This window comes from Helianthus annuus, chromosome 17 (genome assembly GCF_002127325.2).
Source record: "Helianthus annuus cultivar XRQ/B chromosome 17, HanXRQr2.0-SUNRISE, whole genome shotgun sequence".
NCBI lineage: Eukaryota > Viridiplantae > Streptophyta > Magnoliopsida > Asterales > Asteraceae > Helianthus > Helianthus annuus.
In genome coordinates, this window is record NC_035449.2 from 12,432,392 (window position 1) to 12,503,513 (window position 71,122).

General features: G+C 36.6%; 6 protein-coding genes, 1 long non-coding RNA gene and 1 other non-coding gene across 24 annotated transcripts in view; 5 read left to right on the top strand and 3 right to left on the bottom strand.

Moving 5' to 3' along the window:
• Window positions 1–10,967: 10,967 nt before the first annotated feature.
• On the bottom strand, window positions 10,968–15,181 carry LOC110922998 (zinc transporter 4, chloroplastic). 5 transcript variants are annotated; one of them, XM_022167195.2, is made up of 5 exons: window positions 14,875–15,181; window positions 13,672–13,720; window positions 13,380–13,439; window positions 12,058–12,709; window positions 10,968–11,567 (listed from the first exon to the last, which is right to left on the bottom strand). In XM_022167195.2, exons 4-5 carry the CDS (start codon window positions 12,691–12,693, stop codon window positions 11,112–11,114), a joined length of 1,092 nt encoding a protein of 363 aa, XP_022022887.1. In that variant the 5' UTR covers window positions 12,694–12,709; window positions 13,380–13,439; window positions 13,672–13,720; window positions 14,875–15,181; the 3' UTR covers window positions 10,968–11,111. The 5 variants fall into 5 exon arrangements, with proteins under 5 accessions (XP_022022887.1, XP_022022888.1, XP_022022884.1 ...); XM_022167196.2 differs by lacking the exon at window positions 14,875–15,181 and adding an exon at window positions 13,797–13,881; XM_022167192.2 differs by lacking the exon at window positions 13,380–13,439.
• Window positions 15,182–27,969: 12,788 nt separating this feature from the next.
• LOC110923717 lies at window positions 27,970–39,954 on the top strand. Its single transcript, XM_035986142.1, has 6 exons — window positions 27,970–28,132; window positions 30,598–32,826; window positions 33,391–33,659; window positions 36,802–36,919; window positions 37,592–39,577; window positions 39,688–39,954. The coding sequence occupies exons 2-6, from the start codon at window positions 30,685–30,687 to the stop codon at window positions 39,910–39,912; spliced, it is 4,740 nt and encodes a 1,579-aa protein (XP_035842035.1). The 5' UTR covers window positions 27,970–28,132; window positions 30,598–30,684; the 3' UTR covers window positions 39,913–39,954.
• Window positions 36,533–36,659, bottom strand: LOC118489621. The gene has a single exon (XR_004887638.1). It is a non-coding gene; the product is annotated as a U6atac minor spliceosomal RNA (small nuclear RNA).
• A 3,406-nt stretch (window positions 39,955–43,360) lies between the features above and the next one.
• LOC110923640 (fructan 6-exohydrolase) lies at window positions 43,361–53,005 on the top strand. Of its 11 annotated transcripts, none has more exons than XM_035986700.1 (13): window positions 43,363–43,782; window positions 43,911–43,956; window positions 44,490–44,755; window positions 44,926–44,953; window positions 45,191–45,453; window positions 46,182–46,287; window positions 46,779–47,640; window positions 47,784–47,792; window positions 48,639–49,492; window positions 49,571–49,729; window positions 49,813–50,051; window positions 52,445–52,535; window positions 52,616–53,005. In XM_035986700.1, the coding sequence occupies exons 7-13, from the start codon at window positions 47,478–47,480 to the stop codon at window positions 52,823–52,825; spliced, it is 1,725 nt and encodes a 574-aa protein (XP_035842593.1). In that variant the 5' UTR covers window positions 43,363–43,782; window positions 43,911–43,956; window positions 44,490–44,755; window positions 44,926–44,953; window positions 45,191–45,453; window positions 46,182–46,287; window positions 46,779–47,477; the 3' UTR covers window positions 52,826–53,005. The 11 variants fall into 11 exon arrangements, with proteins under 11 accessions (XP_035842587.1, XP_035842590.1, XP_035842592.1 ...); XM_035986693.1 differs by having other exon boundaries at window positions 43,364–43,824; XM_035986692.1 differs by having other exon boundaries at window positions 43,363–43,824; window positions 44,926–45,453.
• On the bottom strand, window positions 52,914–55,334 carry LOC110923644. Its single transcript, XM_022167714.2, has 5 exons — window positions 55,157–55,334; window positions 54,993–55,080; window positions 54,704–54,815; window positions 53,298–54,035; window positions 52,914–53,210 (listed from the first exon to the last, which is right to left on the bottom strand). The coding sequence occupies exons 1-5, from the start codon at window positions 55,314–55,316 to the stop codon at window positions 53,094–53,096; spliced, it is 1,215 nt and encodes a 404-aa protein (XP_022023406.1). The 5' UTR covers window positions 55,317–55,334; the 3' UTR covers window positions 52,914–53,093.
• Window positions 55,335–57,404: 2,070 nt separating this feature from the next.
• On the top strand, window positions 57,405–60,399 carry LOC110923643 (fructan 6-exohydrolase). Its single transcript, XM_022167713.2, has 7 exons — window positions 57,405–57,581; window positions 57,709–57,717; window positions 58,219–59,072; window positions 59,151–59,309; window positions 59,389–59,627; window positions 59,895–59,985; window positions 60,063–60,399. The coding sequence occupies exons 1-7, from the start codon at window positions 57,476–57,478 to the stop codon at window positions 60,264–60,266; spliced, it is 1,662 nt and encodes a 553-aa protein (XP_022023405.1). The 5' UTR covers window positions 57,405–57,475; the 3' UTR covers window positions 60,267–60,399.
• A 17-nt stretch (window positions 60,400–60,416) lies between these two features.
• Window positions 60,417–63,755, top strand: LOC110923642 (fructan 6-exohydrolase). Its single transcript, XM_022167712.2, has 7 exons — window positions 60,417–61,371; window positions 61,494–61,502; window positions 61,638–62,491; window positions 62,577–62,735; window positions 62,802–63,040; window positions 63,215–63,305; window positions 63,394–63,755. Exons 1-7 carry the CDS (start codon window positions 61,266–61,268, stop codon window positions 63,598–63,600), a joined length of 1,665 nt encoding a protein of 554 aa, XP_022023404.1. The 5' UTR covers window positions 60,417–61,265; the 3' UTR covers window positions 63,601–63,755.
• A 1,218-nt stretch (window positions 63,756–64,973) lies between these two features.
• The window catches only part of LOC110921186, an 8,778-nt gene continuing 2,629 nt past the window's right edge, over window positions 64,974–71,122 (top strand). For 2 of the 3 annotated variants that reach the window (XR_004886194.1, XR_002582243.2), the window contains exons 1-3: window positions 65,104–65,257; window positions 66,777–68,380; window positions 69,799–71,122. The exon at window positions 69,799–71,122 is cut by the window's right edge and continues 100 nt beyond it. This is a non-coding gene — a long non-coding RNA (uncharacterized LOC110921186). Of the gene's footprint in view, window positions 65,258–66,776; window positions 68,381–69,798 lie in introns of all 3 variants that reach the window. The other variant, XR_002582245.2, reaches the window with a different exon arrangement.

Below are 71,122 nucleotides of genomic sequence, written 5' to 3' on the forward strand. Positions count from 1 at the left end.
TCTTCGTCAGTCAACAATATGGTTCAAAATGAGGTTTATGAAGATGCTGCTGATTATAATGACTCTTCTGAAGATGATGAATATCATGATGCAGCCGAAGGATCTTCAGCTCCAGCTGCTCCTGTTCAAGGTGCTTCTGTAGATACACCTCATACGCAGAATGTAGACACTGCTGAAGGGAATGCATCCACCTCTACCCACATTCCTGGTGTGGAGTTGGTTGTTGATCTTAATCTTACCAATTTGGGTATCAATGCACGTGTGCCAGATAATCCTGAAATGAGGATTCACGATACCCATCCTCAGCAGAACATAATAGGAGATGTCCATCGCGGTGTGCAGACGCGTAATCAGCTGAGAAACAACCGGAATGCTGGTTTGTATTCAGCTATAAGAGAATCTGGTCAACAAAATGACTGGTCCTTCGCGTGTTACGTGTCACAAGAAGAACCAAAGTCGTGGAAAGAAGCATTGAAAGACAGTGCTTGGGTTGAAGCCATGCAGGAAGAGTTACAGCAATTTCACAAGCTTGGTGTTTGGAAGCTTGTTGAAAAGCCTGAGAACTACAAGAAGATTGGCACTCGATGGGTCTTCAAATGCAAGAAAGACGACCGTGGAGTGGTTATTCGGAACAAAGCTCGTTTAGTCGTTCAAGGTTTTCGACAGATAGAAGGGATCGACTACAACGAAGTCTATGCACCTGTTGCACGTCTGGAAGCTATTCGGATCTTTCTGGCTTATGCCTCATTCAAAGGATTCAAGGTTTACCAGATGGACGTCAAAAGTGCATTTCTACATGGTGTGGTTGAAGAAGAGGTATATGTCGAACAGCCTCCAGATTTTGAAGATCCTGTCCATCCCGATCGGGTTTGGTTGCTAAACAAAGCTCTCTATGGTCTTCATCAAGCGCCACGAGCTTGGTATGCAACCTTATCTACATATCTGCTGGAGAACGGTTTTCGAAGAGGTCTTATCGATTGTACTCTCTTCATCAAAGAACAAGATGGAGATCTTCTTCTGGTACAGGTATATGTTGATGATATTATTTTTGGTTCTACTAATGATGTTTTGTGTAGGAATTTCGAGCGCATCATGCAGGATAAGTTCGAGATGAGTGCTATGGGGGAAATGAATTTCTTCTTGGGCCTACAAGTGCAACAAACGGAGTCTGGGATATTCATCCATCAGACTAAATATGTTGGTGACATCTTGAGCCGGTTCCAGATGTCCGATGCAACGCCCATTGGTACCCCATTGCCAACTAATCACGGAATAACTCCTGACTTGAAGGGTGAACCTGTTAGCCCTTCATACTATCGCGCGATGATCGGATCCCTTATGTACCTCACAGCATCAAGGCCAGATATAATGTACCCAACGTGTCTACTTGCCAAATATCAAGTTAATCCGAAGGCCTCACATCTTGCAGCTGTCAAAAGGATTTTTCGTTATTTGAAGGCTTACCCCGACACCGGTCTGTGGTATCCTAGGGATAATAACTTTGACTTGGTCGCATTCAGTGATTCTGATTTTGGCGGATGTAAAATCGACGGCAAATCCACAACGGCTGGATGTCAGTTTTTAGGAAATCGCCTAGTCACATGGCAGTGCAAGAAGCAGACGTGTGTCGCTACATCAACATGCGAAGCTGAATACATTGCTGCCTCAAGTTGTTGCTCACAAGTTCTTTGGATCCAACAACAATTGCGGGACTACGGTTTTGAATTCCTAACTACTCCTATTTACGTTGATAATTCTGCTGCTTTAGATATCACTAAAAATCCTGTGCAGCATTCAAAGACCAAACACATCGAAATCAAATATCACTTCATACGTGATTGCTTTGAGAAAAGGCTAATCGATGTTGTTAAGGTCCACACCGATGACCAACGTGCCGACTTATTTACCAAAGCTTTTGACAAATCTAGATTTGACTTCTTATTATTGGTAAATGGCATTAAGGTCAAGCAAGAGTAAACCAACATCGGAAAATCATTTTTGTAAATATCTTTGTGTGTTTTTAAATTTATCTTAGTTTATTGAATTTAGGGGGAGTAAATCCAAAAATCTGAAAATCCAAAAACATCGAAAAATTTCAAAAACACAAAAACAATAGAAAAACAAAAATGAGTTTCCTGGCGAGCAAAAGAGAAAATGATAGTACATCAGTGGTCTATCCAAACCTCTTTAAACCTTAAATGCAAAACGATAAGCAGCTCTATATAAGATGTATCGGTAGGCTCACAATCATTTTAAAGTGTGCAGGGTGATATAAATCTTAATCGACTGAAGATCAGGTGGGAACCATTCATTGGCATATGGTCTTAGTACCGAAATTTCGTTTGATAGATTGCCGAGGTTCTGAGATATTCGGTCTTTATGCTGCTTATCATCTGGGTATCATGGTTGTATCTTTTACCGAAAGATAACGGGGACGCAAGTCTAGATCTTCCATGATACTATACTTACGTGTACATATTACATACTGCATTCGACCTCAATAAGTGATAAACAATCACATGTCCAAAACAAATAAGTGATAAAAATATCACATTTCTCCGGGTGTCAAGTTCGTCTCTCTGCTGTACGGAAGTACTGACCTGTTCACGGACTTGCTCCTGTGCCCTCATGCATACGAAAATCAAGTTCCTCATCAATAAGTGATTATATCACATAGGGCTTGTTTTCAATTCAAAATAAGTGAGTATCTCACATTTTATACGGTCAAACAGATGATAATCGGTATACTCACCGGTAAGATGAACTCTCGTGCATACCTTGATACGGGAATGTGTCGTGATGTGGATGAACACCGGTCGATAAGTATAAATCATACCTTAACGTATCTCCTCGCCATGATTACATCTGATAAGTTGAGCTTAAGTGGACAACAATACCGATAATTGTTATAGGATGCTTATCTTAATGATAACTAACTGAACAACAAGAGTGTTTTGGCATGACCGTACACTGATATGATTCTCTTACCCTCGAAACTCGCAAAAAGAATGTCTGTATATATTTATTTACTGCTTAACTTTTATTGTTTTTCTTTTAAACAGTTTCGTCGTTTGGTGCATATCAGCACGACATTAGCGGTGATGTCGTTTGATAACACTCAAAGGATTTTAAATTGTTGTCTTTTAATTTCAAAAATACCAAAAAGATTTTAGGCGTGTTTTAATATAAACTTTATAAAAGCCAAAAAGATTTTCTTTCTACTTTATTTTCGATCGTACGATGTTGGAGCTCGAGTCTTCGTTACCTGAAACCTGAACGAAAACCGAATTGACTAAATCTTCATAAACGGTCGAAATTTGCAAGTTTTGAAAGTTAAAGGCTAAAATTGACAAATTTATTAAACTTTCAAACTGTCGGACGGTGTTTGATTGTGACATGGTCATTCGTGTGTCAATTGTTTATGATTAACTATATTCCAAGCAGTTGTTCTCATTATGCGTTTAGATTTCTTGCATGTGCAGATTCTTAAGGCTAGGAGAACATGGTCGATGACAAGCTTCGGGATGAAGACACAACGTGAAGGCACTCAACTGATGAAGATGATCGAGTTGCCGCTGGCCATCATCAACACCACAAGGATCTCACTTCATAAAGTTAAAGTAATTCACGAGCATAACTCAAGGGGGAGCTTATGCCAAGGGGGAGTTTGTCAACACACTTCCTACATGATACGGGTAGTTTGTTGATACACTCTCTGCTTTCAATACGTGAAGACTTTGAAGATCCTCCGACAATGAAGACTTGAAAGGACATCAGAGTTTTGGTAACTCAAAGACCAAAGACCGTCGAAGTTTGAGACGAGTCTACAACGTTAGAAGATAAAGACAAAGCTACAGCCAAGGGGGAGTTTGTTGGTGCACTTGTGTCTGTACTTTGTCTGTATTCGGTCTGTATGTGAACGATGTCCTAAGTTAGTCTGTAAGTTGACCAAGTCATCTATCCTCCTAGTGTGACTTGGCCAACAGTTGGAATATGTTTGATTGATTGTCTGTCTCGAAGGATAGGAGATCGAAGGATAATGTGGATCCTTCGATCTCATCGAAAGATATGTTTCGAATGATAGACCTCGAAAGGTGATCTTTCGAGGTCCTTGCTGATCCTTCGAAAGCACTATATCCGAAAGATGATCCTTCGGACCATCTATCGGATCCTTCGACCAGACATCATGGGCTGGGTATATATATACCCATGCAGTGTAGTGTGACTGAGAGAGATGCACACTTAGAGAGACAGACAAGAGTGGAGAACATTCTGTCCGAAACATTCACACACACACTTTGAAAGTTTGCAAACTGATTGTAAACATTGTGCTTGTAACCGGAAACTTTCTACGCATTAATACAAGTGGTGTTAATCGTTGAGTCTTGTGTGTTCTTGTGTTTGTTCTTGCATCATCCCGGTTTGCTCGCTAGCTTGGATTCCGCACTCGCTAGTGAGTTTGTATAACAAGGTTTAGGTTTGTTCTCGATCCTCCGAGAGGGACCTACAATAAATAAATACAAAAGTGATGAAAATTATAAGAATATTAATTTAGATTTTTCATGTAAGATATGCATGAATTTATTAGATGACATCATATTTCATATGGTTGGATATGATTATATCTATATCTATATCTATATATATGATAAAGTAAACCAATCTGAGACACATGACAAGCATTGAGGCTATCCAAAATTCTATTTTTCCGTCTAAAACATAATCCTTTTATTTTCATAGTTAATCCTAAATTAAAAAAGAAAAAAATTCATAATACATTTAATCACGATAAACATCAATTGAATTCAAAATTATCAAGATAGTCATAATTAGATAAAAAGGTGAGTCATGAAATTATAATTATATTTTTTAATATAACTTTAATATATATATATATATATATATGACAAAAAAAGATTATTGTTTTATTATTATTATTATTATTATTATTATTATTATTATTATTATTGTACCATTCTGATATTGATATAATTGTGTGTGAGATTTTAATCAGGCTACCGGAAAAGTCATGCGATACAGTCTAGGAGTGTGTGTAAGCATTTTACTATCAAAACCTAATTTTGTTATGTTGCATTGTGTCCATATATCCACATATCTCCGCTTTCACTATTTGGTGGTTTTGTAGTGACAAAAAATATAAGCCAAGGTTAATCACTATCCAATGCTGTTTTGTTTTTAGCACTACCGAATTCACCCATGGTCAATTGCAATTGGTATTATCAAGAATTAAAAGTAGAGACAGGGTAGAACTACTAATTCTAGATAGAGATGGTAAGTTATGAATAACAGATGTAATGTTGTATACAAATAAATATATAGATATTCATGAATTGTGTTAATATTTTTTGGATTCAAATTATTTTTGGTAATCTGCAAATTATAATTGTAACTTTTTATTGCTCAGTAAATGTAATGTAATACGTAATACAATAATAAGTATTATATAATATATTTATATTTGTATTATTTTCAACGACAGTTTGATTACATGCTTCTCTGATGAATTTTATAATACTAAGATACATTATCTTTATATTAACTCATTAATGTCAATTTGGTATATAAGTATCTCCTTCTTTGGTTTACATTTACAAGAAATCTGTATATCTATAATAAAAGAAAACCAACTTTTGGACACATGTAATTCATTGAAGGTATCCTCAAATCTATACTTATCTTATATTAACTACATAAATAATAAATTAATATTAAATCTTATCATACTATAATAAAATATTATCCTCAAATTTAAATTGTTAATTTAATATATGTTTAAAACAAATACTCTCTTTCCTACTTATCTTATATTAAATATATAAATAATAAATTAATATTAAATGTTATCCTAATTTATTAAAAATATTACTTTTTTATTATTTGGCATACAAAATTATATTTATTCAACTCGTGTAAAACGCAGGTTTTTTAAAAATTTAACTTTTTTTATTATTTACTATACAAAGTTACATTTATATAACCCGTGTAATACACAAAGTTTTTAAAGATATAACCTTTTATCATTTGCTAGGTAAAATTAGATTTATTCAACACATGTAATACATGGGGTTTTTAAGGATATAATTTTTTTTTATTATTTTGTAGATTTTTCAACCCGACTATACACGGGTTTTTTAAAGATACGACGTTTTTAGTATTTAATATACAAAATTACATATACTTAAGCTGTGTAATACACATGGTTTTTAAAGATATAACTCTTTTTAGATCTATTCAACACGTGTAATATATGGGGTTTTTAAGGATGTATTCTTTTTATCATTTGGTAGATTTATTCAACCGATTATACACGGGTTTTTTAAAGATACGACGCTTTTAGTATTTAGTATACAAAGTTACATTTATTTAATCTGTGTAATACACATGGTTTTTAAAGATAATTTTTTTTATTATTCGATATATAAAATTACATTTATTTAATCCGTACAATATACGAATTTCATAAAAATATAACTTTTTTATTATTTAAATATATAAAATTACATTTATTCAACGCTTGTAATACACGGGGTTCTAACCTAGTGTTTATTATAAAGCTTAAATTGTTCAAACCGTGTAACACACGGCGAACTAACCTAGTAATAATTATAAAGAAAATTTCAAAAAAATGTAAGACAATGATTAAGGGAGTTGATCGTACCCCCATTAGGGGAGGCTAGGGCTGTAAACGAACCGAATGTTCAGCGAACGTTCGTGAACCGTTCGGCGGGAAGTTCGTTTATGTTCGTTCGTTTAATAAACGAACGAACATGAACAAAAAATTTCGTTCGATTAGTTAAATGAACGAACATGAACAGAGGTCTCGTTCGTTCGATTGTGTTCGTGAACATTCGGTAAGGTGTTCGTGAACGTGTTCGTGAACATTCGTTGATTTGCGTTCGTTTATGTTTGTATGTTTGTGTTTTAATTGAAGATCTTTGTACTTTCTTGTATTTTATTTGTACTTTATATATTATTAAACTTTTATTTATTTTATTACCCTAACAATTAAACTAGGAAACCTACTTTCACCTTTTTATGCATCATTTCACTTTCATTTCTCATTATTTACATCGGCGAATATGGTCGACATCCGTTCCACAATAAGGGATTCAAGTTCGAGTGCTACTCTCTAGGCCATCTATCTTTATTCTTCGTCGCATTCGCCAAATTTATTTGTGTTCGTTTGTGTTCATGAACCGTTCGCGAACACACTCATTTCCTTAATGAACGAACACGAACATAAAATCTCGTTCGGTAAATATTCACGAACCGTTTGTGAACACAATTATAATCTTAACGAACGAACACGAACAAGGCCTTGTTCGTGTTCGTTCGGTTCGTTTACAGCCCTAGGGGAGGCGGGTTGGTTAGTTTTTTTCCCCGTGATGAAGTTTTCCACGCGTGGTGGTTTGCATTTTTCCACCGCCACCAAATTGTTCAACGCGTTGTAATATGGTTTCCGTGAAAAACTTCACGCGTGACAAGGTTTGAGTGACGGAACATGTGAGGGGGTGTAGAGTTTATTGTTGGGTGTTGTAAGTGCTAAAAAAAGGTTGTGAGTGATGAAAAATGGTTGATGACATGACGAAACTTGATTGGATGTTGTGAGTGATTAGTGGTCACCATTCCACCCCTTATTCCTCTTTCCGTTTTACGATGGTAACAAACTACCGAAGATTACGGAAAAGTAATGTAAAGTATAAGAAATTCTGAACCTGTATATATTGCCTTTTATACGTGTTTGCAGATCTAAACTGTACCTTTTTTGCTTCCAGAATATGGCAAATTCCGCCCCTGCATCACACACCATGATTATACATCCTCCCCCCTACAACAAAACAATTATCGACAAAACCGCAAGCTTCGTGGCGGAAAACGGACCTAGGTCTGAGATATGCATCAATGCTAGCAATGCTGGAAATCCCATATTTAGTTTTCTGAATGGTTCAGATCCATATCATGCCTATTATCAGCACCGACTGTCTGAGTTTCGTGCTCAAAATGATCAAGCCCTGCAGCAGCTCAATCATCTGAGGATCGATGGCAGGCAATGCAGCCGAGAAGTCTGATACGTAACGAAAAGTTGATAGCAACGGGTTTCTACAATAATACTTTTTTTTGTCTTGTTTTTTTTTTTTTTTTTTTTTTTGGGGGGGGGGGGGGGGGGGGGTCATTGTTTGTGTTGGATATGATCATATGACTACCTTTTTCTAAGTCAATTTGCATGAGGTATAACTCAATATTGGATATGATCTTATACATGCATAATGAGTCTTCAAATTTTACATGTGATGAAGAAAGGATGGCTTTTCAAAATGCTTCATCCGAATTTGCAAAGTCTCATTCATAGCTTTTGGTATTTTGAAAAATAATTGACATGCGAGATGCGACATTAGGTGTATTAGGCCCATATAAATGTTAAGATTAACGTACCCTTGGTTGTATATGATGGTGTAAAGATGATTAAATGAATTCTCTAAAATAGTAGGCGTTTTGGTTTACATATTCATCGTGTTATATAAAAACCAACACATCAACTTTAACACTCTGTTCCCGAGTCTCATTTAACAGGGGGAGGGGAGGGGAGGGAAAAGAGATGAAAATATGAAAAAACCATTTTCCCGAGTTTCATTTAACAGGGAGAGGGGAGGGGAGGGAAAAGAGATGAAAATATGAAAAAACCATGTTCCCGAGTTTCATTTAACAGGGAGAGGGGAGGGAAAAGAAGGCAAAAGGGATAAAATATGACCATATATTCATCCTCTTAAATTGGAGAGATTAGGAGAGGAAATTCTCCTTCCTCTCCCCTGTTAAATGAGACTCGGGAAAATAGTGTAAAACTTAAAATCTTGTTCCTATGACTTAATAAAGGATTGTTTTTTTTTAAGTATTATCACTAGAAGAGGGATGTAATTTTTATGACTTTTAAAACTAGATATGTTAATTGCAATGCTACAAAACTTACCTTGTCTAGATGATTTGTTGTCGTAGCAGATGAATTGCTGGGCAAATCTCCCTTGGCAGTAGAATTAAGAAAAAAAACTACTGCCAAAGGAGTATATGCCCAGTAATACACCCATACATTTACAAACTTTTAATTCATTCGCAATTTGTTAGATAACAATTTGTGTTGAAAACAATTTATAGACCAATAAGTGATGGTACCAATCTTATGCATAGAGAATATCCTCCAAATATGTCTTTTTGTACAACATATAAAGTATAAAAGTATTTGCGAAGAATAGCGGTGGCAAACATTATGTTTTACTGACCTTTTATGCTTCAAAAAGACAATGAGACGTAAACGTAAATGTGCATCGTGTGAAATTTGCTTGGCTCAAGAAATCTTGCACAATCATTCTCACTGTGTTGAGAATTTGACGTATATGAAATCAACACGTAATATGAGATTAATTAAGATATATTCTTAGACTTTTACTTGTGTCGTGATGATGAGAAGTTTACGTAAACTATTAGAATTTGACGTATATGAAATCAACACGTAATATGAAATTAATTAAGATATATTCTTAGAGTGTAACTTGTTTCGTGAATCGTGATGATGAGAAAAAATGGAGAAAGTAAAGTTCCAACTCAAATGTCATGTCCCTAGAAAATTAATATAAATTATTTTAAACAATACAATACTATTTTTGCTATATATATATATATATATATATATATATATATATATATATATATATATATATATATATATAGGTGTGTGTGTGTGTGAACTGATTATTAACTTGTTAAAAAAGACTTCACAAATAATAATTTATATTTTTTTGGTTACAACAGCAAACACATTTGATATGTTTTCCTCAACTAGGTGTGTGTAATTTGGCATATCCAATACACAAACAATTATACCAACGACCAGAAAAGCATCTAGATCTCAAAAGAGTAAAAAGGTTGCGAATATGTTAGTAATCTTGAGCAAGGTTCGATGGTCCTAAAAATAATTGAACCTTAGCATATTTTAATATGGAGGGTGATAAAAATGGGCCGTTTACATGACAAACGAAAACAATGTCAATACCTTTGCGTGACAAAAAAACGTAACGACAGGATCAAGGAATAACGTAGGCCAAATGTTTACATATTCTTATTACTTAACAGAACACTAATACAACCAGAAGATCGTCAAAGTTCTTTAGACCATGTGTAGTGGGGCGTGATTTTAAAAAAAAAAATGAAAAAAAACGCCCCAAAACGCCCCTCCCCCCACTACACCGGGCGTTTTGGGCGTTATAATTAAAAAATTTTGAAGCCGAGCGTTTTAAAAATCACGCTAAATCGAAATTCATTCTGGGCGTTTTATTTGAATAATATGGATGGGTCAAAGGGTCAAATGCTATAAGCCAATGGGAGGCTTCCAAGAACCTGCCATGTTTCCTGCCATGTTTGAGTTGAAGAGGGATGTGGCCAATGGGAGCCTCTTTGCTTTATTATTTTTTTTTTATTTTTTTTTTCAAATGATTGAATGGGGCATTATGGGGCATTATACCCACTACACCACTTTTGCTATAATGCCCCCTTGCTGACTAGGACACCACATGGCACAAAACGCCCCATGGTGGGGGCATTATAGTGTTTAACCACTACACATGGTCTTACAGGTTGTTTTATTTTAAATATTTTAAGAAAACGTCGTAGGATGCTTTTAGTTAGGGTCAAAATATGTTTTTTTAAATGACAAAGTAATGTGTAATATTATGTAATCAAATCACTATATGTTAGGTGTGTAAATGATTCGAGATCGAGTTTGTCTAAGCTTGAGCTCAGTTTGTCTCAACCTAAACTCGTTTTGAGCTCTATCTTTTTTTTTTTTTTTTGAACGGTGAGATTCTATGATTAATAGAACAGGGCCAGCAAAAGCTGTAAAAACCCGAAAAAAACAATACCATTTTTGAGCTCTATCTAAAATTTGAGCTGGCCTTGTAAGATTAAATCCTCATGAGTCAAAAGTTCATTTAGAATCAAAGAGCCACCAGATAATACATATATATATATTTTGTACATTTAAGGGATTATATGAAGCCACTTAATATTATTTACACCATTAGTAAAAACAAAGGCATCTATCTTTAAGCCCATACTGCAAGAGAAGCCATTAATCCAGCCCCAAGAAAAAGTGCAATAAAAGACACCATTTGAATTCCAAAATTGCTTTTCATCTTCTTACTCAAGAATTCAGCAGCAATTAAGTCCACTAAAGCCATATAAATTAAAATCCCAGCAGAAATGGAGTCCAGGATACCTTCAACAATCAAAGCTCTAGGACTATCATGGTCATAAAACGATGACACACCCATCCCTATGCCCACGCTTATAGGAGCCGTTACCGCGAAAAAACCCGCCATTAACGTCGAACGAAGGATCCCAAATTTTGCTTGTGAGATGCAACCGCCTAATGCAAATCCTTCAAAGAACTGATGGAAAGATAACGCCCCGAGCAATGGTCTAATTGTACATGGACTTTGTGAAACTCCTAATGATAAACCGATTATTATTGAATGCGACACAATTCCAAGTTCCAATACCTGCGTGTACGTCATGTTGAGTAAGTCTTTTTTGGTAAGTGTAAACTTACAAGATCCCGCCAATATCATGCTAACCAGCGGGACCAGGTAAAACGCATCTAGTTGTTTGATATGTGTTTTAAAGTGGAGTTAAATGTCATTTCGTCCCTGAGGTTTGACCACTTTTGCGACTTTCGTCCCCCTGAGGTGCCATTTTCATCCAAAAAGTTTGAAATCTTGTCATTTTTCATCCCCGAGGGCCGATTTCGAGGGACAAAAGTCGCAATAAATTGCCAAACTCAAGGATGAAAATGACAATAAAACACAAACCTGAAGGACTCAAATGCACAAAAAAGTCAATTTGGATGGAACAATAAAAAATGACTAAACCTCAGGGACGATTTTGGCAGTTTACTCTTTAAAGTGATTACGTGACTTTAAAATAAGCAGGATCGAATAATCATTTGTAAGAATATTAAAATGCAAACCGAAACAACCACTAAAGGATTACCTGTGAAGCGACAGCATAGCGTACAACACTATCTGTATCGTCATCATCTTCAAACGCATGCTTGTGAGAATGGCTCTCTAAGTGCTCGTGCCTTTGACCGTTTTCACGGATGTGGGTACGATGAACATCACCACCATCCATAACCACATTGTGAATCCCATTCTCCTCCAAACCATCCTCTTTCGACACCAACGGAACCACCGCTGGATCCAAATCACCCACCTCAATTCCGGACGTCTCAATCTGCTTTTCTTGCTTTCCTTCATAGTATTGAGTGGTAATGAAGTCAGCAAGCAATGTAAACAAAGCAGCCATCATTGCAATGAACCCCGAAAACGGGAAACTGGACCAGGGGAATTTAGGGAGACACGGGTCGGATAATGCTGATGTGGCATCCGGTAGTATGTGCACGAAGCCTGTAGACAAAATGACACCAGCAGCAAAAGCTTTCGTGGCAGAAAAGAAACCGGAATCTGATCTAAGAATTCGCCAGCTCTTGCCGACCAACGGGACGGCTACTCCGATGAATCCAGCCAACAGTATGCAAGCAATGGCCACAAATTTGAGAATAAAAGCGATTTTTTCATCCCAACAAGCTTCTAGTTCCGGCGACACACTGCAACCGCTGGTTGACATTGATAGGAAAAGTTTCCTGGAAACGGAGTCGGTGTCGAAACCAGAACTTTTTAGTCCAGTTATCATCATAAGGTTCTCTACTCTATCCGTTAAGTCCGACTAATATTTTTGTTAAAAAAACTCAAATTTTATATAAAAATCCAACAAATTCTGGTGAGAACGGGCCAACAGACCCATGGGCGGAGGATAATGGAGGCCCGGGTGCCCCAGCCCCTCGCGCGTAGTGTTAATTTACCAAAAATTTGTTTTTTTAGTGTAAAATATTAGATTTTTAAAAGTATAACCCCCGCGCATTTGGATTTTTTTTAGTACGGCCCACACCGAGTTTCCGTTAAAGCTTGGCCACTGAACAGACCCACTTGACCCCACTTGGTTCCGCCGTAGAATGGACCATTTTTGTATCCAAATTATAGAAAATATTTATCGGACTAAAAAGACAAAGGGGCTGTTTGACAACTTCTGAATGGTTAAGTGCTGAACCAGTAAGAGGTCTAAACCATTAAGTGCTGAACCAGTAAGAGGTCTGAACCATTAAGAGCCAATATAATGTTTAACCTTTCAGAGGCAAATGTCTGACCAATTCAAATTAAAGGTCTTAACCATTCAGACTCGGTATAATACTTAACCATTCAGAGGCAAATGTCTGAACCATTTAGATATCTGCTCGCGAAACAAACAGTCTAAACCATTAATTGCTGAACCAGTATGACTCCTCGTTAAGAGCTAAACAAACAGCCCCAAAGTTGCTAGCAAGATTCAAACAAGAATTAATCAAATAGTATCATAAAAACTAAAAAGGTGAAATTTTAACATGAATAAAAGGAAATATAATCAGGTAAGCAGATTTAATAATCAAATCCAAAACTCCTAAATTCAAATAATCATAAACACAATTTGAAACTAACCAAACACTAAAAAGTCAAAACTGATCATTAAGCAAATATTCGATGAAACCAAGAAAAACTTTATCGTAATTACCTGGAAACAGTGGAGTATCTGCTTTGATTTAGTACAATTGGAACATATCCTGATATAAAAAACAAACATTAGGGACTCGGATTGAATATAGATATGAATTAAGGATATGAATTAGTAAGTGTAACTTGAAGCGGTGACAAAGAAAGTATGCGATTGTTGATGAAATTGGGCAAGAATCGAATAATATTAATGGATGGGGAGGAAGATGGTGAACGCACGCTTTCGAAGTTGACTTTATTGAAAATGACATTAAATGTCTCTTTATGGGTATAAAACGTCGCGACTCGTAGCTTGTTTGAAAAAAAAAAAAAAAAAACTAGTTAATATAACTCAATTTGAAATTACTTGAGCAGAGCCGGCTTATTTTGTAACCGAGCCACAGCTAGGCTCGTTGACTCGTTCTTGGGCTCATTTAACTTCAAGTCAGTGGCAGATCTAGGATTCCGACCAAGCGGGAACGTTTTATAAATAGGCGGTAACGAAATCGAAAAAACGTCAAATTTTTCCAAAATTTACACTAAAAACGTCAAAAATTTTCCGACTAAGCGGTAGCGGAAGCTACCCCTTGGTTCTATATATATCCGCCCCTGCTTCAAGTTCGTACTCGAGCCGAACTGCGTCATTTAATTTCAAGCTCAAACTCAAACCCACCCTGGGTTGACTCGGCTCATTTAGAGATTTTAATTTGGTAAATTCTTATTAAACAAAAAAAAGGTAAGTGGGTGATGAATAGTAACACCACGCAGAATTTTATGTTAGCAGGGTAGGGTTTGCTAGCGACGTAACTTGTTACCCGTCTATCTGGGATTAGTCTATAACCATCTCTGTTTTAATGAAAATCCCTTGTTTTTAATCTTCACAAAGCCATATTCTTTTTATCACCATCTACAAATTTCAATCCTCCCTTCCCTACTGGCAATTTCACGGTAAACCCATATCAAATACAAAATCTTGTCGAATCAAAATGAAGATATTGTAAAAAAACTTGAAATTGAAATTTTATTATTAAAGACTCTTTTTTTTTTTTCGTAATTGGGTCGTCAAAAACCAAATTCTCCACCAGACTACTAATATTTAACATTCCGTTTTTGAAAGATAATGAAACTGCGGTCGGTGAAGATCAATGTTTAATCCGTTTTTCAAAGAAACCGTCTCCGGCGATTAACTCGAACTCCAATTACATCAACAAGTTTTAATGTTTACCCAGATCGTAGATCCAAAAGCGCCGATACCGGTTTTAATTCACAACACCATTTCTCCGGCTGCCACGGTTGTGGAAGCACAGGGAGGAAGCCCGGCGTAGTTGTAGTCGGACCTCCTCCGCTCTGTCTTCTCCGGTCACAACCACCACCACCACCACAACCCCTGAAGGTATTCTTTGTTGATGAGGATAGGTAAAGGAATTGTTCCTGGTGATGATTGTGTGGAGAGATGAAATTGGGGTAAGTGGATGTTGGAGGGAGAACAGGATTACATTTGCCATTTTTTATGCATATAATTTCGGTTTGCCGCTTACTTCGGAAGGTTCTCAATTATAATCATAATCATAATAAAATTAGGTGGTTAGGTGAAAAAACCCGAAAACCGAACTGTATTCAAAACTGGAAAAAATAACAAACTGAATTGTGAATACGGCTTTCGGTTTCAAACTATATCTGAATTGAGAATTGGTTTTAGGTTTAGTTATCGGTTGCACAAATCTTGCTTATTCGGATAATCGGCCGAATTTAATCAAATAAACCTAGTGATAACCAATTTAATCAGATAGTTGAACTGAATAAATCCATCTATTGGTTGAATTCGGTTCAGTTAGGGCATGTGTAGTCATAAAGCCCCTTTGTGGGCGTTACGCGACACGTGACGCGCCACGTCAGCGTATGGGCGTTATGGGGCCTTATGCATTTAAGCCCGTAGTCATAACGCCACTACCTCATCATTACCCAATTAATTAATAAACCCTTAAACTATACATATATATGTATATATATATGTCTGTGTGAGTGGAGGGAAAACAAACAACAAGCATGGCGCCGCGAAATATATAACGAGAGGAGAAAATTTTTACCCCATAACGCCCCCCGTAGTGGTGTTCGGGGCGCTATGGGGGCGTTATGAAGGAAAAGGGCGCCATATACAGCCCCATTACACATAGTCTTAGACAGATTTCAAATTCAGATCGGTCCACTTTTTAGTTAGGGCATAAAAAACAACAAAATTGAATAAACTTATATCCAAACTGATGAATACCTCTATATATATTTGATTTAACTTAATAATAACTAGGTGAAACACCCGCACTACGCGGCGGGGTGTTCGGTAAAAAGATGGTGAGCATATTTTTGTAACAACCCATCACTTATACGACATTACGATAACCAAAGAAGTTGCATGCCTTCATAGTTTGTTTTGTTCCAAATGAAAAGCATTGTATTTCGAATACAACTCATTCTTAATAAAATTTATGTCTCAACGTTAAGAAAAAACTAACCATATGCTTATTATTATTTTTTTTTTATAAAAATAAAGAAAGTAAGTTGTTAGAGAAAAATAAAATTACTAAAAATAATTGGGTTAAATTAAATATATATGTACTTTGTAGTATGAGAGCTGAAATCCACAAAAACGAATACCTATCCGGATAATTCGATAGCAGAAAAAAACATTTTATTTCAAACATAACTCAATTTTTTTTTTCAAAATACTTATATCGAAGCGTTGAGAAAACAAATTAATTACAACTACGTACTTTGTTATTTTTATGTTCACTTAAGTTATGAGTGAAAAATAAAATTACTAAACTTAGGGCTGTAAACGAACCGAACGAACACGAACAAGGCTATGTTTGTGTTCGTTCATTAAGGAAAATTTGGATGTTCGTGAACTGTTCGCGAACACATGACAAACAGAAGTTTGTGTTCGTGTTCGTTCGTTAAGGAATTTTGGTTGTTCGCGAACAGTTCATGAACACCAACCACGAACACAAATGAACTTTAATTTTGAAAATTAAAAAGGCACCGTTAATCTTAAACATTGTACACAGCGAAAGTAGTTAAATATAACCATTTAAAGATTGAAGGGATGGATAATATTGGGTTCAATCGATTGGAGATAAGCTGAATGAAGGAGCGTGATATCAAAAAAGGGAGAGGGCAAGAGAGAGGGAAATAATACATATGGGGAAAGTAAAAAATTAATAAAACATTATAAATTTTTAGAAAAATAAACATAAAAAACCTAAACGAACGAACACGAACGAACATATTATCGAACGTTCACGAACGCAGTCGAACGAACGAGACCTTTGTTCGTGTTCGTTCGTTAAGCTTATCGAACGAAATTTTTTGTTCGTGTTCGTTCGTTAAGCTTATCGAACGAACATAAACGAACTTCCCGCCGCACGGTTCACGAACTGTTCGCTGAACGTTCGGTTCGTTTACAGCCCTAACTAAACTTAAATGAGTTATCAACATATATTAAACATGTGTTGTTTATAGTGTAAAGAGTGAATTATTTATCCTCGTTTACCTCTTATAACTATTTATTATATTCAAAATTCTCATATAATGTACTTATTTATGTAATTTGGAATTTTTTCTAAGCAAACAATAACTTTAAAATTATTTTAATAGATAGATGGTTAAAAGAATACGGATTCTATATTTTGTGTTGGAATGCTATTACAATGAATATTATTATAATTTTGATTATTACAATTTTGATTTTTATTACAGTAAATAAAAGAAAAGGTCAAAGTTTAGTTTTATGTAGAAAAATAAAGAAAAAATATACATAATTTAAAATAATCAATTAAAATAGATACTCTACACCCTCTTTAGAAATGTAAGGTTTCATGTAGAAAAATAAAGAAAAAATATACATAATTTAAAATAATCAATTAAAGGAGGTACTGTACACACTCTTTAGAAATGTAAGGTATAGAATATTATAGAGGTTTCTTTGCTTGTGGGCTTAGGGGTAGGAGGAAAACGTGCATGTGTGGATCTAGTTGGGGTTTCCCCGCTTGTGGGCTTAAGGGGTAGTGTTTTCACGGTGGGTCAGACAGTTTTAAAGACTGATTCGGGAAAAGTTACCAAACACTAGAAAGCGTGCCTTGACAACCAGCACGTTTTTATCCCATTTGTTTTTTATACTTTTGGTTTCTTGGCATCAGAGGTTTTGGACCTACTTAGTCGAGTTCAAAGGGTCATGCATAGTAATGTTATCGCCCCGAGATCTATGGACGTAGTTTTTAAAAGACTTAGTTTTGCTATTCAAAAAGTGGTAGCGGCGCAACTTGTTGCCCATTTACCATCTATTTCGATGTAAATTCTTAACTTGATACAAAATTTGCAAAAATATTTTACTAAAATGCGACAAATAGTGAGATCACGTGTGGTCACTTTTTATTAAAAAAGGGGCTAACTTTGTAAAATAATAACCAACTTTTAAAAGCGTTCCAATTAGGTCACTCAAGTTTTAAAAATGTTTCATTCGGGTCAATCAACATTCATTTTTTATTAAAATTAAGGGGCTGTTTGGTAGCCTCTTAATAACCATTCAGATGCTACCTCTTAATGGTTTAAAACCTCTGAATGAATAAGAAGTAACCACAAGTCTGAATGGTTAAGAGATAACCTCTGAATGGTAAATCATCACATGTCACATTCTTTTACCTTCTCATTGGTAAAATTCTTAATGGTTCCATTAAAAGGTAGCCTCTTAATGACCATTCAGAGGCTACCAAACAGCCCCTCAGGGGTTTTCATCCATTTTTTAGGTAACTATGGTGATATGGATTTTTGTTTATTTTTTCCCTTTAATTGATGCTTACGCCGAGTGATGACGTGGTTTTTAACTTGTTTTTCTAATTTTTAATGTAATTAAAGTGTTTTTAGCTTTAATAAATATGATTTATACATTAAAATAAACCGATCTCAGTATCTTATGCTCTATTTTTTTCTTGACACATGGAAAAACGGACATGACTCGATTTGAATGTTAGTTATCTAATTGAGACAAAAACTATACGAGTGACCTAATTAGAATACTTTTAAAACTTGGTTACTATTCTATGACATTTTCAATAAATAAATAAACAAATAAAAACCCAGATAAGTAAAAAATGAAGATTAAAACTCGTATCACTTGATGATATTTGGTTAATCTGTTATACTAATACGCTTGTATAACTCATTTCATTATCAAATTCATATGTCAAGGTTTAGTTTTAAAAACCTTTTCTTAACGGGTCAAACAATTTTAAATTTATGAAGCAAGAGATAAATAAGTCTAAATAGTATCCCATCCCGACCATAAGCCACCTAAGACTATAAGGTATGGTGATGGACCATCCTTGGAGGATGATTCGTCACGTAGGTGCCACGTCATATTCCTCCCAAAGATGGTCCATCCTCCAAAACTAGAGGGCATGGTAGGATGGTCCTAGTCATAGTCCTCCACCAATTTTTATGTTTTTTTTTATTTTTTTTAGTCTTCTATTTTTTTTTTTAACATTTAACAAATATACTAACAAAATATTTTCATTAATATTAAACCCACGTTACGTAAACATAAAAGAAAAACATAAACTTAAAAAAAAAACCAAAGACTTAATAAAAATAAACATAGAGTTAAATCATTTGATGTTTTTTCATGATGTCGTGTTGTAATTTTTTTAACATCGAACGTTTCGGCTCGGGTTCGTCCTCGACATTCATCGATATTATTTCCCATTCCTTGAGCCGAATTTTTTCATCGGAAATTCGGATTTTCTCATTCGCCAATCGGACCTTCTCGCGTAACTTTTCTTCCGATACACGACTTTTTTCTTCGACGGCCCGCTCCTTCGCCTTCGTCTTTTGGGCCGAGACGTCGTTGTACATTTTTAAGTGTTCCATAAACTCAACCATGTTCGGGTCCACCTTTTCCTTTTCTTTTCCCTTGGCCCGCTCCTTCTTTGATTTGTCTCGGCCCGTTGGACGCTCCGGTTCACGTACGTTGTACTCCTCTTCGTCAAAGTCGGCGTCATCATTTAAGTTTATGTGACACCTCGCGTCCGATCCATCGGCGCTAAAACTACTCGTTTCCGATGTTTTTTGGCGTTTCGCCATCGCCACCTTGTTGGGAATAGGCCTCCATTTCGGTTCGTCTTTTACAACCATCCACGCACGAACGTGAGGAAAGTTGGTATTACCATTCTTTTCCTTATACTTTTCCAACGCCATTTTGAACACATCCTCGCCATTCCACCTGCTACGACGGTCACTTGTATATAATTTATTATATTCCTCGCAAAACCTGTTGATGGACGAGTTCATTTTCCGCCACTTTGAGGAGACCGAGTCGACATCTCGATACGGGCCTTAGTCCATAAAGACGAGAAACTTGGCCAATACCTTGGACCAAAACCCCTCACCCGATTGGTTATTACCTATAAAAAACAAACAAAATATATAAAGTGTTAACATAATAATAAACAAAAAATTTAAACTTTAAAACTAATAAACTAAAAAACCTACTGTTAAAAAAATTAAAACTTTAAAAGTAATAAACAAAAAAACCAACTGTTAACAAAAAAAAAAAAAAAAAAACTTAAAAAAAAAACAAACTATCGGGTAAGAAAAAAAATTAAACTTTAAAAAATTTAAACTTTAAAAAATGTAAACTTTAAAAAATTTAAACTTTAAAAAAAATACGAACCTTTTGTCGGGTTGTCAGAAGTGCCAATGAAAGCCTTGGCTAAGGCTTCTTCTTCAATTGGTGTCCACTTAGTCGCCTTCGGTTTCGACGGTTGATCACCCACCACTTGCTTGCCTTTGTTTCGTTTTCTTTTCCCTTTAGGCGGTTGGGTTTCGGGAACAATCTCCACATCGTCTTCGGGTTCGGATTGGGTCGGGATCGGTTGAGGTTGAACGGGTGGTGTGGGGATCGGTTGAGGTTGAACGGGTGGGAAGTTCCAAGCACCCCGCATCATCATTTGTTGAAGGGCTTGATTTTGGGAGATTTGAGCGAATTGGTTTGGTGAGTGTTGGAATGAAGCAAACGCATTCGATGAATATTGCGAGAATTGGTTCGGTTCTAGCGTCGGATAATATCCCGGAACCGAGAAAACATTAGGTTGGGTCGGATTGTTGGGATTATTCGGGTTGTTCGGAGTGTTCGGGTTGTCCAGGTTGTTGAACGGATCCATGAAAAAGTGTAAAAAGGTTTATAGTGGAAGAAGGTTTATAAAATAGTGGAAGAAGGTTTATAAAAATTATGTGAGAGAGAGAGATGAAATTTTGGGGTTAATTTTGTTATTGAAAGTGAAAATGGAAGGTAAATATATATATTTTAAAATTATGACCGTTTGTTTTTATTCAAAATTTGGAATTTTTTTTTAATTAACGGTCGAAATCATAAATGTTGGGCCCCACTTTTGGACATTCTCAAACGGCGAAGAAGCGACGGAGAGGCCGCGACGTGGGGGGCGGCACGGTGTTGAGTGCGTCGCCGGTCCAAGACGGTGTGGGGACGAACCCCATACAGAGTAGCAAATAAACATAGCAAAAAGGCGGAATCTTCGGAACAAACATGTAACCAGTCAAATCTTAGGGAAAACCCATCTAACCAGTCAAATCTTAGGGAAAACTTCATTTGTATCTATCGTTTTAAGGATTCGCACTAAGAGTACACGTGTCGAGCTACTAGTGTGTTCACGTGGAGTGCGTTTTCGTACAAAAGGTCTCCAGGTATTTGACATTTTCACACCAAGAATGCACTTTGATTTTAGAATTTGAAAAGTGAAGGCTTTTTTTTTTTTTTTTTCACACACTAAGAGTACATGCTATTTGACTATACATATATACTAGGATCTTGACCCGCCGCGCGTTGCGACAGCGTCGAAAGTTAAAGTAACTCGTATTTATACTGTATATTTGACCCGACTCTAATTACATCACCTTCGAATGAAAACATATTATATTTGACCCGACTTGCTTTCAAATACAGTTTAAGAACGTACACAAAATAAGTATAAACGTACTATTTTTTACCAAACTCGCTTGAGAAAAAAGTTTATGTCAAAACGTGAGTCATTTATGTTGAAACGTGGGTCATTTACGTTGAAACGTGAATTTTAAAACGACATGTACGTTAAAACCGCGATACACAGCGCGTTATGTCGGCGTCACCTTAGTTGTTTATAGATGACGACACGTTATGTGATGCGTTAACCACACAAAACACGTGTTTGACGTATCCGATCAAACTCAGTGTAACCTATTAAAGACAAAGGTCTCAAATAAAATAAGACGTTTAGTTATTAAGTAGAAAAAGTTGGCAGATCAAAGTTGTCGATTACCAAAAATTAAAAGTGAATGCTTAAGTTACCTAGTTTAAGAGTGTGAATTGAAAGAACTAAAAGTAGAGGGGTTAAAAAGTAAAAGTATAGGTATTAGAATTGTAATATATGAAAATTGAAAGGAGATAAATGTATAGGGCTAAGTGTGTATTTTTGTAAAAGTTGAGGACTTAAAGACAAAGGTCCCCCACCGACCTTTGTCTTTAAGATTATCCTAGCAAATGAAATCACGCGCGTTGTGACGAATGATAACTCGATCGGTTTCGGTATATAACAAACGACGGTTTCGGTGTATAATAAACAAAATAGAAAACTCAAACAATAAAGTCGTAACACTTCTGTTTGAGTTTAGTTAGATAACTAAAGGTAGCATTTCTTATTAAAATAAATTAGTTAAATATAAGTTAAATAATAGAAGAAAAATCATTAGATGATATAACTCACTTGGTTTTAGTGCACTTGTTATAGAAAATGAAAGAAAAAAATTATAGTTGTGTACTCGATTGGTTTTGACGCTAGTTGTAGCAAACTAAAGAGAAAACAAAAATATTACAATCGTGTACTCGGTCGATTTCAACGAATTCATTATAACAAAAAGAAAAGGGGAGTTTAAAAAATTAACAAAATTTGTTTTCTTAAATTTGAGTTGCAGAAAAATAATAAAAGGATTAAATAAAGTAAATTCGATATTTAAAAAGACAATATAAAACATAAACAGGAAAACAGAAAAAAAAATCAATAAAATAAATAAAAGCAATTAGTTAGAAAAACAGAAAAGGTTAGGGAGAAAAAGAAAAAGGAAAAATCAGTAAAAGATTTTAAAACAATTAGTTAAGAGAAAAAAATTGCAGTTAGAGAGAAAAAGAAAATGAAGTGGGGAGAAAAATTTCTCTAAGAAACCATGGTGGGATTCGAACACTAAGCCTTTGTGTCATTCATACAACTACTTAATTTGAAAGAACTAGGGTTAAGACCCGCCCGCGTTGCGGCGCGGGTACATCGTAAACATTGAATGGATTAGTCCAAACATTATATAATGCATCAACTATATGAAAACACACATTTCGACGCATCCAGTTGAATTCAGTGTAACCTGTATAAGCATTGTGTTTGGATCAAACGTAAAGTAAATGAAATTCATATCGAACAATCATAATGTATTATATGTGACCCAACTTATACAAAGGAAATGTAACGGGTATGAAGGAAAATATGCATATGTAACTGAAAGGGATTAATTAGAGTTAAAGTTTACGAAACGTACATAAAATAAACACGAAAACATATTATATTTGACCTGACATCATTTCTCAAAAAAGTTTACGTCGAAACATCGAACAACTTGAATTTATACGAAAACGTACATAAAAATATGCACGTAAAAATGGTTTCTTTAAACGAAAACGTATTATATTTGACTTGACTCGTCTATAAAAAAAGTTTATGTCGGAATGTAGAAGAAATCATATTTACACATACTCGTACATAAAATATGCACGTAAAAAATAGTTTTTAAGTAAAGGAAATATAGGGGTAAACCGAAACAAAAAATTAGTAAAAATTTTAATAGGTTAAAAACGTTCGTAAAACCGTGCCAAGTAGCACCAATGCCACAACCACATCGACTCTCAACATCGTAAAAATAAAATAGATAAAATGGTAAAAATTACACTGAACGAAAAGCAGACTAAAATCGTTGAACCACACACACCCGTTACAGTGTCTTAATACGAAGAAATTAACCAGAAACGTAAAACGTAGAAAATGATAACTTAGTCGATCTACGACCCGCCCGTTGCGGCGAACTTTTCAAAAGGGGAAAAATGGACGCGTTGCAACGGGTCTGTCAAATATGAAAAAATAGAGCAAAAACGTTGAACCTCACATGCACGCTACAACATGTTAACTCGCAAAATTTAAAACGAAACGTAAAACAAAAAACTTTCGAAAGATAAAAAGTATGGGGTACAAAAGTTGTAGATAATAACGTGTTGTGTTAACTTATAAAAGATGGAAAACTTTGGGTTAAAAGTAAAAAGTGAAAAGGGGTTAAAATGTAAAAATATGAAATGTTTGGGTTAGAAGTGAAAAATCAAGTTTTTTTTTTTTGAAACACCCCCTAAGCACAAGTTACATGTTATGATGCACATATAAGTTGATTTTTAATATATGAAATAATATTCCGAATTCAAAATATATGAAGAAGACAAAAGAGGTGGAAGAAAGGTCAGTGGCATCACCGACTTTTCTTTTTAATATATATATAATGTTCATTTTGGGATCTTCCCAATAAAAAATAAAATAAAATAAAATAAAAAAACAACCTGTTATGCAATACTTATTGCCAATTTTCCCTAGTTAATTTGCTCCAGTTCCCGTCAACTTTTGTTCTGTTGCGACAAAATACCATTCAGCCACCACAAAGCCTCTAATGCCAACGCTGATGTCAAGGTAAGTTTTTTGTTTTGGTTCGTTGGTCCCTTTGACATGTAATTTATAGAGAGTTTTGGACCCTAAGAGCATATATATGATGGTTTAATCCTGCCAACTTATCGATCCATTGGTAACATATATTCACACTTGTTCATAGTTAAGGGATGAACACTAAGGGATGAACTTTATGTGATAGATGAGGGGTGGTTGAGTTATGTTAATACCCTCACTTACATGACTTAGCTTGGTTCATTTAACTATTCATCGCTAATCCCAACATTAACATATCCCCTCTTTGTTTAATCCCCCACACCTCATTTTATGACTTCTAAAACTCGTTATGTTAGTTGCACTGCTACAAAACTTACCTTGGATGGATGACATGTCGTACTAGATGAATTGCTGGGCAAATCTTCTTTGGCAGCAGTTTAAAAAAACACTGCTGCCAAATGAGTAATTGCCTAGTAATACAACTATACATTTAAAAATATTTCATTTCATTCGCAATTTTTTAGACAACATTTATTTCATCGAAAGTTATTTATAGGCCAATATCTTGATGCACATATTCTTATGGATCCAGATTATTCTCTAAATATTTGTTTATGTATATCATTTTACGTACAACATGTATAAAAGTGTTTATGATGAATATAGGCGGCGAACATTATGTTTTACTAACCTTTTGTGATTCAAAGAGACAAGTAAACGTAAAGGTAAGATGAATATCGTGTCAATTTGCCTTTGACTTAGGAAATATTGCACAACCATTTTCCAATCGGTTGATGTAGACAACCATAATTTGACGTATATGAAATCAACCATTCTTACACTTTGACGGGTATAATAATGATGTTGAAAATTGGGAAAATGACGTCCCTGGAAAATTTATATAATTTATTTTCTTTAGACAACATATGTGAGACAATTTCAAAACCTTAACTTGTTAATAAAGATCTGACATTTTGAAAAATTTATGATTCGTTTGGTTACAAAAGCAAACAATCTTTTGATTCTTTGTATACAAAATAATTGATATGTTATTCCAACTAAGTGTGTGTAATTTGGCATATCCGATACACACAAACATTTATACCGATGACTAGAAAAACATCTATATCTCAAAAGCGTAAAACTCTTGCATGCTGGCAGTCTTGAGCAAAGTTCCATGGTCCTAAAAGAATTGAACCTAGCATATCCAATATATATGGATGGTGATAAAAATGGGCCGGTTTACATGACAAATGATGGTGATAGACGTTGTTTCAAGCTCTACTTCTAAAAATCAAGTTGGTGTCGTGAGTTATTTTTCAAGCTCAAACTTGATTCCACAACAAAACAAAGAAGATCATTGATGCACCGATCCGATTATTGATTGACTTGGTTAAAACCGGTTCAAGGGTCCTAAATACCTAACATATACAACCGATTGGGTTATTAACCTATATAACCATTTTTATAGAAAATTAAAAAAAAAATCAGTTAAATACTAAGGGTGGCCGGGGCACTCCACGGGTAGGGATGCGGGTACTTTACCCGCACGGTAACACCGCCGCCACCCCCAAGGTTAGGCCATGCGGGTTCCGGTCACGGGTTTACCTACTAGCTCAAGGGTAGTGTAAGGGTGTAAGGAGTGGTTAAACACTTTGAAGTGGCAAACCAAAAAACCGACCAATTAGAGCGCGCCATGTCAATCAGTCAAAAGTGTTTAAACTTTGGTGAAAAGTGTTGGCAATGGTTTAAACACTTGGTAAAGTGGTAAACTATTTTTTTTTAAAAAAAAGAAAAAGTTGTGATTGGTTGAGATAGGAATGGACCCCACCCACAATACCCCCTCTCTCTCTCTCACTACCCTCTCTCTCTTATTTTCCCGATCGGCAATACGTCACCGAGCGACAACCAAACCGACGCGGCAAAGGGGTTGGCGGCGGTGTTGCCGCGCGGCAAACCAGTTTGCCACTTCCCTTTGCCGCACCACACCGTATACCCTAAAGGTTTGAGGGTTGGGGTGTTTAAAGTTGTGTGCTTGGTGGATGGAGTAAAAGAGTGGGGTCTATGGTTCTAAGGTACTTGTGGGTAGGCGCCACCAGTGTTTTGTACTTCTAGGGTACCTTGAGTATATAATTGACATGACAATGCAGGATTGGTAAGGGCTAAGATTGTACCCTTGAACGCCCCTTACTCTCATAAACTCAATAAAGTTCTTTTTTTATTTACTTTTAAAAATTTACAAATAACAAAACATAGTTTCGTTCCAAAAAAACATAGAAAATTGCAAATACATTTTTTATGATATATAATCATCATTGTCTATGGGTACTGTTTATGTATTAAGCTGTTATAAAAAACTAATTTTGCTTTAACCGGTTCCTAATAGATTTCTAACCTAAACTAGTTTTGGGTTTATATTTTTTAAAGGCAATGATTCTCCCAAGACTCTAACTCTCCACCTTCAAGGATTGCTCCACTTTTACTTCAAAGGTTTTGTCAATTGGACCTAATCCCCCAACATCAATTCCTGGTTTATTAGTTCGTAACTCGTTACAATTCTGATTAGTTACATGTTTCGGTTATTGTAACATGTTAGTTTATGCACCTCTCTCTAGACAGGTGTGTTCATCAATGCGATTATATTATACTATATATTAATTTACATCATTAGTTACAGTAGACAAAAAGTCTTTACTTTTAGGCTTAATTACCAAAATGCCATTATAATAGAATTTTCATTTACACATCTAATTTTTAATAAGTTTATCATACATCTAATTTTCTCAAGGTAAAGTCTTTCTAACTTTCGTATGTACCGTTGTAAGTAGGTTATTTTATTCACGTTTCGAACCTATCGCATGTATTCTTTTTTATGGTTATAACGAGCGTCGATACCATCACAGACTGAACCAATAACTTTTTGTGGCATTCGAATATACCATCATGACATGGTTTTTTTACCTTTACGTAAAATGTCCATTCGTGATTGTTTTTTTTTATCTATGTTTAAAGTTTGAACCCGCCACGAATCGCGCGTGGTAAAAGTAAAACCCCTAGTTTATTAGAATTGCAGAGGTGAAAGTGCGAAACAAGGGTCGAGTGAATGTTTGTTACATTACATTACATTAGTACTATTGGATCCCATGATTTATTATAATATTTGATTAATTTTCTATTTATTACTAGATAACCAAATTAAAGAAAACCAGTCATATTATCAATTACTATTAATTTCCTATTGATTACTATTAATTTCCTATTAATTTAGACAACATATTATCAATTACTTAGCTTATTTTTATATCCTGAACTAATAATTTTTTCGTAAGATAGTAATGAAATTTTTATGTCCTAACACATCCTGTCTTTAACATTGTTTTATAAAGATATGTACCTAAATGCAAACAATTTAAATGATATATTATAATCTGTTTTTATTGTTTGATTTTGATCGTTATTAAACCTACCCGTGTGTTCACACGGTCCTACAACTATCATACATATAGTTCTAAAACAGCCCACAGAAGCCCAGCCCAACGCTAGCCCACTTGCTATACAATACCCAGAGTCGGTTTGCCCTGGTTAATCTTCTTCAGTTCCCCTCCGATAAAACACCACCGTCGGTTCTATCCACCACCGTTCAGGCTTCAGCCACACCACCCCGCGGAGCCTCTTACGCCACCGTCGACCGTCGAGGTAAGTTTCTCTTCGATCTCTTTTACATGCGCTTTATTGATGGTTTATTATACCTAAGAAACAGATCTATCTGTTGTTTAATCTGCCAACGTACCCATTCCTAGGTTACATATGTTCACAATTTGCTTATTCCACCATTAACGTATTGTTTCTTTGTTTAATCCCTCATTTCACCACTTATATTGATTCACGTTATTCAATTTGATCGAGTGTTCAAATTAGGGTTTCTCCAAGCTCCAACAATAGCATATTCATTCAATGGGCTGTTTCTTTATTCTTCTCCGTTTTTTGAGTTTTTTTCCTCACGGGTTTTGTTTATCTGATTTAGGGCAATGCCTTTAACCTAATAATATTTTGTTTTTATATTATCCAAGCCCTAAAATCAAAATATGTTTGTTTGCATTTGCCAGATGAAATACCAATTTTTTGGCATATCATATTCTGATGTTATTCACAATAGATGTTTGATAAAATGCCTGAATGAAATCTTGTTTTGGCGCTAGCTCAAATTACGGATAATTATTATGTTCTCAGGTTGATTTTTGTTATATCTGCTAGTTTGTCTGAGACTCTGAATCAGTATTGATATAACACACACCAATCTCTTGATCTTTTATACTTTAAACATCGGTGAATTTCTACCTATCATTTGTTTAGTTTATAAATCTTGCCCACGGTCGTTTGCCCAGTTTAGAACATTGATTATTTCTTCTATAGTCTGCTAGGTATTCTATATTTCTATATTCATCATTCATGAAGTGCTAAGCTTATGACATTGACTCTATGCTGGTAAACACTAAACATATCAACATACTTGGTTCTTATATGCTTTGATTCTGTTGCTAAACAACTTTTGTCATATTCTGTTTTTATAAAAGTTCGACAGTCTTAGTATTCTATGGGGAAAATAAACCATTTATGCCAAAATTTTTCTCTAGATGATTATGAATTTGTTTCCATGATATACTTAATAGCAAGAGTAAAATGCCCGAATAGTCCCTGTGGTTTGTCAAAATAACATATATAGTCCCCAACTTTTGGAAATTACACTCATGCTCCCTATGGTTTTACACTTTGTTACTCGGATAGTCCCTAACATGGATGGAGGTTAAATTTTCCAGTTAAGTCTAAGTAAAATGACAAAAATACCCTTACCATCAATAAATAATAAATTAAAGAAATATAAATTATAAACACATCTCCTATTAATTAAATAAAAAGCAAATCAAAACTAAATAAATGAATAACAAAAACTAATTTAAATTACCCACCCCTCACATCTTGCTTCATACCATCTGCACCACCACCCACCTCCACCATAATCACCACCTGCAACCCCATGTCACCACCATTCATCTTTTTCTCAAATTATAAAAATCAAACAAAATCCAAGCCTTATTTATGCAATTTCACAAATATTTTTGTCTTCTCAAATTTCCCCAATTTCACATACAAATCCCCTTGAGAATGAGATCAGCTGCTAATAATGACCACAACAAGAGTGGCCAAGAAAAAGATAAAAAAGGGTTATATAAAACAATTTTCACTCACCAACATCTTTTCCAATTCTAGTCTTTCGAAGCACCTGTATAAAAAAATTATAACTGTAACATCTTCAATCTTCCAGCTATATGCATATATACCGTATCTTTATCTGTTACAATTACTGTTTTGCCTGTGATGACAGCGATTAATTTTGTTAGGGTTTGGTTAGGGTTAGGGTTAGGGTCAAGGTTTAGAAATGGATTCAGGAGAAGTGTGGGGTGAGAGGACGGTTGATGTGTGAGGAGAATTGACGGATTTGTGGTGTGCGGGTTAGTGGCGGTTCCCGCTGGTGGTGGAGCTCCGATGAGTTTGAGATGTGAAAAATATGGAAGGCTGGTTGGTTGTTGATTGTGGCTTGAGAAAAAGGGTGAAGATGAGTGAAAGAGGATCATTAGCTTTAGGGTTTTGATGGATAGATTAAGTAAAAGTGGTTGCAGGTGGTGGTTATGGTGGATGTGGGTGGTGATACGGTGGTGGTGGTGCAGGTGGTATGAAGCAGGAGGTGAGGGGTGGGTATTTAAATTAGGTTTTGTTATTCATTTGTTTAGTTTTGTTTTGTTTTGTTTTTTTTATTTAATAGGAGGTGTTTATAATTTATATTTCTTTTAGTTATTATTTATTGATGGTAAGGGTATTTTTGTCATTTTACTTGGACTTAACTGGAAAATTTAACCTTCATCCATGTTAGGGACTATCCGAGTAACAAAGTGTAAAACCATAGGGAGCATGAGTGTAATTTCCAAAAGTTGGGGACTATATATGTTATCTTGACAAACTACAGGGACTATTCGGGCATTTTACTCTAATAACAATATGCTTTGTTACTTTGTGTTTTCTTGTAAATATCTCCATATGATTTTTACTGGTAACTTGACAAGTGTTAGCAAAGCTTAATATTTTTTTTTTTTTTTTTTTTGCAGGGTAACCTCCGGATTATGCTAAACTGGTATTGGAACTAAATTTTGTAGTTTCACTATTTTGGATTTTGACACATTTTTTTCCACAAAATGTTGGGCTCATTGCCGATATTGCCTCTACCAGCACCACCCGCAGATGGTGATCTAGGTCCTCTACCTCCATCTCAAGTAGAAAATGATTCAAAAGACGTGCATATGCAGGACGGTGATGATGATCCAAATAAGTCAAATCCACCTGCATCAATTGCCACGCACACCCGAACAATCGGGATTATACATCCTCCCCCCGATATCAGAACCATCGTCGACAAAACCGCCAGCTTTGTGGCGAAAAACGGACCCGAGTTTGAAAAAAGAATCATTGCTAGCAATGCAGGAAATCCCAAGTTTAATTTTTTGAATGGTTCAGATCCTTATCATGCGTATTACCAGCATCGACTGGCTGAGTTTCGCGCTCAAAATCAAGCCCCGGGCCAGCAATCATCTCAGCCGTCCGATGCACCGGATACTGAACCAGCCCCTTCTGCCGCTCCTGCAGATGGCAATGACGCAACCGAGAAAACCGACCCGTCAGCGAAGTTTAGGCCCGTAAAGAAAGTTCTTGACCCCCCAGAGGCTGAGCAGTACACAATTCGGCTCCCTGAGGGTATTACAGGTGAAGAGCTGGATATAATCAAGCTCACCGCACAATTTGTGGCGCGAAATGGAAAATCGTTTTTGACTGGATTAACTAGTAGAGAGAACAACAATCCTCAGTTTCATTTTTTGAAGCCCACACACAGTATGTTTATGTTGTTTACATCGCTAGCAGATGCCTACTCGAAAGTTCTAATGCCGCCTAAAGGGTTGACCGATAAGCTGAAAAAAAGTGTGACCGACATGACCACTGTACTTGAACGGTCTTTACACCGGCTCGAGTGGGAACGGTCACAAGAGCAGGCGAGACAAAAGGCGGAGGATGAGATTGAACAGGAAAGGCTGTTAATGTCTATGATCGATTGGCATGATTTTGTCGTTGTGGAGACCATAGACTTTGCAGATGATGAAGACGATGATCTACCGCCTCCGATGACGTTAGAAGAAGTTATACGGAGGAGCAAGATGTCGGCGGCTGTAGAGGAAGAGGTTGTGGAGCCCGGGAAGGAAGTCGAAATGGAAATGGATGAAGAAGAGGTGCAGCTTGTGCAGGAAGGTATGAAGGCTGCAACGCTCGAAGAGAATAATGAAGTCGAAACAATCAAGGAAGAAAACGAGCCACGTATGAGGATCGTGAAGAACTATAAGAGGCCTGAAGAAAGGCTTGCAGCAGCGGCTGCAGCTGCAGAGAGAAACCCACTTAACACTGTTGTTTCCCCAATTACCGGTGAATTGATTCCGGTCAATGAGATGTCGGAACACATGCGTATCTCTCTTATTGACCCGAAGTATAAGGAACAAAAGGAGAGAATGTTTGCCAAGATTAGGGAGACGACACTTGCGCAAGATGATGAAATTTCCAGAAATATTGTCGGGCTTGCTCGGACACGTCCCGATATTTTCGGGACCACAGAGGAAGAAGTTTCTAATGCGGTTAAGGCGGAGATCGAAAAGAAAAACGACGAGCAGCAGCTGCCGAAGCAGGTGATTTGGGATGGGCACACTGGGAGTATCGGCCGTACTGCTACTCAAGCTATGTCACAAAATGCAGGTGAAGATCAAATCGATGGGGTTATTGACGGCCGTAATCTTCCCGGTCCGGCAGCACCGCCGCCTAGACCTGGTATTCCGTCGCTTCGCCCGCTACCTCCACCGCCTGGGCTTGCTTTGAATCTCCCGCGTGTGCCGCCTAATGCTCAATACTCGACTGTAAATCCGCCACCTCGGCCCGGGGTTAACATGATGGTTAGTCCACTACGTCCCCCACCACAGCCAATGCAGATGAATTACGGTCAGCAACAACCTTACATGATGAATCGGCCGCCACTACCAATGGGTCAGCCTATGAGTGGTAATCCGCCTAGTATTCCGGTGCCGCCGCCACCTGGATCTCAGTTTACACCTCTTGCACCCCGCCCTTTCATGCCCCAGCATGGCATGCCTATGGTCCCTCCACCACCTATGCCGCAAGGAATGCCGCCACCACCACCTCCAGAGGAAGCCCCTCCTCCGCTTCCTGAAGAGCCTGAACCAAAGAGGCAAAGGCTTGATGATTCTTTGCTTGTCCCTGAGGATCAGTTCTTGGCTCAACATCCAGTATGTATTGTTTTTATTCTAAAAGTCATATTTCTAATTTCTAATTACTTATAGAGTAAAATGCCATCTCGTCCCTGAGGTTTGGCCAGTTTCGCGACTTTCATCCAATGGTTGGTTTTTTCGCATTTGGATCCAGAAGGTTTGAAATCTTGCCATCTTCATTCAGCTCGTTAACTGCATCCTTTTTCTCCGTTAAGTCAGGGGTGTTTTCGTCTTTTTTGATAACTTAAAGGGCAATTCGGTCTTTTGAATACTTGTATGTTATGCTAAATGCTTGTACATAAAGTGAAAAAGACCGAAATGCCCTTTAAGTTATCAAAAAATACAGAAATACCCTTGACTTAACGGAGAAAAATGAATAGTGTTATCAAGCCAGATGAAAATGGCAAGATTTCAAACCTTTTGGATCCAGATGCGGAAAAACAAACCTTTCAACGAAAGTCGCAAAACTGGCCAAACCTTAGGGACAAAAATGGCATTTTACTCTTACTTAAAGATTGTTTAATAATCCTCCATGTAGTGTCAACTGTCAATGTACTTAAAGAGTTGTGTGTTCTGTGACAGGGACCTGTTCGTATTAGTGTGTCGGTGCCGAATGTCGATGAAGGAAATCTGAAAGGGCAAATACTGGAAATTACCGTGGAGTCGTTGTCTGAGAGTGTAAGCAGTTTGAAAGAGAAGATTGCCGGAGAGATACAGCTGCCTGCAAACAAACAGAAACTGAGCGGAAAGGCAGGTTTTTTCAAAGACAATCTATCGCTTGCTTATTACAACGTTGCTGGAGGTGAGATGCTCTCTCTGTCTTTAAGAGAGCGTGGTGGTAGGAAGAGGTAGGTATGGAGGAGTATTATATAGAGTTGAAATGCTATCTCTCTCATTTCTGTCTTGTATTGAATCTGTTTGGTCAAGTATGGAGGATCATATAGACAATTAATGGTGTTGTGTTATTGGTTTTGATTATGCTACTCATATTGTCTATTTCTGACCTGCTATGTTCTCGTTGTGTGTGTGTGTGTGTTTTTTTTTTTTTTTTTTTGGAGAAAATCATGAACAAAAGCCATGATATACGCCACTTTATTGTCGTCTATCTAGCTTACTAACTTGTGTGTCCTGGACGCTTGTCACTTAACATCACTGTATTGATAAGGTATATAGTCTCATGACATGATTTTTCCTAATGAGGTTTAACGCTTCAACATCTAGAAACTTGCCTATTTTTAACCTAGGGTTAACTAACCGAAAACCAATTACAAATAGTTTATACCTGTTGCAATATTTGGAACCTCTGACGGTAAATATACAGATTTATCGTGCTAAGGACTATTAAACATAAGGTGATCATTATGTTTTAGGCTCGATTCATTGTGAAACTGTAGGCTTATGCCTAATAATGTCAAATAGGTGATTTTCTATGACCTTGCCCTTTAGAACTTTTTTTGGACTTCGATATACGCTTATAAGGCCATCCGTAGTCATAAAGCCCCTTGTGGGGCGTTATGCGACACGTGTCGTGCCACGTCACACGGGGGCTTTATGGGGCGTTATATCACTAGAGCCCGTAGTCATAAAGCCCCTACCCATCATTACCTATTTAATAATTTTCAACTTTATTAATTAATATAAAAAAAATTGCTTGTTTCTGATTGGTGGAATGTTGGAAAGGAACAAGAATAACGGCGCCATCACCATCGCGCCTCCTACAATTTTTCGATCGATCGCGCCCTCCGTGGCGGTGTGCCGGCGCTATGCCGGCGCGAAGAGGCATACCGCCCCATGCCATGCCGCCCACTACACATCCCCTAAATGCTATTGTGCAAGTGTGAGTTGCTACGATGTATGCATAGTTATACTAGAACTTTTGAAACAAACACGGTATATAACTATTTTTTAAAATGATTTCGACACAATGAATGATGGGAAATGGTTTTGGCACAATTGTGCGCAAAGAAAAGATCTTTCATAAAATATATTCCATTTGTATTACATGTAGAAGAAGTTTTTTGAGTTTTTAAGAGTTTTTTTAGGAGTATTATTATTAAGAGAAAGTTTAAAGTAAAAATAGGTTTTATTGTGAGAGGGAACGCAGCAACCAAATTGCACTGTGTGGAATCCCATATTTCCAGAGGGAAGGATAAATTAGGCAAATCAGATAAAGTGTAATAACATGCGTTTCTGAAAACACAATATTTGTCTTTGAAATCATAACGTGTTTCTTAAAGCATAACATGCGTTTCTAAAACATAATATGGGTCCTTGAAATCATAAATAACATGTGTTTCTAAAACATAATATGCGTCTTTGAAATCATAACATGCGGTTGATTCTTAAAGCATAACACGCGTTTCTTTAGTTATTTGTACTTATACTAGCCTAGACAAAATATCAAATACAAATACCCTTATCATAGTTATACTAGCCTAGACAAAACGTACGAATAGGGTGAAAAGGTAAAAAAAACACGGTGACATTTTCGTAATTATTTACTCGTAGAGTAATTATCGAAATTACCCTACAAATGATCTTGTAGAGTAATTTTGATCTTGTAGGGTAATTTTATAAAATGTTTTTGTAGGGTAATTTTGATCTTGTAGAGTAATTTTGTAGAGCATCATAATTACTCTATCTTGTATGGTAATTTTAATCTTGTACGATAATTTTGATCTTGTAAGGTAATTTTGTAGAGTACCATAGTTACTCTACAAGTGTATCAAAATTCCTCTGCAAATTTCCAAATTACCCTATAAGAACATTTTACAAAATTACCCTACAAGATCAAAATTACCCTACAAGATCGTTTGTAAAGTATTTTTTTATAATTACCTTATGAGCAGATAATTAAGAAAATGCCACCGCGTTTTTTTTTTTTTTTTTTTTTTTTTGCTTTTAATACCTTTCGTATGTTTTGTACGACATGGCTGTTTGTACGTGAACTTAACTCTACTAACCCTTATTATTAAAACTAACTAATATATACAAATTGTATATCTGGGTGATTGAAAATCATTAAGCCCATTTGGTAACACGATATATATATATGCGTATGATTTGACAACACGGGATATATATGCGTATGATATTGGCTTCCACTCGAAAATGCCACCGCGTTTTTTTTTGTTGCTTTTAATACATTTCGTATGTTTTGTACGACATGGCTGTTTGTACATGAACTTAACTCTACTAACCCTTATTATTAAAACTAACTAATATATACAAATTGTATATCTGGGTGATTGAAAATCATTAAGCCCATTTGGCAACACGGGATATATATGCGTATGATATTGGCTTCCACTCCTGTTGCATGTCGATTTGATTTCGCAGTTGATTTCTGTGGAATTTCAACTTATAATAACTAGACCTTAGAAACCGCAACACATACGCATAACGGGATGGTATCACATCATGAGATATATATATATATGCGTATGATTTGACAACACGGGATATGTATGCGTATGATATTGGCTTCCACTCCTGTTGCATATCGATTTGATTTATGTGGAATTTCAACTTATAATAACTAGACTTCATAAACCGCAACACATACGCATAACGGGATGGTATCACATCATAAACCGAGGAACCAAGATTTACAGGCGAGTGATTGCGTTTCTATCAGAAGAATCAACCCACACATCATCTCTGTATACACACGCTTCAATTTCTTTCAGACAATTTAACCAGTTGTTGGGCATAAAGTGCAAAAAAAAAATTTGGGTTATAGATCCACCGAAGTGGATAGCCTTAACCGGATGTGTAGTAACAGGTAAGCTCGAAAGCTGTTCCCGTCCCTGTCAGGGGAGATGCCAACCATCTCTCCTTCTTACGAACACAACGGTGCAGCACATAACAATCTTAATAAACCGACTACTTTTCCCCTTTAGTTCCGATGTGGGACATGTTTTTTAATAACCCATGTATGTACGTACTTATATGGCCACCATAAGCCCAGCCCACCTAGTAACCACCCGCTAGCTATATAATACCAAAGTTCCCCTCAGCCATTCCGTCACCTCCAAGTCTCTCTTGTGGCGATAAAACAACCGTCGGTGATCTAAAGCCACCGTCAGCCGCTCTAACGCCACCGTCGATCGTAAGTTTCTGTTTTCGTTCTTAATTTGATCCCTAATAACAGATCCAGGGTTGCATAATCCTGTCAATCTTATCCATTGATAACATACATTATCTTCACAATTTTTTTTATTTCAGTTCTCCATTAATCTTCATAACTTAGGACATTGCCTTTAAGTTTGATACGCATCCATGCACACGTTAACATATTGTTTTTACTTCCAATTTTGTTAGAAAATTAATAACCTAATCAATTTTTTTATACCCTCCTGATTTAAACTTTTGAACGGAGATTGTTTCTGTATTATTCAAGCCCTAACAATCGAATCAAGTTTGTTAGCATTTAACTATTTAACTAATCGGATACCAGTTTCTTGGCATATTACCTTCATACATGAGGGTACCAGATGTTCGATAAAATGCCTGAACGAATTCTCGTTTTGTCATGAACTCAAGTTACACGTTATTTTATTCTCGGGTTGATTATTGTTGTATGATGTGTTATTTGGTCCAAATCAGTATCTTTTAAAAATTATAGTCATTTTCTCATAAAAAAACAGTTCAATAGTCTGAGGGGCAAATCAGACCAGTATATTGTGTTAGTTTCTGTGTCTTCTCTTGTAAATGTTTAATATGGTTTTTGGTTTTTACTCAAATGTGTTAGCAGATCTGATATGTAACTTTTTCTTTGCAGGGTAACTCCCGGAGTATGGAAAATTCCACCCCTGAATCAGTTGCCACACACACCCGAACAATTGGGATTATACATCCTCCCCCTGACATCAGAACCATTGTCGACAAAACCGCAAGCTTTGTGGTAAAAACCGGACCCGAGTTTGAGAATAGAATCATTGTTAGGAATGCTGGAAATCCCAAATTTAATTTTCTGAATGGTTCAGATCCTTATCATGCGTATTACCAGCACCGACTGGCTGAGTTTCGTGCTCAAGCTCTAGCCCCAGGGCAGCAATCATTGGATGCACCAGAACCCCAGTCAACTCCCTCTGCTGCTCCTGCAGATAGCAATGATGCATCCGATAAAACTGACCCGTCAGCTAAGTTTCGACCCGTTAAGGAAGTTCTGGACCCCCCAGAACCTGAGCAGTACACAATTCGGCTCCCTGATGGTATTACGGAAGAGGAGTTGGATATTATTACGCTCACTGCACAATATGTGGCACGAAATGGAAAATCTTTTTTGACTGGGTTAACTAGTAGAGAGAACAACAATTCACAATTTCAATTTTTGAAGCCCAACCACAGTATGTTTACGTTGTTTACATCGCTAGCAGATGCCTACTCGAAAGTGTTAATGCCGCCTAAAGGGTTGAACGATAAGCTGAAAGAAAGTGTGACCGACATCACCACTGTGATTGAACGGTGCTTACACCGTCTTGAGTGGGAACAATCCCAAGAGCAGGCGAGACAAAAGGCGGAGGATGAGATAGAACATGAAAGACTGATAATGTTAACAATCGATTGGCATGATTTTGTTGTTGTGGAGAGCATAGATTTTGCAGATGACGAAGATCGTTATTTACCGCCTTTAATGACATTAGAAGAAGTTGTAATGAGGAGCAAGATTTCGGCAGCTGTAGATGAAGAGATTGTTGAACCTGTGAAGGAAGTGGAAATGGAAATGGAAATGGATGAAGAAGAGGTGCAGCTTGTTAACGAAGGTATGAAGGCTGCAGCATTTGAAGAGTATAATGGTGTCGATACAATTAAGGAAGAAAACGAGCCATGGATGAGGATCGTGAAGAACTATAAGAGGCCTGAGGAAAGGCTAGCAGCAGCTGCAGCAGCAGAGAGAAACCTGGCAAATACTGTTGTTTCACCGATTACTGGTGAATTGATTCCAGTCAACGAGATGTCGGAACACATGCGTATTTCTCTTATTGACCCTAAGTATAAAGAGCAAAAGGAGAGAATGTTTGCCAAGATTAGGGAGACTACACTTGCCCTAGATGATGAAATTTCGAGAAATATTGTCGGGCTTGCTCGGACACGTCCTGATATTTTCGGGACCACAGAAGAAGAGGTTTCTAATGCAGTCAAGGTGGAGATCGAAAAGATAAACGATGAGCAGCAGCAGCAGATTAAGCAGATGATTTGGGATGGGCACACAGGGAGTATTGGCCGCACGACTACTCAGGTCCTGTCACATAACGCAGCAGAAGATCAAATTGATGGGGTTACTGGTGGCCGGAATCTTCCTGGTCCTGCAGCACTGCCGCCTAGACATGGTGTTCCCTCACTTCGCCCTCTACCTCCACCACCTGGGCTTGCTTTGAATCTTCCCCGTGTGTCGCCTAATTCTCAATACCCGACTGTCACTCCGCCACCTATGTCCACGATAAATACGACGGTAACTACCCTGCATCCCCCGCCGCAGCCAATGCAGATTAATTACGGTCAGCAACCACCTTACATGATGAATCGGCCACCACTACCAATGGGTCAGTCTATGACTGCCAATCCGCTTAGCATTCCGGTGCCGCCACCACCTGGATCTCAGTTTACACCTATTGTTCCTCCACCACCTATGCCTCAAGGAATGCTGCCGCCACCACCTCCAGAGCAAGCTGCTCCTCCACCACCTGACGAACCTGAACCAAAGAGGCAAAAGCTTGATGATTCTTTGCTAGTCCCCGAGGATCAGTTCATGGCTCAAAATCCGGTATGTTTGTTTTTAGCGATCATATTTCTATTTACTTTAAGATTTGCGTATAACCCATTTTTTAGTGACAGTGTGCTAATTGGAGTTATGTTGGTTTTGACTTTTGACAGGGACCTGTTCGTATTAGTGTGTCGGTGCCGAATGTCGGTGAAGGTAATCTGAAAGGGCAAGTACTGGAGATTAGTGTGGAATCGTTGTCTGAGAGTGTAGGCAGTTTGAAAGAGAAGATTGCTGGAGAGATTCAGCTGCCCTGCAAACAAACAGAAACTGAGTGGGAAGACGGGTTTTTTAAAAGACAATATATCGCTTGCTTATTACAACGTTGGCGGAGGTGAAATGCTTTCTCTGTCTTTAAGAGAACGTGGTGGTCGGAAAAGGTAAGGAGTATATTCAGATAAATTTGGTCATATGCTTTGCACATGAGGGTATTTTGGTCAATTCAAAGGTAAGTTCAACGGTAGATTTACAGCTCAAAGCTTATGCAACCTTTGAATTGACAAAAATGTCCTCATGTGCAAAGCACATGACGAAATTTAACTGAAAAAACTAACTGGGTTAGGCCTAAAGGACAAAACGTGTATGATATGAAAACATAAACGACAAAACTCGTCAATTTTGAACATAAAGGACAGCGTCTGAAAATGGGTATAAAGATAAAGGACAATCCTTGAAATTCAATCTTTAGTTTATTAATTAGTATAAATAGATGTTAGGGCTTTGTATTTTCTCCGGTTCATATAACAGAAAGTCTACAAGTTTAATTCAATATTGTGTGTTCAGTTTTGGGACTGATTTCCAACAATACGTTTATAGTATTATAACACATCTAGAAAAGGATTATTATTTTTTTTTTTGTGATTTTTAGAAAGTTACTGGTTGTGTTGGCTATGGGCGACCCTTTTCTCATTCAAAATTACTTTTAATTGCAGGAGATACAACTCAACGGTTCTGGAAAAGAAGACAGTGAATGTTGTGTTATTATTGTCATTTGGGTCACTTCAATCATTGTTAGATGATTCATATTTTTTCTTCCTTAGATTAATACAACAAAAAAATGATATAATTCTAAATATAGTAACTTAGCTGTATATCAATCAACATAGCAAGGTCTCAAAACAAATAATCCACATTTACATAAGTGCCCGTTCGGGTGAAGAAAACCATGAACGCCCTCGGCTCTCCTCATACCGTTCTCCAATATTTCCATTCGTTTTCTCTAATCTCGTGATAAATATATAAACCGAAGTTTGTTAGTTCGGAAATAGAGTCAGAATCGAAAAACAAATTAGAACATCAATTACAAAAATAAAAGATTTGATTTGAGTTGGTTGCTTAAACTCTACCAACTCGCTAGGTATTACTTATACTCGTAAATGAACATTAAACAAGTTGACTCGAGCATGACACAACACGAAATGAATTAATATATGGGTCGTGCTTGGGTTGAACAATTCAACCTGAAACTCGTCAATTGCTCCCCCCCCCACCCCCCCCCCCACCCTAGTTCCTGTACATTTCACCGTATGGCCATGCTAAAAACTTTCTTTCATCATAGGCTATGTTTCTACTTCATTCTTGTTGCACCATTAAAGTCCTCAAGTTTCAAGTTAAGTTGTAGTAACTTTATAAATGTGCATATAAAAATGTAATTTATAGTTAGCATCTAAATTCAATAATGTAGACAATATATAATACATCAATCTCGTTAGACAACCTCAATTTAATATAAAACATCAATATCAAACTTTTAATGAACTTTGTTCTTTATTCCATTTTGGACAACCTCAATATCAAACTTTATACACTAAATCTTATAAAGAAACCATCCTAGATAGAAGAATACTAAACGATTTAATTTTGTTTTCACAATAGTTTAATGTTCTATAATGAATCTCACGCCACACAACACATGCTTTTCACTTTTCATTGTGATTAGTTATTTTACTTGGAGAAGGATTAAAAAGTTTGTCTGTGAATGATAATAGAAAAACGGGTTTTGTATCTCATATATTTGATTATAAAATTGTGTCTCATACATGGTGATATATTCATAAGGTATTTGTTAGGCTAGTGGGTGTGGCATGGCACCACCCCGCCACATCATCGTCGATAGCGCCCCCGGGGCGCCACCATCCACACCGCACGAGTTAAAGGGGGGCGCCATCCATGTCTCGCCAGCACGTTAACGATGGTTTTTTTGATTTGATCGAGGGGTGTTTGGTCAAAATGGGGGCGCTATAGTGTAAAGTGGGTAGTTAAACCACACCCTCCAAGTTAAAGGAAGGAGCTTTAAGGCCTCCTGTGTGACGTGGCCGTGACGTGGCTCTGAGGTGGCGTGATAAAGCCCCTAGGGGCTTTATACCACACCCTCCAGCCGTACAAATCACCAATTGAGTTTACGGATGTACGCTGTATTGTATTAGGATTTTTAAAATTATCCGTTAGAATAATTATTACCCAAAACTCGATTTAAACTCATCTAAAATCCTGACATAAAAATCTCACACTTCTAACAGATCTTATAAATTTGATAATTTCAAGGTAATATTTGGTTTCGATGCAGGTAAATAAATATACTTATGTAATTTGACAAGTATCACCTAATACTTGCAATGTAACTTTTTTGAATTTAATCTCACATCCAGTGTTACATTCAAAAACTCTTCTTGAAATTACGCGTTGGATTTAGATTCTTTTGTTATCCACTTATCCTAAGTTTAACACAAGGACCCACATAATTATTATACCATTGATTATATTTTAAACAATATTATACATCTCATTGGTCGTGAAAGAATTGTTTAATATACATCTCATTTGTCGTGAAAGAATTGTTTTCTTATAAGAAGTTAACAAGCAACTTGATGCGTATTTTAGATGAGTACCTTTTTAATAAACAAAGAATCTATTTGAAGCCATCATATCTGTCACCAGGCAACAAAAATAGTTTCATATAAAATAAAAAATGTTTATACATTAATCATCATAAAAGTTGCATACCTCTAAATCTATACTCAATTAGTGGCGAAGCTTGACCCGAATGATTAGATATGTTAATTATACGAGCTCAACATTAATTATCATATAAGTTACATACCTCTAAATCTATATCCAATAACCAGATATGTAGTGTGTCATGATTATACGAGCTCAACATTAATCATCATAAAAGTTGCATACCTCTAAATCTATATCAGTCACCATAAAAGTTGCATACCTCTAAATCTATACCCAGTAACAAGATATGTCATGTGTCATAATTATACGAGCTCAAAATTTTTTGATGGTTTCTATTATTTCATCCATTATTCTTAAATCATATTTAATCTTAAAATATTGTTTTATAATTTTTAAATATTCATTAGTACTGATTTAACAATCCGTGAAAAAATAAATACATTGCTTTCTAATCTATCATCATAATCATACTCACTAAATCCCACTAATAGTAAACCTAAGGTAAGGTAAAAGGAAGGTAAGATGAAGACAACCTTACATCTACCTCTTAGGAATAGAAAGACTCCTTCCAGTGGGACCCTCGACTTGATAGTAGTTTTGTATCAAGCATTGGAAATGAGACACATAATACTCAGCAATCGGGACAAATGCTGATTTGTGCATGTACCCCTTGTCTTTTAGCTATCAACGCCACCACATGATGCATGATTAGTCATCCGCCGCTTTTAACATTATTTTCACAAAATTAGTAAAATAACGTTAAAATTAGTACATTTTCAATTTTGCCATATCAAGTCCCACACATATCTATAATACTATAAAAAGGAGAAGTGATGTACAAAAATGTAATTTGACTAGGGGTACACATTTTTAAGAAGCATGTACAAGGGACTGCAAGCTGGTAGAAGAAGAAGTTCAGCAGACTTTTAAGACGCTCCAGGGGCAGGCTAGGGATTTCACCCATGAACCCTAATATCCCATTATATAGCATGTAAATGAATCTTGCAATGAAGACGTGAAGATAGAAAGGCAGATTGAATGTGAATAATGGTGGGAGTCTCCAGGTTGCAGATGAAGCATCGGTGTGTTTCAATTTCATCTCAAGTTCATCATGGTTGAAACACACAAGACACATCTCACCAATTTTGAATGCCAGAGCAACACAAAGTTTCAACAACAACACTGATTTAGACTGTTATTTGTTTGATTTCTTCAATTTCATCTCATCAATCCGACCACCTGCTTAGGTTTTCCTCAACTCTTCTGCTGTACAGAGTCATCACCGGCAGGTCGCCGCCCTGAACCATTTAGGGTTTAAGCATTTAGGGTTTATCTCATTAGTGCTTACTTCGTCTTTTTTATTTTGATTGTTCAGGTTTTGGCTGTTGATTTTGCTCTCTAAGCAAGGGTTTGTTGTTGAGGTATATTGCGTTTTATTAAAAAAAAATCTTATTTGTATGCTGAGTGTTATTTACTACTAATACATGACTGTTTATTGATCAGATGTGTTATCTTTGTTGTGTATTTTGTGCTAAGTTAATTAATTCTGAACGATTTGGTTGTACCAAAGTACTTATTTACTGTTATATCATATATATATGGGTATTTGCTGATTAGAACTACACTCCTGTTTATGTTATTTATTTTATACAAGTACCATTCAGTTAATAGTTTATTTGATTGCCACTTGTTGATTTTTGATGTGTTTCTATGGGTTTTTGGCTTCAGTCTCTGTTTGTTTATCTAAGATTTTACTGGTTTCCTTCCATCATCAAGTTTTATTTCTTGATTATGTAAGGGTGTTTAGAGTTCTGCTTTAGATCATTTATTATCTACATTGCTGCTATTTGTTAATTTTCTAATTTTTCTTTGTATGATATAGCAATTTTATGACCATGATAATATTTGTTTTGAATACTGTTTATGGGTTGTTGACTTCTTTTGTTCTTTATAGTAATCCAATATGGATTCAGATTTCAGAAACATGTAAGGGTGGGGCTACGGATGTTTTACCACAACCACCACCTGTTCCAGAAGACCTCGTTCCAATCAAAGCTGAGCCAGAAGCCAAGAAGAAGGTCATGCGTGTACCCATGGCTAGGACGGACTCCAACGACCTGAAACATCAAATCATATATTGGTTTCTTGTGATGTAGCGAGAACCATTTGGTTTGTCGTAGCATCTTTGATAGCCATCTTCCCAGCCAACGGTCACTAGCGGTAAGATTTTTAACGGTCGAGGACAAATTAAAAAGAAATCTGTGGGGTAAAAACTGAACTGAATTAGAATTCGGTTGTCAAGTTAGTTTTGCCAACTTCGTCGACTAGATTTATTTTCGACCAAAAAGTATTCAATCTTTAAACTTTTATTGTCGTGTGAACCTTTGCAGATTGAGAAGCCTTTGCATTGACATGGTGGTAGGCTTGAGCATAATTAAACAAACCAATATGTTTGTGTTTATAGTAGTAGACATTGGTCAACGATGACAATCATATGCTATTACCTGATCATTTGTCAAATTTAGTAAATACAAATATCATCAGCTGATTGATATTTGATAATTTATCAATGTTTGAGCATGTGGCATGTGTAAAATTTGATGAACTTTTGTTGTACTGATTTTACTTTTTGGTTCACTGACTGTTCTTTGCCAGATGGATAGGAGAACCAGTGGGTTAAATCTGACTGGAAGCAAGATGAGAACATTGCTGGGAAGTGGAATTATTAATTATACATCTGGCAAATGGAATACGAATGCGAAAATATATTACAAAAATGATTTTTTAAGGTGTTTGTTTATATATGGTCAGTGTTGATTATTTTTTTAATCTATTTGTTTATTTTTGCAGTCATTTTTAGTGATGCTAAGGCACAAGAAGCGTGTTGGGTAAACAGGAAATGACACTGAAACTCAAAGGTAAGCCGCTAGAAGTTTTGTTGGTCTCTTAGTGTCGAAAATTTCAACCAATTTATTTGAAATTTGGCTACCTTAGGCTAGGTTCAACTCAATGGGCCCATGGGGTCAAACGATAAAATTTGAATTAAATGGGCAAAGCCTAGCCCGAACTGTTATTCAAATGTTTTCTACACCTATAATTGATTTGTTAAGGAAAAATGGATATTCATTTTAACACCATACTTGTATATTTATATTTGATAAATTAATCTAATACTCAAAATGACTCAAAAATGTTGAGATGGGTCAAACCGGCCCGAATTGTTTCAAACCACATTTAAAACTGACCTTTATCACCCAAGCTCCACTGATAATTTGCAAGCTAGGGAAAGTTTATGTTGGGTGCAAATGAGCCGAGCCGAGCCCGAGCTCGACCAGGCTCGAGCTCGTTTAACTTATGAGAGCTTAACGAGCTTTATTTTAGGCTCAAGCTCGGCTCGGGCTCGATAAGGCTCGGCTCGTTTCGAACTTTTTCTCGAGCCGATAGCTCGCGAGCCGCTCGGCTCGTTTGCACCCCTAATAAGTGCACATTATTTAAGTCAATGATGATATTTTATAAAATATTATATAAGCACAAATCATTACAAATATGATTACCACATCAGCATAATTTTAAGTTTTATAAATTACTATATTTACTTGTTTATCAATCTTTGATGAATACAATAATCATGTTCTGTTCTTGGAAGCTCTGGAAATATTGGTCAAGATCAACTGCCCAAATGCTACTCAGAGTTCTTATTAATGATTGCAGCCCATCTATATCAATAGATAACATCAGGCTTAATAAATGAGGTATGGTTTATCTATGCATTTATAAACAAACGTTACTTTTGTATTGATTTAATTAAGGATTTGCTTGTTTTTATTTTGTTAGTGATCTTTAGCATCTTGTTGAAGTTGTTTGGTGGGAAAACCAAAAAGGACCAAACTCAGGCTTCTCTTTCTATGTATAGTTAAAGGTCGTGGTTACGTGGTTACGGCTGGTGGGCCGGGTAACATGTAGAAATGGCCACTTTGGTTAATTTGATTAAAAAAATAGTAGTATGGATAATGGTGCCCCCTTCACCCTTAGTCTTTGGGCTCATAATTGTGTGACCTTAGCTTTTCTTTTAAGTATTTTTTGATTTCACATGTTTGATATAAAAGAGAAAAGAGAACAGTTGGGTGATGATCCATTAACAAGCAAATGGGTTGAAGTTGTGACCCATTAACAAGCAAATGGTCCAGGTTCAACTCGTGTCCATGTTGGTTGATTTATGAACCTGGTAATTTTGATTTTATAGGCACCGAAGGTGAATGCGGTGCCAGAAAAAAAAGGAAGAAGGGGAGGCGTCAAACGCAGCCCACGACGAAGGTGAAGAAGAAGAGAAAATTGAGGGAGTAGTGGTGGCGGCTCCTCGTAGAATGACAAGACGCGATATCTAATGACAGATGCACTGTTGAAGAATCTATAGTTAGTAGCTTTCTTTGAGTGGTTTAATTGTTCGGTTCGGTTAAGGTTGGTTTAATTCGGTTATATACTCACTCCTAGAACATACATATACTTGTAATACTAAAGCAGTCAGCTAGACTTTCTCTGCGTATGTTTGACCTTATAGGTTCAATGACTATTTTTTGTTGAATGACATAAAATGTTAGAAACCCGGAATAGGTTGTCGTTCGTGATAGACATAATATTTAAATTTGATATAAGTCGGAACACCCGCCGCAACGCGCGGGCATTCCCACTAGTATATGTTATATGCACACAACATAGTATACTTAAATAGGTGATGTTTGTTAACACTATAAATATAAATATACAAATGAGTGATGCTAAATAAATGCATAAAAATAATCAATATAACTATTATATACTAAATTAGTGACTTTGGTGGACCAGATCTAAAAGAGGGTTATATATTAACTTGACTAGATCTAAAAGAGGGTTATATATTAACTTGATCATAATCTTAAACTTGCAACACTTGAGTTTACCACTGATGATGCCAACTGCCACTCTCACTCTCTTTCTAATATTCCTGACGCTTGGCTTCCACCATGTCCGATCAAACACTCTCACGCCGGAATCACTTCCTTCTTCTCCGCCGGAGCAGCCTCACCGTACGGCGTTCCACTTTCAACCTCCCCAAAACTGGATGAATGGTAACCTTTTCTTCTTACTTTTCACTTTTTTTTTTACTTTTTCCACTCCCACGTTTCTCTAACTTTCGCGACGGTTTCATTATTTTGCGACGATGAACATGCATGTTTGATCGTTTGACTGGCGGATATTTCAATGCTCACAGATCCTAACGGTACGTAGTAATTTCCTCTGTTTATTGAATAAAAAGTTGTTAATCATAGTAGTTATCGATTTTTTTTTCACATATTTACTCCTTCAATTCTAAAATCAGATCTTTAAAAGTGAAAAGATTAACCATCTGTTTTATTAACTGCTTGGTGCTTAATAATAATAAAGGTGTACATTTCCTTTTTTTTGGCAAAACCGGTTCAGGTTGTAAAGCGAATAGCTTTGGTAACTTTGGTAAAAAAACCGGTTTGACTTTTGAGCCTTTTTTTGGCAAAACCGGTTCAGGTTGTAAAGCGAATAGGTTTGGTAACTTTGGTAAAAAAACCGGTGTGACTTTTGAGTTAAAACCGGTTCGGGTCACAAACCGGTTATGGAGGAAAATATTCGAACCTTATACATATCGGTTTAGGTTGGGTTAAAACCGATTTTTAAATCGGTTCAGGTCCAAACCAGTTTCAGTAACGAGAATAGGAATCGAGGCGGTTTAGGTTGGGTTGGAATCGGTTTGGGTCAAGCCGGTTTTAGCTGGGTATCGGGTCAGGTTAGGAAACCGGTTTGGGTAACTTTGTTTGAAACCGTTTCGGGTCATAAACCGGTTATGAAGGAAAATAGTCTAACCTTATACAAATCGGTTTAGGTCGGGGTTACCGGTTTTTCAAGTTGGTTCAGGTCCAAACCGGCTTCAGTAACGAGAGTAAGAACCGATATACAAACTGGCGGTTTCGGTCGGGTAGGAATTGATTTGGGTCAAACCGATTTTAGATGTGGTATCGGGTCGGGTTAGGAACCGGTTTAAATCCAAACTGGCTTTTCTGTACATCTCTGTGCTTAATGTTGATGATGTATCCAGGACCAATGTACTACAATGGACTGTACCATCTGTTTTATCAGTACAATCCATCTGGCCCGCTCTTTGCTGAGCATATGTATTGGGCACATTCGGTGTCACATGACTTGATCAACTGGACCCCACTCGACATCGCCATTGCCCCAGCCGAACCCTTTGACCTCATCAGTTGCTGGTCTGGCTCAGCCACAATCCTCCCTGGAAACAAACCGGTCATGCTATACACCGGAATTGACTCCGAAAACCGCCAAGTCCAAAACCTTATTGAACCGAAGAACTTATCGGATCCATATCTTCGAGAATGGGTCAAGTACACTGGCAATCCGGTCATAAACCTCCCGGATGGGATTCAACATGATGACTTTAGAGACCCAACCACTGCGTGGCTTGCAGACGACGGAAAATGGAGGATAATTGTTGGAAGTCAGAAAGACAAGAAGGGAATCGCGTTTCTGTACCAATCTGAGGATTTTGTTAACTGGAGTATGCATGAGTCACCACTGCATGAAGTTGCAGGTACTGGTATATGGGAATGCCCTGACTTTTTTCCGGTGTGGGTTGATAGCACCAATGGGGTTGATACATCCGTAATGAACTCTAGAGTGAAGCACGTGTTGAAGGTGGGATTGTTTGATTATCAAAAAGACTACTACATGATCGGGGATTACAATTTTGTGAACGAAAACTATGTTCCTCAAAATGAACTAACGCTTGGTACATTGAGATATGATTACGGGAAGTATTATGCTTCGAAGTCGTTCTTTGACCCTGTGAAAAATAGAAGGATCTTGTTGGCTTGGGTGAATGAATCTGATTCTCAAGCAGATGATGTTGCTAAAGGATGGTCCGGAGTTCATGTAATCATACGTTAGTTTATTCAAATTTTGTTAATTATACTTTTTTAATGAAATCATCAATTTGCTAATGACATGCAGTCATTTCCAAGGAGTATTTGGCTCGATAAAAAGCAGAAGCAGCTCGTACAATGGCCTATCAAGGAGATTGAAACGTTATATGAAAACGAAGCTACTGTTCAAAATAAGAATCTTGAAGATGGATCATCACATGAAATTTTGGGCATAACTGCATGGCAGGTAACGACATAAAGTCTCAACGGTCCAACTTTGTTTTGGGGTTCTTTTGTACTCGTATGTATGCGGTGTTTGTTATTTTATAGGTGGACGTGAAGCTTTCGTTCAAACTTAATAATTTAGAAGAGGCCGAGAAACTGGACCCGAGTGGGGTTGACCCGCAACTTGTTTGCAGTGAAATGGATGCATCGAAGAAAGGCAAATTCGGCCCGTTTGGTCTGTTAGCTTTGGCTTCCCATGACTTGACTGAACAAACTGCAATCTTCTTTCGGGTTTTCCAAAATAATGGACGATACATTGTGCTAATGTGCAGCGATCAAAGCCGGTTAGTTTTCTTCAACTCGGTTATCTATATTATAACCTTCTTCATGTTGGAAGTCCGATGATCGAGTGGCAGCAGAAGTTGACGACACAGATGGATTATAAAGAGAATCCATATTGTCATAAACAAGAGAACCAAATTGAATATGCATTATCGATTGAAAACAGGGAATAACAGAAAGGAATTGGACAGTTCTTAGGGGATATTAAGAATGTCTTGATACCGGTTATGGTTCCCGGCAAAGCATATTTATACATATCAGTTTTGGCGGTTAAGATAAGGCGGGTAAACAATATTCAGTTATTTTGAAATGGATTCCCGCTTATCTTTCAACCGTTGATAATTATATCCTTAACTAACATAATACGCTAACCTAATTATATGTCCGAGTGAGTAATACGAATTAATTACATAAACATAACATAGTTTAATACTTCTAACATAACCCCCTTAAACTAGGTTATGTTTGAATGACCGATCCAGCACACTTTTGTTTGCTTCTTCCACAGCCCACCTTGCATAATCGAAATTGAAACGCTTTCTCCTTTTTCCTTTGTTCCAATCTTCATCGTCAATCCTTGTGAACAGTGCTGCTTGTCCCATTCCTGCAGTTTCTTGTGCAATTCCTTGCTGGACACCTTCTGCATTTGTGGATACCCTCTGCTGACTTTCGGGAAGTCTCCCTTCTTCAACAACAACCTCTTTATCCTGCATTTTCTTCTGAAATTGATTGAAATTATAGTAATATTCCAAGATATCGAGATACATGGCATATGTTGTTCTCATGTAATCTCCGTCTTCGTAATTAAAACCCATATCCTTCGCTATTGCAGGCCACATGTTGTTTGTTGTTACTGTTTTGTATCCTCCATCCGCGGCTACCAACAAGAATAAGCTTAACAGATTAACCTTTTTCTTATGCAATGCAACTGGTGGAACCGGTCGACTCGTGATTTCCATATAGTTAAATAAAAACCATTTAACTAATTCTTCAAATTTTGAATCAAGCATATGTTTATACTTGATCACAAATTCACGGTCATCTAATAAATTTATGAATGCAATGCAATCATCAAATTCATTAAATTCCATGTTCTTGACGATCATCATACTCCAATCTGTTTCGTGTGAGGACAAATCCAAATCTTCGAAATATGAATTTAGATACCTTTCCTTGAACTCATTGTCATATACATTTTCTTCGATAATATTCTGTTTCTCTTGTAAACCTATTTCTTCTTCTCTTGTTAACCCACTTGTTTCATTTATAGAGTTGTCAACCGGGATAGAGAACATCGGATAGATCTTACAAGTGTCACCGGTTTTGTTAACGGTAAAACCTTGCATGGTTAATTGATCCATACTCAAAACGTTTCTATCTAATTCCGGTGAATAGAAAACACTTTGAATTCTCATAGTTTCATTTCCTGTTTTGATTTCAATCGAACCAACCCCACGAGTGAATAAGAAATTATTTTCACCGGTTTGTGTATCAACCCCGATTATGTGTTTAATTCGTTTAAACACATTTAAATTTCCGGCCATATGGTGTTTAAATACAGAACTAACGTACCAAATATCGCTCCATAGCCCGCCTTCGGTACCCACTACAATCATCTCTTGATGATTACTGAAATCTCCTCTTTGATTCTGTATACCCGCATTCACCGCTTGCCGGATTAATTGTACCGCTTCATCCGTTTCTTTCTTATTACACTTGTAAATTTGATGCCCCGGTTGGTGACAGTAAAAACATGTTTTTACTCGCTGAAATCGCTTATTATTGTTCTTCATTTCATCCGTGCAGTGTTGACAGGGCAACATAGTGGATGTCGGTTTCAGATCAGTCATCGGCATCTTCCCTTTCGTTGCTCTGATACCACTTTGTTGGAAGTCCGATGATCGAGTGGCAGCAGAAGTTGACGACACAGATGGATTATAAAGAGAATCCATATTGTCATAAACAAGAGAACCAAATTGAATATGCATTATCGATTGAAAACAGGGAATAACAGAAAGGAATTGGACAGTTCTTAGGGGATATTAAGAATGTCTTGATACCGGTTATGGTTCCCGGCAAAGCATATTTATACATATCAGTTTTGGCGGTTAAGATAAGGCGGGTAAACAATATTCAGTTATTTTGAAATGGATTCCCGCTTATCTTTCAACCGTTGATAATTATATCCTTAACTAACATAATACGCTAACCTAATTATATGTCCGAGTAATACGAATTAATTACATAAACATAACATAGTTTAATACTTCTAACACTTCAGGGGGTGGCAGCCGTCTCATGTTCAAATCCAGCTTCCACTGGTGATGATTTTTTATATCCTGTATATAGTTTAAATGCTAACCAATTAACCTATCCAAAACATTAAATATTCTAGGTCTTCTACAAGGAACGGGCTTGATAAAACGACATATGGAGCATTTGTCGACATAGATCCTCAACAAGATGAAATTTCACTTAGAACCTTGGTGGGTAATTGGTAAACTTATCTTTTCGGGAAGTTTTTAAATTTTAAGATCTAATGTAGTTTTGTTTGGGATATGCGCAGATAGATCACTCGATCGTCGAGAGCTTTGGAGGAGGAGGAAAGACGTGCATCACAGCTAGGGTTTACCCAACATTAGCCATTAAAGACGAAGCCCATTTGTTTGCATTTAACAATGGAACAGAAAGCGTGTTGATCACCGAGCTGAGTGCTTGGAGTGTGAAGAAAGCTCGGATTAACACCGAAGAAAATGTTGGGCGTGCAAGTCAATAATCCGAAGAAGATGTTTTGTTATACTGGAAGCAGTTAATTACCTTGCTTAATTACTTTATAATTAAGTAACATAAGCTTCCACGACCGATGAACAAAAAGTGCACATTGTTGATGATCAATTTCGGTTTACATAAGCAATAGTTTAGCATCCTATGTTATCTGATCAGCCATTTGAATATATCATTCAAATCCATATATATATATATATATATATCAATGATCAGCATCAGCTATAGAATACAAACACTTTAATATATCAACGCACAACTCAAAAGCGATAACTTCCCCCGCTTGACCTTGAACTAGGAGCATAGGTTGTCGACACGGATTTCCTTCCCAACGATGTTCCAGCTTGACGGAAGTGAACCGAGTCTCTTTTACTTTCCTGTGAATCATAAGACATTGTATGATCATAAAAGTCGAATCTGTTTCTAAAATTGAATTATACGGTGAACAAGAGGTAAATCGATACCATATCTAGTGAACCCTGGGACATGAGCCTGCCATAACCATTGATCGAACCGTTGAGTTTCTTCTCTTCGGTGCCTGATTTTCTCGCATTCATAAGCTTATCCACCATCCTGCTTCCAAGAATCTGCGCTCCGTTTCCTGTTTGAAACATTCTATTGCTACCCTTCAGAGCGTTCACGGTGGCCATACTTTCTTCACTGGTGGGAGCCACTTTTCGACCTCTGGTAACACTCGGTGAACACGACTGCCTTCTTGCTGCTCTCATGTTCGACACCTCAGGCTTCTGGCTAGCAACCGTGAGAGCGTTTCGAGTTGTTTGGTTAACTACGCGGCCTCTTGTAGCCGAAATGGACCGATCCGTTCTTAGATTAGGCGGTGTTTCATCTGAAAAGCCAGGAATTTGTGTTATCCGAGATGTTACTACAGGCGAAACCCCTCTGGTTTTCTGTGTGGTTCTTGATTGATTCAGAATCAAACGGTTGTCTCTTTCACTTAACGGTTTTGAAACCGAAGTTGTGTTAGTGAGATCAGTAACACTACTCTTGTGGACACTGGTGATCAATGGGATTGGAGCGGTTTTTATGTTCTTTTTCTGATCAATGAACAAACCGCTTGAACGTCCGCTAGGGGTTACCGATCTTGCAGGAATCCTTGGTCTAGGATTAGGTGTTTTCGGCTTTCCTGAATTAGATCCAATGTTTATCTGTTTTGTTTCTTTCTCCTCTGGTTTTCCTGCAAACTGCGGTTGGTGTTAGGCCATAAAAAAAATTCCAGCATATGACTGATATGTGGCTGGAACTTGGGTGGAGTCAAAAGCGCTGTAGGTTCGGTCCCAATGAACCTTTTCATAAGTATATGGGTCGAGATCATAGTTGTTAAAAACCATCGCCTCTTGCGCCTAGGCCCATTTTTCAGGCGAGGCGAGGCAGTTGCGCCTTAAGTCGAGGAAATTGCGCTTTAATTCTCAAGGAGATGGTTGAGGTGCACATTCCGGCGAGATTCCTAGATTCCGGAGAGTTTCCGGCCAAATTTTCTAAATTCTGGCAAGACTCTAGCCAGATCCGTACTTTTATCTAAGGAAAACTACTTTTCTACACTAATACACTAATATTTTAGAACTTTTGGTACTAAATAAATGATATAAAGTGTTATATAATAGATTTTGTTTATTTTATTTAAAGAATAGTATTCTTTTTCTAATACATAATATATTTTTATTTTTTTTTCATTATGCGCTTTATTTTTCTCAGGTTCTTGCTTTTTTTGCGCTTTGCGCCTAGGCCCCAGGCGAGGCCTATGCACCTTGAGTGTGCCTAGAGCCTTCAATAACTATGGTCGAGATTGCTATATTAGTTATAACAGTTATCGGCAAGGAGAAGCATACACAAGTTTATCACATATACATACCCGAGAAAGTGGTTGGGTGATGGGCAATTCACGTTGAACCACGAGTTCTTGTGCATTTCTCGCTTCCATCTCGATGGATGGAAAGAGAGGCGTGGCAGGTGGCGTCTTCAACCTTCGTTACAAGCACATCAGTTATTTAGTCTATTTTAAACATGTAACTTTCAGTGTGAAACACCTTATGGGTCAAGTATAAGAGGCTAGACCTATTTTACTTGTTACCTTTTAAACTTTTTTTCTTTTTACTTTAACCCTCATGAGATATATATAGAATTTGATGACGACAACTCACCAGTCGTAGTCATTTTTCTCGCTTTCTCCTAGGAATCCAAGACCCGGTCCTTTCTTTGTGGATGCCATCCCATAAAGTGGATAGTTTCCTGCATTCGAAACGATCTCAGTAAGCGATCAAGGTTAGGATTAATAAAAATGTGCATAACCATAACACTCGATCACCATTGGGTTCAAATTCATCGGAAACAGGCAGAAGAAGGCTAACAACTCGGTTTTTGTCACGCTTATGCATCTCTTGGAACAAAAGCAGATCTTCATCTTTGTCTTTGAAGCGGTTTGACAACGGCGCACTCATTTTCCTTCGCTCACGATCACCGTTCATTACAGTTATCTTAGTTAGAGAATATGGATATGTTAGAGAATATGGATATATAACATGTACTATGATTATGGTATTAGTTTGTGTTACTATAAGTAGAGGGGGGACTAGGTGCAGACAAAGTCAAGAGGGCCGGCAGTTTTGATTTATGTTTTTTATGGTGATGAAACCAAAGATTGATGTGGTCTAGGAATGTTGCATTTGGCAATTGATAACCGTAGGGGCTTCACTATATTTTAAATGACTCCTTTCAAATATCTATACTCTATTTTTCAATAAATAATACAAATAATCATGTGTAAAAACTAAAAAGGTATGATTATCAAAAGTTGAAGCATGTGTATTGTATTTATAAATTTTATTACTATGGTTGATAATATGTATTAGAGGAAACAAGGAATTCCAAAATTTTCCATTTATAATAAGCTATATATTTTTTAGGTTGGTGGGAGTGTTTGCCTCCCATGCCAACATACCACAACACTATGTGAGTGTCACATCAGCTTTCACCACTACTTGTCTTTTACTTGACACAACTTGCCAAATCATAGGAAATGCAGCCGCTTTGTAGGCTTCCCATGCCACAACCAATTTTCAAATTAAATAAAAAGAAAAAAACCTAAATAAAATTGTGATTGGTTGGATTTGGAATGGGCCCACGTCTCTCTTGCTCTCTCAATCTCACACACATACACCTGCGGTATCAATCGCAAACCCACACCACCCATTGCCGAACACCACACTTTCCGCACACCATGGAGTGGTGCTTGCCGAGTGGTTTTGGTGTTTTGCCGACACTACTCCCACCACCCTTATTGATTTAAGTTCGGTGACTCCATCCGACCTGACATGATAACTTTGTATATTGAGTTACAGACATCCGGATAACAAAATAAATGACATCCAAATATTGTGTCTGTCTTTGTTAATCCTCCAACGAGTCAAAATTATAATATGTTAGGAGCATTCAATGTTGTCGATTGCTTTTAATTTGACCCCAAATTGTATATAAGTAGTTGAAACATATATGTAAAGTATTAAAGTTTATAGTGTTATCTTCACTGGAAATTGCAGATGCCGCACGGTGTAAAACGTAGTAGTAGTAATATGATATTTTAAGAGATTTATGGCTACATAAACTTCACCAAATTTGTGTGTTTTAGAAATCTTCTTTGTGTGTCTGTTGTAATCACATGTAATTTATAAACGCTAGTGGATTGTTGTGTATGTGCATTTATTAATATTAATAATACTTAATCAAATAACTAAATATATCAAAGAACTTAATTAATACTTAATAATATAACTAAATATATCAAAGAAATAAAAATATTACAAAAAAAAAAAAAAACAGAAAAAAAGCCAGGACTATCGTACCAAATTAGAAAATAAATTTAATTAAACTAAAAACTGGACTATCATAAAAAATTGATAAAAAAATATACAAAACAAAAATGAAAAGGCAAAGTTTTCAACTTTGAATGGATTAGGTATATGTTTAGTCATATATCTTAGACGTACACATGTGACATTACTCACCTCAAAACTTTATGATTTTTATAAGTGAAAAGACATATACAAAACCACACAATTAATTCTATATTTTGTATTAGCTCGTAAGAATTAAACCTTCAACCTTACACTAGAAAGACCACCTTTATATATACACCTCGATACCATCACGTTAAAAAAACCTTTGTTCTATGAAACTTATGATAGATTAACGTTCTAAAAAAACTTATGATAACTCGCCGGATTCAAACAAAAATAAAATAAATGTGAGTTTTTATTTCGTGTTGCTCCAAGTAACTTACCTGGTGTAGCTTAAGCCGCTTAACCAGTTCAAATGATCCACCTGGATATACTATATATTAAAATAACTTTTAAACAACATTATACATCATATTAGTCCTCAAAGAATTGTTTTTTTTTATAAGAAAACACCAAAAAGCTAATGCCTATTTGGAAGATAAAGAAAATAAAGTATGTATCTGAAAGGTGCCACTAGGTGATAAAATAGTACAATATATGCTTAATCATTATAGGCTTACATAATAATTGTGACAAACTATGGTGACTAGACCTAAAGAGGAGTATGATTATAAATCTTGCAACACAAAGCATGATGAGGACAAGAGCCAGTTTTCATTCTAACATTTCTGATGGCTGGCTCTCACCATGTTGGATCGGAATCGAGCCTTGCTTCGCCATCGGATCAGCCTCATCGGACCGCGTTTCACTTTCAGCCTCCCAAAAACTGGATGAACGGTAAGGTTTTGTTCTAGTTTGACTTTTTCTTTCTTCTTCCTTCTATAATATATTACCGGTTTCATTGATATGTTGTGATGATGAACATGGTGCATGATTGATTGGTGGATGTAACTAACGGCCTCAGATCCTAATGGTACGGAATCTCATCACCTACTTTCATTTTTTTTTTCAATTATTGCTTCCTACTTTCCTTTGTTTAAAAAAAATATTATTTTTTGAACGACGGAACTTCTATTAAAAATTATTGCTTTCTAGTTTCCAATCGAACCGTACTAACCACTAAGCAAGATGGCCGGTTTGACTGGTTTAAGATCCAAAAAGTTCAGTTTCACGGTTTGTTTGTCGAATCTGACTTGAAACTTGGAACTAGTCGTGTAAACTGAACTAGTTTTTTACACTTTATCACTTTGTAATATTTCTTTTTATTGTTTGAATATGTACTTACGTATATTATTACAGTCGATATTCATTTTAATATTTTTTTCAACACAAACTGATACTTTACCAAAAAAAAAATCAATTCAAAGCGTCAAACCGAACCATTATTTGCAAGGATTCGAACTTACACTCCTTTTGTGGGGTGTTAAAACCGAACTATTAAACCGTAAAGTTAACACTTGAATGATGCATTCAGGCCCAATGTACTACAATGGAGTCTACCATTTCTTTTACCAACACAACCCATTCGGCCCGCTCTTTAATCCTCAAATGTACTGGGCCCATTCGGTATCGCGTGACTTAATAAACTGGACCCCACTCAACCACGCCTTTGCCCCGACCCAACCCTTCGACATCAACGGTTGTTGGTCTGGCTCTGCCACAATCCTCCCTGGAAACAAACCCGTTATATTATACACTGGACTCGATTCAGAACACCATCAAGTCCAAAACCTCGCGGTCCCAAAAGACTTATCCGATCCATACCTTCAAGAATGGGTCGGGTACACCGGCAATCCTGTAATTAACCTCCCCGACGGAATTCAACATGATGACTTCCGAGACCCAACCACCGCGTGGCTTGCAAACGACGGAAAATGGAGGGTGATCATTGGAAGTCAGAAAGACAAGAAGGGAATCGCGTTTCTTTACCGGTCTGAGGATTTTGTTAATTGGAGTATGCATGAATCACCACTGTATGAAGTTGCAGGCACTGGGATATGGGAATGTCCGGATTTCTTTCCGGTGTGCGTTGATAGCAACAATGGGGTTGATACATCTGTAATGAACTCTAGAGTGAAGCATGTGTTGAAGGTGGGATTGTATGATTATACAAGAGACTACTACTTGATTGGGAGTTATACTCCTGAGAAAGAAAGCTTTGTTCCTCAAAATGAACTAACTCTTGACGCCTTAAGATATGATTATGGAAAGTATTACGCTTCAAAATCGTTCTTTGACCCTGTGAAGAATAGAAGGATCTTAATGGGTTGGGTCAATGAATCTGATTCTGAAACTGATTGCATTGCTAAAGGATGGTCCGGACTTCAGGTAATCATAAACTAATCGACATTTTTAAAGAAATTTACTTTTTTTTAATGAAATCATGAGTTTGCTAATAACATGTAGTCATTTCCAAGGAGTATTTGGCTCGATCAAAACCAGAAGCAGCTCGTACAATGGCCTATTGAGGAAATTAAAATGTTACATGAAAACGAAGTTAGTATTCAAAATATGAACCTTGAAGGTGGATCAATACATGAAATTGTTGGAATAACTGCTTCGCAGGTGAGTCGTCAAGTCCTAACGGTCAAGCTTTTTCGGACTCTTTTGTAGTCGTATGTATGTTGTGTTTGTTACTTTACAGGCGGATGTGAAGATATCATTCAAACTAACTAATTTAGAAAAGGCCGAAGAACTGGACATGAGTGGGATCGACCCACAGGTTTTCTGTAGTGAAATGGATGCGTCAAAAAAAGGCAAATTCGGTCCATTTGGACTATTAGCTTTGGCTTCCCATGACTTGTTTGAACAAACTGCAATCTTTTTTCGGGTTTTCCAAAATAATGGACGATACACTGTGCTAATGTGTAGTGATCAAAGCCGGTCAGTTTTCTTTAACTCAAGTGTCTTCATTGCTTAATATGGTACCCAAATGGGTTTTGATGGTTATAAAAAAAGAATATATCTATGTTATCTAGAACCAGCTTCTCTATTCCTACGGGGTAGAGGTAGGGCTGTCTACATCTTACCCTCCTCAGACCCTACCTTAGCTTTGCTATTGGTGGGATTTACTGAGTATGATTATGATGATCTATGTTATATATTTCTAATGCTAACCAAATAATGTGTCCAAAACTTTACATATGTCAGGTCTTCTACAAGAAACGGACTTGATAAAACGACATATGGAGCATTTGTCGACATAGATCCTCAACAAGATGAAATTTCACTCAGAACTTTGGTGGGTGATAATAAGTAAACTTTTTCTTAAGTATTTGAATTTATGCTCTAATGTAGTTTTGTTTGGGATATACACAGATAGATCACTCGATCGTTGAGAGCTTTGGAGGGGGAGGAAAGACGTGCATCACGGCTAGGGTTTACCCAACATTAGCCATTGGAGACGATGCCCGTTTGTTTGCATTTAACTATGGAACAGAAAGTGTGTTGATCTCTGAGCTAAGTGCATGGAGTGTGAAGAAAGCTCGGATTAACATCGAAGAAACTATTGGTTGTACGTAGATCCATAATCTGATGAAGATCGTTGATTCATCTCATTCTAGGAAGTGTGTATTATATTGGAAGGAGTTAATTACCCGGCATAATTAGTTAATTACAAATATTTAGCAAATAAAAACAGGACTATAGTAACAAACTGATAAAATGCTTTTTTTTTTTTTTTTTTTTTTTTTGTTGAACGGTTAATAAAAAATTATTTAGCAAACAACAATGTAAAGACATGTCTAACAATAAGATTACATCACATGGTAAGATCAAAGACAAAGTTTCAAAATTCGAATGGATTAGGTATATTTTTAGACATGTATTTTCTACTCAACTAAAGATTTTTTTTTTATTTGTGAAAGTAAAAAAATTATATAAGACCACTTTTATATATAAACAAGATTCGATTTCGTTGAACAACCTTTTTTTTCTAACAAACTTATGATAAATCCGCGTTCTAGGAAACTTAAGATAAATTTCCACATCAAACAAAATTAAAATAAATGTGACCTTTTATTTCTTGTTGCCTAAGTAGTCGTTTACTTAATCAGGCTTAATCCGCTTAACTAGTCAAATGATCTCGATCTTAGAGATCGTTGGCGCAGGTTTGTGTTTTTAATGAAATTCGCCTTCAAAAAAAAAGTCAAATGATCCGATCGGATATACTAAAATAACTTTTAAACAATATTATACATCTCATAAGTCATCGATGAATTGTTTTTTTAATAAGAAAACACTAAAACTTGACGTGTAATTTGGATGATCATCTGAATATGGTATGTATTTGAAGGTGCCACTAGGTAATAAAATAGTAGAATTAATTGAGATATGCTTTATTAATCGTCATAAACTTCCATAATAAGTAATAAACACGGTTTGCCAACTAGACTCTTACAATTTTATATGTTGACTTTGATTGAGTTGACCTAAAGAGGGGCATGCTATAAATCTTGCAATACCAAAGTATGATGAGGACAACTGCCATTTTTCATTCTAACATTCATTCTAACATTTGTGATGGCTCCCCCTCACCATGTTGGATCGGAATCACGTCTTGCTTCGCCATCGGACCAGCCTTATCGGACGTCGTTTCACTTTCAAGTTCCCAAAAATTGGATGAATGGTAAGTGTTTCTTCTAGTTTTGACATTGTTTTTCTTCCTTATCTAAATAAAGTTATGGTTTCATTGATATGTGATAATGAACATGGTGCATGACTGATTGGTGGATGTAACAATGGGTGCAGATCCTAATGGTACGTAATCTCATGACTACCTACTGTTGATTGTTGTTTCATACTTTTCTTTGTTTATTGAATAAATTAGGTTGTTAATCATTGTAGTTTGTTAATATCAAAGCTAGAAAGTTAACACTTAATTGATGCATCCAGGACCAATGTACTACAACGGAGTCTACCATTTCTTTTATCAACACAACCCATCCGGACCGCTCTTTCATCCTCGAATGTACTGGGGCCATTCGGTATCACGTGACTTGATAAACTGGACCCCACTCGACCCAGCTTTTGCCCCAACTGAACCCTTCGACATTAACGGTTGTTGGTCCGGCTCTGCCACAATCCTCCCTGGAAACAAACCTGTCATGTTGTACACAGGACTCGATACTGAAAACTGCCAAGTCCAAAACCTTGCTGTCCCAAAAGACTTATCTGATCCACATCTTCGAGAATGGGTCAAGCATACCGGCAATCCCATCATTAACGTCCCTGATGGGATTAAACATGATGACTTCCGAGACCCAAGCACAGCCTGGCATGCAGACGACGGAAAATGGAGGATAATTGTCGGTAGTAGGAGAGAAGGGACGGGAATGGCGTTTCTTTATCGATCTGAGGATTTTGTAAACTGGAGTATGTGGGAATCACCACTTTATGAAGTTGCTGGCAGTGGGATATGGGAATGCCCTGATTTCTTTCCGGTGTGCGTTGATAGCAACAATGGGGTTGATACATCTGTAATGAACTCTAGAGTAAAGCATGTGTTGAAGATGGCAGCGTTCGATTGTGGAAGAGACTACTACTTGATCGGTAATTACAATCCGGAGAATGAACACTTTGTTCCTCAGAGTGAACTAACTCTTGGCTCCTTGCGATATGATTATGGGAAGTTTTATGCGTCGAAATCATTCTTTGACCCCGTAAAAAACAGAAGAATCTTGATGGGTTGGGTCAATGAATCCGATTCTGATGAAGATGCTCATGCTAAAGGATGGTCTGGACTTCAGGTAATCATAGATTAATAGATTAACTGACATTTTTTAAAGAAATTTATTTATTTTATAAAATCATTAATATGCTAATAACATGCAGTCATTTCCAAGGAGCATTTGGCTTGATCAAAACCAAAAGCAGCTAGTACAATGGCCTATTGAGGAATTTAAAATGTTACATGAAAACGAAGTTAGTTTTAAAAATAAATCTCTTGAAGCTGGATCATTACATGAAATTTTGGGCATAACTGCTTCGCAGGTAAGTCATTAACTTTGTTTTGGTCTCTTTTGTAGTCGTATGTATGTCATGTTTGTTATTTTACAGGCGGATGTGAATGTATCATTCAAACTAACTAATTTAGAAGAGGCTGAAGAACTAGATCTGAGTGGGATCGACCCACAGGTTTTCTGCAGTGAAATGGATGCATCAAAGAAAGGCAAATTCGGCCCGTTTGGAATATTAGCTTTGGCTTCCCATGACTTGAGTGAACAAACTGCAATCTCTTTTCGGGTTTACAAAAATAATGGACGATACACAGTGCTAATGTGCAGTGATCAAAGCCGGTTAGTTTTCTTCAACTCATGTATCTCCATTATATCCTTCTAAGGGCGGCGCAATAGTCCTCTCTGGCATGCATAGCTTTAACCCCTTCATTGGCGGATCTTGAACTTATTTTTCGGTAATTGGGGGGGGGGGTTAGTTTTCTTCAACTCATGTATCTCCATTACATATTTCAGGTCTTCCACAAGGAACGGGCTTGATAAAACAACATATGGAGCATTTGTTGACATAGATCCTCAACAAGATGAAATTTCACTTAGAACCTTGGTGCGTAGTTAATGGTTAAACTTTTTTTTTCTTTCTTGAAGTTTTTTTAACTTAAGCTCTAATGTATTTTTATTTGGGATATATACAGATAGATCACTCGATCGTTGAGAGCTTTGGAGGAGGAGGAAAGACATGCATCACAGCTAGGGTTTACCCAACATTAGCTATTGGAGATGAAGCCCATTTGTTTGCATTTAACTATGGAACAGAAAGTGTGTTGATCTCTGAGCTAAGTGCTTGGAGTGTAAAGAAAGCACATATTAACATTGAAGAAACTAATGGGGGTGCATATTAATAATCTGAAGAAGATGGTTAGTTCATGTCATTTGGAGAGTTGTGAATTATATTGGAGCAGTTAATTATCTTGTTTAATGACTTTATTTAAATACTTGTTCATGATTATCAACACTACGTTATTAAATAAAATAAGTTTACAAGTTTAGCAGCTTATGTTATTTGAGTTTCCATTAGACTATTAGAGTATATGATTTGGATCCACTTATATATTATTGATCAGTTATAGAATACAAACACTTCAACTGTATTCAAACACAACTCCAAACAGGTAACTTCCCCCGCTTGACCTTGAACTAGGAGCATAGGTTCTAAACATAGATTCCCAAAGTTGTTCCAACTTGAGAGTAGTGAACTAGTCACGTTATATAACCACCCTTTCTTACACATTTTGCCACTTGTCACATAACCTCTCATAGGAGTTCTATAAGACTTGACCACTACACATAGTCATAGTTTCTGGTGAATCATAAAACATTGGTCAAGCATAAAAGTCAAATCTCTTTCCTGAATTAAATTATATGATGAATTATAGGTTAATCTATACCATATCTGGTGAACCCTGGGACATGATCCTGACTAACCATTATCGAACCAATTAGTTTATTGATCTCTTTAAAGCATGTTTTTTTTTTCTGGAATTTATAAGCTTATCCACCATCCTGCTTCCAAGAATTTGCCCTCCATTTTCTCTTTTAAACATTCTACTGCTATCCTTTTGAGCATTATAAATATATACTCACAACACAATTTTATTTTATTAGTTCACACACTTTGGTCATTTTTACTCAGTTGTTCAATTTCTCTTTATATGGATGAGACAAAGAACAAAACGGTAGATGTGTCAGGTATCTGTACTAAATATAAAGATGATAAAATACATGTAATTAAGATAGTTAACACTATATTTTTATTAGTGGTTATACTTGCTCCGGTAGGTGTAGCAATTAAAAAGGTGAAGATACAAGAAACGCCTTCTTGTGTAGATTGTAGATGCAGTGGTGAAAGAAGAATAAGAAACTCTCGGAAACTGTTTTATAACAATCTCGATGATGAAGAATGGTGGTCGGATATCTAGATGCAATAATTGAAGGGTGTAACGCTTACGACTGAATTACAACTCATCACGATCCAAGTGGTTGACAACTGGATTTTTATTTTAAATTTGTTATGTTTATGACTGTTATTTTTGTATTTGTGAGTACGTTTATTCAGATGCAACAATGGTTTTTATACATACTTGATACTTTTTATCTTAAATTATTGAGTAAATTACCAAAATCGTCCCTGAGGTTTGGGCATGTTCGCCATTTTCATCCAAAACAACTTTTTTGTAACATATAGTCCTTCACTTTTGTAACACCCCAAATTCCATGAGAAATTTAATTTAAGCTAGTTATGAACAAGTAAGGATAGTCTTGGTCTTAATAATATACATATTATTCTTGAGGGGCCAAATGTGTAAAGTGGCAAAACTTAAAACATTAAAAGTATAAAAAAATTAAAAACACACATAGAGTGTGCGTGTGTGTATATACGATCGATGAGGGTGAGGTGAAACCCTAGTTTCATCAAAATCCATCAAATTGAAGGGGATTGAAGGGCTAAACTAATGCATGAACCAAGATTTTCGATCACTTTAGCGTTTCTACCATCATGTAAGTCGAATTTTGATATTTTAATGATGTTTGATCAAGTGGGTTTTGTGTAATATGTGATTATAGTGTAAGATTTTAGCATGAATGTTAGTTATAATAAATGTGTATATGCCAAAGTATGTTTAATTTTGATTATGATGAATATTGGGGGAAAACCCATTTGCTATAGGTAGGGTGGCGACATGGGTATACTACCCATGTCAAATCTTATGCAAATTCGACAGTGTTATGATTTATGTTATTGGTTTTTGTCAGTTAGATTTAGTATGGTGTGAAGTTATGCGAGTTTTAATTAGATGTTAATGGCAACTGAGCACAAGAATTAGGAAGATGAACAGGAGAATATTTGTACATTATGCTTTAAATGCGAAACCCGCCAAGTGTTTGATAAAATGCCTACAAAGTTTGTGTAAAATAGTTAGTAAATTCGTCACTTTTGACAGCCTTAGATAGTCCTCTTGTAAAGGCCGTATCTCATTCGTTATTAGGAGTTAGACAACGAGCCTTATATCGTTGAAAAGGTTGTTTCTCATATTACATTTCATATTTGGCCATAAGAGGCTGGTTATGAGATTAAGTGGGTCAAAACAGCATGAAAAGTTAGTAAATTCGTCACTTTTGACAGCCTTAGATAGTCATCTTGTAAAGGCCGTATCTCATTCGTTATTAGGAGTTAGACAACGAGCCTTATATCGTTGAAAAGGTTGTTTCGCATATTACATTTCATATTTGGTCATAAGAGGCTGGTTATGAGATTTAGTGGGTCAAAACAGCATGAAAAGTTAGTAAATTCGTTTTGACAGCAAGCTGTTTGGAAGCATTTCAGCTTCTGTGCTGATTTTGTAAAAATCATATAAAATCATAGGAATGTCCGATTGTTACGATCTTTATATGCTTAGAAAGATCTCTGAGTGTAGATTATTTGAACATGAAGAACTGAATCAGAAGATAAATGGGTTAAAATGTGTCGTGAACAGCTGCTGCGCAGAAAGTTACTGCACAAATTTTAGTATAAATATTCAGTAAAAATAGTTGTATTGTTATGCACACTTGTATGAATCATGAACTACTGATTTTAATAAATTATTAGTAAGTTATTTGATTGTTTTAAGTGTCTAAAACACTTACCAACTAGTTTATGCATATAATTGCACCAACGGGTCGAAACGGGTTGTTGATAGAAAATAGTAGAATGGATATGTAAAAACCAAGGTGTTAAGAAATGGTATGAAATGTTTAACATATGAAGCAAGTTGCCTAACTTAGAAAAGGTTATCATTCTAAGTACGGAATTTTGAAAGAATAACGAACATGATGTAAATACATAATTATGCATGCTAGAAGCTCATGTATGGCTGTTGTGATGATGGAATGATAAATTGTTAGATTGATTAGCATTGTAGTATTATGATACATGTTGAACTCGTTAAGTGATTGACACGTGAATAGAAGTGTGATTAGTGATGCGTATGATTATGTATACTAACTATTGAATGGATGTAATGGAATGAGATAATAGGAACGTGTCAAGGAGAGGTCAAGCATAGGAGGATAACGGGTCAAGATAAGGCAAGGTGACAAATACACTTATTGGAGTACTCGAGGTAAGTGAATTTCGATTCACTTTTTAGTAGGTTTAATAGATTTTAATACTTATGTTTACGAAACATCATGAAAGAACATGTAATAATCAGAAGTACAAAGCCAATAATGCCTCATTATTGAAGAAGGTTGTATTTAAGCCGAAAGTAAATTGGTGGGTTTAAACGGGTCGAATTTTATATGCATATGTTGCGTAATGTAATGAAATTCGTTATGGTTAAGACCTTGGGTAAGAATTTTTAGTCATTATGTAAGGGGAACATTTCCCGGACCATTAGGAACAAGTTTTATATGATTCGGTTGTCGGTTAGTGAATGAACGGATTGTTTCGTGTTAGTGTAGGAAATTTTATAAGTATATGTGTATAGGAATCCAAAGGGCACGTGGGTTGAATCATAGATTGTCTATACTATGTAAAGTTGTGAATGTGACATTCCGGCATAAACCTACATGTAAAAGAAGCTTGTGTATATATTCGTGATTAATTGATTGTGCGTAGGAAGGAACATTGGCATGTATGAAGGTACGCATGTATATATATATAAGTGTATATATATATATATATATGTATGTATGATAATAAGTACGTAGGTGTGAATGTATGTGTGAATGAATGTTCAATGCTTAAGACATATGCATGAACGTTATCAAAGTGTTCGAGTATTTATGGTTACTAATGATGTGCGTTGAGTTGGAATGTAATGTAGGTATGGGATCGTTGGCTTCATGAAGAAATGGAGCTGGATTTGGATAAGAGTATTTAAGAAAGCGCTTGGACAATTCCACGACTACTTTATAGAATGCTCTACGAAATTCTATTGTATAGTTTAATGTTGTATGGTATGTTAATGACTAATGGTTTGGTTGTACGTGGTGTCCACAGGTATCGCTTGGGTTTTCTCTACATTTATTGAAGTGAAGCGGACTTAGTTCGAGTTGAGAGCAAGGATTGTACGGGGTAGAATGGTCACATAGTGTAACTCATATAGGTTTTGAAGTATTAATGTTATAAAACGTTATAAATCCGTTTTAATGAATATATGGCATTTCGCGTTTGAACCTTCATGTGTTTGATATGTCTATTAAAGAATGAAATTTTTGGGCTCTTGTTTTCCGCTGCGTCGTATTTTAAGTTATTACGCGTTAGTCTTACAGGGAATTGTTCTTATTACGAACGGGTCATGCCCGAATTTTGTTAAATAATAGTATGATAATATTACATTTTGGAATGTGTAATTTGGGCGTTACAAGTTGGTATCAGAGCCCTGGTTTGAGGGAAATCAAGTATGAGGAGGCAAATACTTGAACTCAAACCTGTGTGCTCTTGTGACGAGGAACCCGTACAATCCAAGACTCGATCAAGATCTAAAGGTAGAAGCAAATGTAAGTATGAATTTAAGTATGTTTATGAAGAAACTAACATTATGGTGTGTGTAAGATAAGCATAGTTGTTTGGATGAGGATGATCCACGACTGTGGTCTCGGACTGACACCAAGGCATGTAATAAGACCATTGCCCAGGTACGTAAATTTTGCATAAGGGTGCATGTAATGCTAAAAGTTATCGAGTGAAGGAAAATTTTAATGAAATATAATAATATAATGGAAACGAAGTTATGAAAATGTTACACGTGCCGAAACCTAATTCTTCGGACATAAGGTGACGATTACACGAAGACACGAAACTAGTATGTGGATTGTGTACCTGGCCAGTACACAAGAAACATAAGACGTTCGTGAGACCGTAATGATTGTTACAGGTATGTCCGATAGGATTTGGTAGCGGCTGGGTGTGTGGGTGAAATGGGTAGTAAGACTCTCGGGAGGTTGAGAGTACTATGTAAGGGTGAAAGGTATAAGTGATAAGAATGAAATATTGAGTCCATAAGAAAGTATGGATTGACAATGTATGAATGCAATGTTTGAATCCGCGAGACGGATTCAAGGATGAAAGATATGAATGCAATGCTTGAGTCCGCGAGACGGATTCAAGGATGAAAGATGTGAATGCAATGCTTGAATCCGCAAAACGGATTCAAAGAATGAAAGATACGAATGATGCAAATCCCTTGCGGATTTGGTTATGCTAAAGAAGGTTATGATAAGCTATGCCAATCGACCGGTTCAAGTTGAACAAGTCGAGTAAGGATAGGGTACCATCCGTTTAGAACGGGTGGTCGTGAATGCAATAATAAATGTATGAAGCTCAACCCGTTATACGGATAGAACGAAATATTTATATTGAACACAATTAACTCGATTTTACTGAGGCGTAAGTGGTATGCTTGAATCTCATTATGAGAATATATGCCATTACCCATTTAATTAGATACTCGAATGCGTAAAAGAAATGAAAGTATATAAGCGAATGGAACTAAAATGTTGGTGTTGTAAGCGAAATAAGTATTATGACTAACCTTTAAAACGGGAAGGGTAAAAATTTGCAAGAAAACACTGGAACAGTGAAGCTATGAGGTCGTAAGCATGTTTGAATTGAAAAAGAGTGCAAACGTGTACTTCGATACGCATGTATATAATAAGAAATAAGTGGCAGTTGACCTTGAAAAGTCAAACTGCAGAAGCTGAGAAATAATTTGGTTTCAAACCAAGGGAGTGCTAGAGAAGAAAGGAAATGTGTAGTGTAGTACACCAAATGAGTTAAAGAATTACGAAATAATGATTATGTGTTTACCCGTCAAGAACGGGTCAAACAATGAGAATGATATATATATATATATATATATATTAAGAAATGGTCATGTATTGACCCGTTATGAATAAGCTTAACACACTAGTGCTTTAAAAAGAATCTTGGAAGTAGTAATATGTAAACAAGGAGAAGTAATAAACATCATGTTTAAATGAACTTGAATGAAATGTGATAATCCCCAATTTTATAATGAGTATGGCAGATATCATAGTGTGATAAACCTATCTAGGTCAGTGAAAGAATGTTCATAAGCGAAAGCTCGTCACACGCATGAACGAGGTCAATACGAAACATGGTATGGATGGGGACGAAGAGGACCGACTCGTTGCTGCATGTTAAAGTACTGCACCAAGGTAGTAAGGTTAGCAAATTATTTAATATATGAAGGTACGATGCTCGAATCCCTCAAACCTACGCTCTCGTGAAAGTGTGTTCGTTTCTAAGCGCCACGCAAGTAAGTGATTTAAGGATTTCGAGCTATGCTTTTAGATGAAAACGGAAATGGGTTATGGATAAATTACTATTATAACCTGGGTTGGGACGTTATGGGATGTTAGGGAAGGTTTCGGGACTGCCCGAGACCATTTCTGGTTGGAAAAAGGACCCGGGAACAAAAAATTTTGGTCAAACAGCGTCTGCACACCAGAGAGCCCGGCCGTCGCCGACGGCACCCCTCCACCTGACGCGCTAACTGTCTGTCTACGGGCAATGTTTAGCGACGGGACCTTCCCGAGCCCGTCGGCGACGCACCATGTGCCGTCGGCGACGGGTCCCCCTTATCTGCTTATGCTGAAATTGTTTGCTTATTAGGCTAAGGTCCTTAATTCAGTTCTAGCATTCATTAAACATTAGGAACACCCCAAGTTGATTATGAAGCTAAGAAATTCAAGACAACTATCATGTTTTAATGATGTACGTGCGGGAAGTTTTGTATGCGAATGAATGAAATAAGTAACACGTCTAGAAGGTTTGTAAAGAAAGATTGGATGAGTTTATGAAAATTTTACACTATCATTGAAAAAGTACCTCCATATGAATAGGTATGATATGTTTAATATGTACGAATGAACGAGATTGTATGCGGAAATGAATAAATTAATGATGACTAGGGATTGGTTTTCGCAAGGAAGTTTGAAATCTTGATAAGTATGAATAATATATCAGGATGCTAGTTTCAAATTATGGACTATGGGATCTGTGATTAGGCAAATTCTCACAACATGCTTATGTAAGTCGTCCAATGTAACTTGAATGAGTGAGGGAACGAAGAATAAAACTAGACGGGTTGTAGAAGAAAAGAAAGAGGTTTCGGGGACGAAACCTTCTTTAAGGGGGGTAGATTTGTAACACCCCAAATTCCATGAGAAATTTAATTTAAGCTAGTTATGAACAAGTAAGGATAGTCTTGGTCTTAATAATATACATATTATTCTTGAGGGGCCAAAGTGTAAAGTGGCAAAACTTAAAACATTAAAAGTATAAAAAAATTAAAAACACACATAGAGTGTGCGTGTGTGTATATACGATCGATCAGGGACAGAGGGTGAGGTGAA

Coding starts and splice junctions, on each gene's coding strand:
- LOC110922998 (XM_022167191.2), bottom strand. CDS start 12,762: ATGATGATAACTGGACTAAAAAGTTCTGGTTTCGACACCGACTCCGTT. Junction 11,568..12,057: donor GCTATGCTGTCGCTTCACAG/GTAATCCTTTAG, acceptor ACGTACACGCAG/GTATTGGAACTTGGAATTGT.
- LOC110923717 (XM_035986142.1), top strand. CDS start 30,685: ATGTTGGGCTCATTGCCGATATTGCCTCTACCAGCACCACCCGCAGAT. Junction 32,827..33,390: donor AGTTCTTGGCTCAACATCCA/GTATGTATTGTT, acceptor GTTCTGTGACAG/GGACCTGTTCGTATTAGTGT. Junction 39,578..39,687: donor AGTTCATGGCTCAAAATCCG/GTATGTTTGTTT, acceptor GACTTTTGACAG/GGACCTGTTCGTATTAGTGT.
- LOC110923640 (XM_035986694.1), top strand. CDS start 47,478: ATGATGCCAACTGCCACTCTCACTCTCTTTCTAATATTCCTGACGCTT. Junction 49,493..49,570: donor AAGGATGGTCCGGAGTTCAT/GTAATCATACGT, acceptor AATGACATGCAG/TCATTTCCAAGGAGTATTTG. Junction 49,730..49,812: donor TGGGCATAACTGCATGGCAG/GTAACGACATAA, acceptor GTTATTTTATAG/GTGGACGTGAAGCTTTCGTT.
- LOC110923644 (XM_022167714.2), bottom strand. CDS start 55,316: ATGAACGGTGATCGTGAGCGAAGGAAAATGAGTGCGCCGTTGTCAAAC. Junction 55,081..55,156: donor CGATGAATTTGAACCCAATG/GTGATCGAGTGT, acceptor TTTCGAATGCAG/GAAACTATCCACTTTATGGG. Junction 54,036..54,703: donor TCACCCAACCACTTTCTCGG/GTATGTATATGT, acceptor CACCAACCGCAG/TTTGCAGGAAAACCAGAGGA.
- LOC110923643 (XM_022167713.2), top strand. CDS start 57,476: ATGGCTGGCTCTCACCATGTTGGATCGGAATCGAGCCTTGCTTCGCCA. Junction 59,628..59,894: donor ATGTGTAGTGATCAAAGCCG/GTCAGTTTTCTT, acceptor TACATATGTCAG/GTCTTCTACAAGAAACGGAC. Junction 59,986..60,062: donor AAATTTCACTCAGAACTTTG/GTGGGTGATAAT, acceptor GGATATACACAG/ATAGATCACTCGATCGTTGA.
- LOC110923642 (XM_022167712.2), top strand. CDS start 61,266: ATGGCTCCCCCTCACCATGTTGGATCGGAATCACGTCTTGCTTCGCCA. Junction 62,492..62,576: donor AAGGATGGTCTGGACTTCAG/GTAATCATAGAT, acceptor AATAACATGCAG/TCATTTCCAAGGAGCATTTG. Junction 62,736..62,801: donor TGGGCATAACTGCTTCGCAG/GTAAGTCATTAA, acceptor GTTATTTTACAG/GCGGATGTGAATGTATCATT.